Source organism: Osmia lignaria, unplaced genomic scaffold, assembly GCF_051020975.1.
Source record: "Osmia lignaria lignaria isolate PbOS001 unplaced genomic scaffold, iyOsmLign1 scaffold0006, whole genome shotgun sequence".
NCBI classification, from domain to species: Eukaryota; Metazoa; Arthropoda; class Insecta; order Hymenoptera; family Megachilidae; genus Osmia; species Osmia lignaria.
Genome location: NW_027478163.1, coordinates 16,627,196 through 16,699,284, shown reverse-complemented (window position 1 = coordinate 16,699,284; position 72,089 = coordinate 16,627,196).

The window sequence follows — 72,089 nt, the reverse complement described above, 5'->3', positions numbered from 1 at the left end:
ATAATAGAGATACAGAAACACCGTGGCCCCTTTCTTTGAGATAACCCTGCACTAGTGCGAGCCGCAAATGCCACTTCCAGCTTAGCTGTGCAGAAGACGAACAACAAGAAGAAGAAATATCTCGAAATATGTCCGTCAGGCACCTTCCCTTGAGATAAATCTGCAAATATCTCGGAAACGAAGCGAGCTATGGCAAAATGTTAAGAGACCTTTTTTGTAGAGAATTAAGCTTCCTACTTTTTATCTTCTATGATATTTTTTGATCAGATGCGTAGTTCTCGAGATATATCAAGATATTTAAAAGTTCCGAAGCCGCACCAACATAATAGAGATACAGAAACACCGTGGCCCCTTTCTTTGAGATAACTCTGCACTATTGCGAGCTGTAAATGCCACTTCCAGCTTAGCTGTGCAGAAGAAGAACAACAAGAAGAAGAAATATCTCGAAATATGTCCGTCAGGCCCCTTCCCTTGAGATATATCTGCAAATATCTCGGAAACGAAGTGAGCTATGGCAAAATGTTAAGAGACCTTTTTTGTAGAGAATTATGTTTCCTACAATTTATGTTCTATGATATTTTTTGATCAGAAGCGTAGTTTTCGAGATATATAGAGATATTTAAAAGTTCCGAAGCCGCACCAACATAATAGAGATACAGAAACACCGTGGCCCCTTTCTTTGAGATAACTCTGCACTAGTGCGAGCCGCAAATGCCACTTCCAGCTTAGCTGTGCAGAAGAAGAACAACAAGAAGAAGAAATATCTCGAAATATGTCCGTCAGGCCCCTTCCCTTGAGATGAATCTGGAAATATCTCGGAAACGAAGAGAGCTATGACAAAATGTTAAGAGACCTTTTTTGTAGAGAATTAAGTTTCCTACTTTTTATGTTCTATGATATTTTTTGATCAGATGCGTAGTTCTCGAGATATATCAAGATATTTAAAAGTTCCGAAGCCGCACCAACATAATAGAGATACAGAAACACCGTGGCCCCTCTCTTTGAGATAACTCTGCACTATTGCGAGCTGTAAATGCCACTTCCAGCTTAGCTGTGCAGAAGAAGAACAACAAGAAGAAGAAATATCTCGAAATATGTCCGTCAGGCCAGTTCCTTTGAGCTGAATCTGCAAATATCTCGGAAACGAAGCGAGCTATGGCAAAATGTTAAGAGACGTTTTTTGTAGAGAATTATGTTTCCTACAATTTATGTTCTATGATATTTTTTGATCAGAAGCGTAGTTTTCGAGATATATCGAGATATTTAAAAGTTCCGAAGCCGCACCAACATAATAGAGATACAGAAACACCGTGGCCCCTTTCTTTGAGATAACTCTGCACTAGTGCGAGCCGCAAATGCCACTTCCAGCTTAGCTGGGCAGAAGAAGAACAACAAGAAGAAGAAATATCTCGAAATATGTCCGTCAGGCCCCTTCCCTTGAGATAAATCTGCAAATATCTCGGAAACGAAGCGAGCTATGGCAAAATGTTAAGAGACCTTTTTTGTAGAGAATTAAGTTTCCTACTTTTTATCTTCTATGATATTTTTTGATCAGATGCGTAGTTCTCGAGATATATCAAGATATTTAAAAGTTCCGAAGCCGCACCAACATAATAGAGATACAGAAACACCGTGGCCCCTCTCTTTGAGATAACTCTGCACTATTGCGAGCTGTAAATGCCACTTCCAGCTTAGCTGTGCAGAAGAAGAACAACAAGAAGAAGAAATATCTCGAAATATGTCCGTCAGGCCAGTTCCTTTGAGATGAATCTGCAAATATCTCGGAAACGAAGCGAGCTATGGCAAAATGTTAAGAGACGTTTTTTGTAGAGAATTATGTTTCCTACAATTTATGTTCTATGATATTTTTTGATCAGAAGCGTAGTTTTCGAGATATATCGAGATATTTAAAAGTTCCGAAGCCGCACCAACATAATAGAGATACAGAAACACCGTGGCCCCTCTCTTTGAGATAACTCTGCACTATTGCGAGCTGAAATGCCACTTCCAGCTTAGCTGTGCAGAAGAAGAACAACAAGAAGAAGAAATATCTCGAAATATGTCCGTTAGGCCCCTTCCCTTGAGATAAATCTGCAAATATCTCGGAAACGAAGCGAGCAATGGCAAAATGTTGAGAGACCTTTTTTGTAGAGAATTAAGTTTCCTACTTTTTATGTTCTATGATATTTTTTGATCAGAAGCGTAGTTTTCGAGATATATCGAGATATTTAAAAGTTCCGAAGCCGCACCAACATAATAGAGATACAGAAACACCGTGGCCCCTTTCTTTGAGATAACTCTGCACTAGTGCGAGCCGCAAATGCCACTTCCAGCTTAGCTGGGCAGAAGAAGAACAACAAGAAGAAGAAATATCTCGAAATATGTCCGTCAGGCCCCTTCCCTTGAGATAAATCTGCAAATATCTCGGAAACGAAGCGAGCTATGGCAAAATGTTAAGAGACCTTTTTTGTAGAGAATTAAGTTTCCTACTTTTTATCTTCTATGATATTTTTTGATCAGATGCGTAGCTCTCGAGATATATCAAGATATTTAAAAGTTCCGAAGCCGCACCAACATAATAGAGATACAGAAACACCGTGGCCCCTTTCTTTGAGATAACTCTGCACTATTGCGAGCTGCAAATGCCACTTCCAGCTTAGCTGTGCAGAAGAAGAACAACAAGAAGAAGAAATATCTCGAAATATGTCCGTCAGGCCCCTTCCCTTGAGATAAATCTGGAAATATCTCGGAAACGAAGAGAGTTATGGCAAAATGTTAAGAGACCTTTTTTGTAGAGAATTAAGTTTCCTACTTTTCATGTTCTATGATATTTTTTGATCAGATGCGTAGTTCTCGAGATATATCAAGATATTTAAAAGTTCCGAAGCCGCACCAACATAATAGAGATACAGAAACACCGTGGCCCCTTTCTTTGAGATATCTCTGCACTATTGCGAGCTGTAAATGCCACTTCCAGCTTAGCTGTGCAGAAGAAGAACAACAAGAAGAAGAAATATCTCGAAATATGTCCGTCAGGCTCCTTCCCTTGAGATATATCTGCAAATATCTCGGAAACGAAGCGAGCTATGGCAAAATGTTAAGAGACCTTTTTTGTTGAGAATTAAGTTTCCTACTTTTTATGTTCTATGATATTTTTTGATCAGATGCGTAGTTCTCGAGATATATCAAGATATTTAAAAGTTCCGAAGCCGCACCAACATAATAGATACAGAAACACCGTGGCCCCTTTCTTTGAGATAACTCTGCACTAGTGCGAGCCGCAAATGCCACTTCCAGCTTAGCTGTGCAGAAGAAGAACAACAAGAAGAAGAAATATCTCGAAATATGTCCGTCAGGCCAGTTCCTTTGAGCTGAATCTGCAAATATCTCGGAAACGAAGCGAGCTATGGCAAAATGTTAAGAGACCTTTTTTGTAGAGAATTAAGTTTCCTACTTTTTATCTTCTATGATATTTTTTGATCAGATGCGTAGTTCTCGAGATATATCAAGATATTTAAAAGTTCCGAAGCCGCACCAACATAATGGAGATACAGAAACACCGTGGCCCCTTTCTTTGAGATAACGCTGCACTAGTGCGAGCTGGAAATGCCACTTCCAGTTTAGCTGCGCAGAAGAAGAACAACAAGAAGCAGAAATATCTCGAAATATGTCCGTTAGGCCCCTTCCCTTGAGATAAATCTGCAAATATCTCGGAAACGAAGCGAGCTATGGCAAAATGTTGAGAGACCTTTTTTGTAGAGAATTAAGTTTCCTACTTTTTATCTTCTATGATATTTTTTGATCAGATGCGTAGTTCTCGAGATATATCAAGATATTTAAAAGTTCCGAAGCCGCACCAACATAATGGAGATACAGAAACACCGTGGCCCCTTTCTTTGAGATAACGCTGCACTAGTGCGAGCTGGAAATGCCACTTCCAGTTTAGCTGTGCAGAAGAAGAACAACAAGAAGCAGAAATATCTCGAAATATGTCCGTTAGGCCCCTTCCCTTGAGATAAATCTGCAAATATCTCGGAAACGAAGCGAGCTATGGCAAAATGTTAAGAGACCTTTTTTGTAGAGAATTAAGTTTCCTACTTTTTATGTTCTATGATATTTTTTGATCTGATGCGTAGTTCTCGAGATATATCAAGATATTTAAAAGTTCCGAAGCCGCACCAACATAATAGAGATACAGAAACACCGTGGCCCCTTTCTTTGAGATAACTCTGCACTAGTGCGAGCCGCAAATGCCACTTCCAGCTTAGCTGGGCAGAAGAAGAACAACAAGAAGAAGAAATATCTCGAAATATGTCCGTCAGGCCCCTTCCCTTGAGATAAATCTGCAAATATCTCGGAAACGAAGCGAGCTATGGCAAAATGTTAAGAGACCTTTTTTGTAGAGAATTAAGTTTCCTACTTTTTATCTTCTATGATATTTTTTGATCAGATGCGTAGTTCTCGAGATATATCAAGATATTTAAAAGTTCCGAAGCCGCACCAACATAATAGAGATACAGAAACACCGTGGCCCCTCTCTTTGAGATAACTCTGCACTATTGCGAGCTGTAAATGCCACTTCCAGCTTAGCTGTGCAGAAGAAGAACAACAAGAAGAAGAAATATCTCGAAATATGTCCGTCAGGCCAGTTCCTTTGAGCTGAATCTGCAAATATCTCGGAAACGAAGCGAGCTATGGCAAAATGTTAAGAGACGTTTTTTGTAGAGAATTATGTTTCCTACAATTTATGTTCTATGATATTTTTTGATCAGAAGCGTAGTTTTCGAGATATATCGAGATATTTAAAAGTTCCGAAGCCGCACAAACATAATAGAGATACAGAAACACCGTGGCCCATCTCTTTGAGATAACTCTGCACTATTGCGAGCTGAAATGCCACTTCCAGCTTAGCTGTGCAGAAGAAGAACAACAAGAAGAAGAAATATCTCGAAATATGTCCGTTAGGCCCCTTCCCTTGAGATAAATCTGCAAATATCTCGGAAACGAAGCGAGCAATGGCAAAATGTTGAGAGACCTTTTTTGTAGAGAATTAAGTTTCCTACTTTTTATGTTCTATGATATTTTTTGATCAGAAGCGTAGTTTTCGAGATATATCGAGATATTTAAAAGTTCCGAAGCCGCACCAACATAATAGAGATACAGAAACACCGTGGCCCCTTTCTTTGAGATAACTCTGCACTAGTGCGAGCCGCAAATGCCACTTCCAGCTTAGCTGTGCAGAAGAAGAACAACAAGAAGAAGAAATATCTCGAAATATGTCCGTCAGGCCCCTTCCCTTGAGATAAATCTGCAAATATCTCGGAAACGAAGCGAGCTATGGCAAAATGTTAAGAGACCTTTTTTGTAGAGAATTAAGTTTCCCACTTTTTATGTTCTATGATATTTTTTGATCAGATGCGCAGTTCTCGAGATATATCAAGATATTTAAAAGTTCCGAAGCCGCACCAACATAATAGAGATACAGAAACACCGTGGCCCCTTTCTTTGAGATAACTCTACACTATTGCGAGCTGCAAATGCCACTTCCAGCTTAGCTGTGCAGAAGAAGAACAACAAGAAGAAGAAATATCTCGAAATATGTCCGTCAGGCCCCTTCCCTTGAGATGTATCTGCAAATATCTCGGAAACGAAGTGAGCTATGGCAAAATGTTAAGAGACCTTTTTTGTAGAGAATTATGTTTCCTACAATTTATGTTCTATGATATTTTCTGATCAGAAGCGTAGTTTTCGAGATATATCGAGATATTTAAAAGTTCCGAAGCCGCACCAACATAATAGAGATACAGAAACACCGTGGCCCCTTTCTTTGAGATAACCCTGCACTAGTGCGAGCCGCGAATGCCACTTCCAGCTTAGCTGTGCAGAAGACGAACAACAAGAAGAAGAAATATCTCGAAATATGTCCGTCAGGCACCTTCCCTTGAGATAAATCTGCAAATATCTCGGAAACGAAGCGAGCTATGGCAAAATGTTAAGAGACCTTTTTTGTAGAGAATTAAGCTTCCTACTTTTTATCTTCTATGATATTTTTTGATCAGATGCGTAGTTCTCGAGATATATCAAGATATTTAAAAGTTCCGAAGCCGCACCAACATAATAGAGATACAGAAACACCGTGGCCCCTTTCTTTGAGATAACTCTGCACTATTGCGAGCTGTAAATGCCACTTCCAGCTTAGCTGTGCAGAAGAAGAACAACAAGAAGAAGAAATATCTCGAAATATGTCCGTCAGGCCCCTTCCCTTGAGATATATCTGCAAATATCTCGGAAACGAAGTGAGCTATGGCAAAATGTTAAGAGACCTTTTTTGTAGAGAATTATGTTTCCTACAATTTATGTTCTATGATATTTTTTGATCAGAAGCGTAGTTTTCGAGATATATAGAGATATTTAAAAGTTCCGAAGCCGCACCAACATAATAGAGATACAGAAACACCGTGGCCCCTTTCTTTGAGATAACTCTGCACTAGTGCGAGCCGCAAATGCCACTTCCAGCTTAGCTGTGCAGAAGAAGAACAACAAGAAGAAGAAATATCTCGAAATATGTCCGTCAGGCCCCTTCCCTTGAGATGAATCTGGAAATATCTCGGAAACGAAGAGAGCTATGACAAAATGTTAAGAGACCTTTTTTGTAGAGAATTAAGTTTCCTACTTTTTATGTTCTATGATATTTTTTGATCAGATGCGTAGTTCTCGAGATATATCAAGATATTTAAAAGTTCCGAAGCCGCACCAACATAATAGAGATACAGAAACACCGTGGCCCCTCTCTTTGAGATAACTCTGCACTATTGCGAGCTGTAAATGCCACTTCCAGCTTAGCTGTGCAGAAGAAGAACAACAAGAAGAAGAAATATCTCGAAATATGTCCGTCAGGCCAGTTCCTTTGAGCTGAATCTGCAAATATCTCGGAAACGAAGCGAGCTATGGCAAAATGTTAAGAGACGTTTTTTGTAGAGAATTATGTTTCCTACAATTTATGTTCTATGATATTTTTTGATCAGAAGCGTAGTTTTCGAGATATATCGAGATATTTAAAAGTTCCGAAGCCGCACCAACATAATAGAGATACAGAAACACCGTGGCCCCTTTCTTTGAGATAACTCTGCACTAGTGCGAGCCGCAAATGCCACTTCCAGCTTAGCTGGGCAGAAGAAGAACAACAAGAAGAAGAAATATCTCGAAATATGTCCGTTAGGCCCCTTCCCTTGAGATAAATCTGCAAATATCTCGGAAACGAAGCGAGCAATGGCAAAATGTTGAGAGACCTTTTTTGTAGAGAATTAAGTTTCCTACTTTTTATGTTCTATGATATTTTTTGATCAGAAGCGTAGTTTTCGAGATATATCGAGATATTTAAAAGTTCCGAAGCCGCACCAACATAATAGAGATACAGAAACACCGTGGCCCCTTTCTTTGAGATAACTCTGCACTAGTGCGAGCCGCAAATGCCACTTCCAGCTTAGCTGGGCAGAAGAAGAACAACAAGAAGAAGAAATATCTCGAAATATGTCCGTCAGGCCCCTTCCCTTGAGATAAATCTGCAAATATCTCGGAAACGAAGCGAGCTATGGCAAAATGTTAAGAGACCTTTTTTGTAGAGAATTAAGTTTCCTACTTTTCATGTTCTATGATATTTTTTGATCAGATGCGTAGTTCTCGAGATATATCAAGATATTTAAAAGTTCCGAAGCCGCACCAACATAATAGAGATACAGAAACACCGTGGCCCCTTTCTTTGAGATATCTCTGCACTATTGCGAGCTGTAAATGCCACTTCCAGCTTAGCTGTGCAGAAGAAGAACAACAAGAAGAAGAAATATCTCGAAATATGTCCGTCAGGCTCCTTCCCTTGAGATAAATCTGCAAATATCTCGGAAACGAAGCGAGCTATGGCAAAATGTTAAGAGACCTTTTTTGTAGAGAATTAAGCTTCCTACTTTTTATCTTCTATGATATTTTTTGATCAGATGCGTAGTTCTCGAGATATATCAAGATATTTAAAAGTTCCGAAGCCGCACCAACATAATAGAGATACAGAAACACCGTGGCCCCTTTCTTTGAGATAACTCTGCACTATTGCGAGCTGTAAATGCCACTTCCAGCTTAGCTGTGCAGAAGAAGAACAACAAGAAGAAGAAATATCTCGAAATATGTCCGTCAGGCCCCTTCCCTTGAGATATATCTGCAAATATCTCGGAAACGAAGTGAGCTATGGCAAAATGTTAAGAGACCTTTTTTGTAGAGAATTATGTTTCCTACAATTTATGTTCTATGATATTTTTTGGTCAGAAGCGTAGTTTTCGAGATATATAGAGATATTTAAAAGTTCCGAAGCCGCACCAACATAATAGAGATACAGAAACACCGTGGCCCCTTTCTTTGAGATAACTCTGCACTAGTGCGAGCCGCAAATGCCACTTCCAGCTTAGCTGTGCAGAAGAAGAACAACAAGAAGAAGAAATATCTCGAAATATGTCCGTCAGGCCCCTTCCCTTGAGATGAATCTGGAAATATCTCGGAAACGAAGAGAGCTATGACAAAATGTTAAGAGACCTTTTTTGTAGAGAATTAAGTTTCCTACTTTTTATGTTCTATGATATTTTTTGATCAGATGCGTAGTTCTCGAGATATATCAAGATATTTAAAAGTTCCGAAGCCGCACCAACATAATAGAGATACAGAAACACCGTGGCCCCTCTCTTTGAGATAACTCTGCACTATTGCGAGCTGTAAATGCCACTTCCAGCTTAGCTGTGCAGAAGAAGAACAACAAGAAGAAGAAATATCTCGAAATATGTCCGTCAGGCCAGTTCCTTTGAGCTGAATCTGCAAATATCTCGGAAACGAAGCGAGCTATGGCAAAATGTTAAGAGACGTTTTTTGTAGAGAATTATGTTTCCTACAATTTATGTTCTATGATATTTTTTGATCAGAAGCGTAGTTTTCGAGATATATCGAGATATTTAAAAGTTCCGAAGCCGCACCAACATAATAGAGATACAGAAACACCGTGGCCCCTTTCTTTGAGATAACTCTGCACTAGTGCGAGCCGCAAATGCCACTTCCAGCTTAGCTGGGCAGAAGAAGAACAACAAGAAGAAGAAATATCTCGAAATATGTCCGTCAGGCCCCTTCCCTTGAGATAAATCTGCAAATATCTCGGAAACGAAGCGAGCTATGGCAAAATGTTAAGAGACCTTTTTTGTAGAGAATTAAGTTTCCTACTTTTTATCTTCTATGATATTTTTTGATCAGATGCGTAGTTCTCGAGATATATCAAGATATTTAAAAGTTCCGAAGCCGCACCAACATAATAGAGATACAGAAACACCGTGGCCCCTCTCTTTGAGATAACTCTGCACTATTGCGAGCTGTAAATGCCACTTCCAGCTTAGCTGTGCAGAAGAAGAACAACAAGAAGAAGAAATATCTCGAAATATGTCCGTCAGGCCAGTTCCTTTGAGCTGAATCTGCAAATATCTCGGAAACGAAGCGAGCTATGGCAAAATGTTAAGAGACGTTTTTTGTAGAGAATTATGTTTCCTACAATTTATGTTCTATGATATTTTTTGATCAGAAGCGTAGTTTTCGAGATATATCGAGATATTTAAAAGTTCCGAAGCCGCACCAACATAATAGAGATACAGAAACACCGTGGCCCCTCTCTTTGAGATAACTCTGCACTATTGCGAGCTGAAATGCCACTTCCAGCTTAGCTGTGCAGAAGAAGAACAACAAGAAGAAGAAATATCTCGAAATATGTCCGTTAGGCCCCTTCCCTTGAGATAAATCTGCAAATATCTCGGAAACGAAGCGAGCAATGGCAAAATGTTGAGAGACCTTTTTTGTAGAGAATTAAGTTTCCTACTTTTTATGTTCTATGATATTTTTTGATCAGAAGCGTAGTTTTCGAGATATATCGAGATATTTAAAAGTTCCGAAGCCGCACCAACATAATAGAGATACAGAAACACCGTGGCCCCTTTCTTTGAGATAACTCTGCACTAGTGCGAGCCGCAAATGCCACTTCCAGCTTAGCTGGGCAGAAGAAGAACAACAAGAAGAAGAAATATCTCGAAATATGTCCGTCAGGCCCCTTCCCTTGAGATAAATCTGCAAATATCTCGGAAACGAAGCGAGCTATGGCAAAATGTTAAGAGACCTTTTTTGTAGAGAATTAAGTTTCCTACTTTTTATCTTCTATGATATTTTTTGATCAGATGCGTAGCTCTCGAGATATATCAAGATATTTAAAAGTTCCGAAGCCGCACCAACATAATAGAGATACAGAAACACCGTGGCCCCTTTCTTTGAGATAACTCTGCACTATTGCGAGCTGCAAATGCCACTTCCAGCTTAGCTGTGCAGAAGAAGAACAACAAGAAGAAGAAATATCTCGAAATATGTCCGTCAGGCCCCTTCCCTTGAGATAAATCTGGAAATATCTCGGAAACGAAGAGAGTTATGGCAAAATGTTAAGAGACCTTTTTTGTAGAGAATTAAGTTTCCTACTTTTCATGTTCTATGATATTTTTTGATCAGATGCGTAGTTCTCGAGATATATCAAGATATTTAAAAGTTCCGAAGCCGCACCAACATAATAGAGATACAGAAACACCGTGGCCCCTTTCTTTGAGATATCTCTGCACTATTGCGAGCTGTAAATGCCACTTCCAGCTTAGCTGTGCAGAAGAAGAACAACAAGAAGAAGAAATATCTCGAAATATGTCCGTCAGGCTCCTTCCCTTGAGATATATCTGCAAATATCTCGGAAACGAAGCGAGCTATGGCAAAATGTTAAGAGACCTTTTTTGTTGAGAATTAAGTTTCCTACTTTTTATGTTCTATGATATTTTTTGATCAGATGCGTAGTTCTCGAGATATATCAAGATATTTAAAAGTTCCGAAGCCGCACCAACATAATAGAGATACAGAAACACCGTGGCCCCTTTCTTTGAGATAACTCTGCACTAGTGCGAGCCGCAAATGCCACTTCCAGCTTAGCTGTGCAGAAGAAGAACAACAAGAAGAAGAAATATCTCGAAATATGTCCGTCAGGCCTCTTCCCTTGATATAAATCTGCAAATATCTCGGAAACGAAGCGAGCTATGGCAAAACGTTAAGAGACCTTTTTTGGAGAGAATTAAGTTTCCTACTTTTTATGTTCTATGATATTTTTTGATCAGATGCGTAGTTCTCGAGATATATCAAGATATTTAAAAGTTCCGAAGCCGCACCAACATAATAGAGATACAGAAACACCGTGGCCCCTTTCTTTGAGATAACTCTGCACTAGTGCGAGCCGCAAATGCCACTTCCAGCTTAGCTGTGCAGAAGAAGAACAACAAGAAGAAGAAATATCTCGAAATATGTCCGTCAGGCCAGTTCCTTTGAGCTGAATCTGCAAATATCTCGGAAACGAAGCGAGCTATGGCAAAATGTTAAGAGACGTTTTTTGTAGAGAATTATGTTTCCTACAATTTATGTTCTATGATATTTTTTGATCAGAAGCGTAGTTTTCGAGATATATCGAGATATTTAAAAGTTCCGAAGCCGCACCAACATAATAGAGATACAGAAACACCGTGGCCCCTCTCTTTGAGATAACTCTGCACTATTGCGAGCTGAAATGCCACTTCCAGCTTAGCTGTGCAGAAGAAGAACAACAAGAAGAAGAAATATCTCGAAATATGTCCGTTAGGCCCCTTCCCTTGAGATAAATCTGCAAATATCTCGGAAACGAAGCGAGCAATGGCAAAATGTTGAGAGACCTTTTTTGTAGAGAATTAAGTTTCCTACTTTTTATGTTCTATGATATTTTTTGATCAGAAGCGTAGTTTTCGAGATATATCGAGATATTTAAAAGTTCCGAAGCCGCACCAACATAATAGAGATACAGAAACACCGTGGCCCCTTTCTTTGAGATAACTCTGCACTAGTGCGAGCCGCAAATGCCACTTCCAGCTTAGCTGGGCAGAAGAAGAACAACAAGAAGAAGAAATATCTCGAAATATGTCCGTCAGGCCCCTTCCCTTGAGATAAATCTGCAAATATCTCGGAAACGAAGCGAGCTATGGCAAAATGTTAAGAGACCTTTTTTGTAGAGAATTAAGTTTCCTACTTTTTATCTTCTATGATATTTTTTGATCAGATGCGTAGCTCTCGAGATATATCAAGATATTTAAAAGTTCCGAAGCCGCACCAACATAATAGAGATACAGAAACACCGTGGCCCCTTTCTTTGAGATAACTCTGCACTATTGCGAGCTGCAAATGCCACTTCCAGCTTAGCTGTGCAGAAGAAGAACAACAAGAAGAAGAAATATCTCGAAATATGTCCGTCAGGCCCCTTCCCTTGAGATAAATCTGGAAATATCTCGGAAACGAAGAGAGTTATGGCAAAATGTTAAGAGACCTTTTTTGTAGAGAATTAAGTTTCCTACTTTTCATGTTCTATGATATTTTTTGATCAGATGCGTAGTTCTCGAGATATATCAAGATATTTAAAAGTTCCGAAGCCGCACCAACATAATAGAGATACAGAAACACCGTGGCCCCTTTCTTTGAGATATCTCTGCACTATTGCGAGCTGTAAATGCCACTTCCAGCTTAGCTGTGCAGAAGAAGAACAACAAGAAGAAGAAATATCTCGAAATATGTCCGTCAGGCTCCTTCCCTTGAGATATATCTGCAAATATCTCGGAAACGAAGCGAGCTATGGCAAAATGTTAAGAGACCTTTTTTGTTGAGAATTAAGTTTCCTACTTTTTATGTTCTATGATATTTTTTGATCAGATGCGTAGTTCTCGAGATATATCAAGATATTTAAAAGTTCCGAAGCCGCACCAACATAATAGAGATACAGAAACACCGTGGCCCCTTTCTTTGAGATAACTCTGCACTAGTGCGAGCCGCAAATGCCACTTCCAGCTTAGCTGTGCAGAAGAAGAACAACAAGAAGAAGAAATATCTCGAAATATGTCCGTCAGGCCTCTTCCCTTGATATAAATCTGCAAATATCTCGGAAACGAAGCGAGCTATGGCAAAATGTTAAGAGACCTTTTTTGGAGAGAATTAAGTTTCCTACTTTTTATGTTCTATGATATTTTTTGATCAGATGCGTAGTTCTCGAGATATATCAAGATATTTAAAAGTTCCGAAGCCGCACCAACATAATAGAGATACAGAAACACCGTGGCCCCTTTCTTTGAGATAACTCTGCACTAGTGCGAGCCGCAAATGCCACTTCCAGCTTAGCTGTGCAGAAGAAGAACAACAAGAAGAAGAAATATCTCGAAATATGTCCGTCAGGCCAGTTCCTTTGAGCTGAATCTGCAAATATCTCGGAAACGAAGCGAGCTATGGCAAAATGTTAAGAGACCTTTTTTGTAGAGAATTAAGTTTCCTACTTTTTATCTTCTATGATATTTTTTGATCAGATGCGTAGTTCTCGAGATATATCAAGATATTTAAAAGTTCCGAAGCCGCACCAACATAATGGAGATACAGAAACACCGTGGCCCCTTTCTTTGAGATAACGCTGCACTAGTGCGAGCTGGAAATGCCACTTCCAGTTTAGCTGTGCAGAAGAAGAACAACAAGAAGCAGAAATATCTCGAAATATGTCCGTTAGGCCCCTTCCCTTGAGATAAATCTGCAAATATCTCGGAAACGAAGCGAGCTATGGCAAAATGTTGAGAGACCTTTTTTGTAGAGAATTAAGTTTCCTACTTTTTATCTTCTATGATATTTTTTGATCAGATGCGTAGTTCTCGAGATATATCAAGATATTTAAAAGTTCCGAAGCCGCACCAACATAATGGAGATACAGAAACACCGTGGCCCCTTTCTTTGAGATAACGCTGCACTAGTGCGAGCTGGAAATGCCACTTCCAGTTTAGCTGTGCAGAAGAAGAACAACAAGAAGCAGAAATATCTCGAAATATGTCCGTTAGGCCCCTTCCCTTGAGATAAATCTGCAAATATCTCGGAAACGAAGCGAGCTATGGCAAAATGTTAAGAGACCTTTTTTGTAGAGAATTAAGTTTCCTACTTTTTATGTTCTATGATATTTTTTGATCTGATGCGTAGTTCTCGAGATATATCAAGATATTTAAAAGTTCCGAAGCCGCACCAACATAATAGAGATACAGAAACACCGTGGCCCCTTTCTTTGAGATAACTCTGCACTATTGCGAGCTGGAAATGCCACTTCCAGTTTAGCTGTGCAGAAGAAGAACAACAAGAAGAAGAAATATCTCGAAATATGTCCGTCAGGCCCCTTCCCTTGAGATATATCTGCAAATATCTCGGAAACGAAGCGAGCTATGGCAAAATGTTAAGAGACCTTTTTTGTAGAGAATTATGTTTCCTACAATTTATGTTCTATGATATTTTTTGATCAGAAGCGTAGTTTTCGAGATATATCGAGATATTTAAAAGTTCCGAAGCCGCACCAACATAGTAGGGATACAGAAACACCGTGGGCCCTCTCTTTGAGATAACTCTGCACTATTGCGAGCTGGAAATGCCACTTCCAGTTTAGCTGTGCAGAAGAAGAACAACAAGAAGCAGAAATATCTCGAAATATGTCCGTTAGGCCCCTTCCCTTGAGATAAATCTGCAAATATCTCGGAAACGAAGCGAGCTATGGCAAAATGTTAAGAGACCTTTTTTGTAGAGAATTAAGTTTCCTACTTTTTATGTTCTATGATATTTTTTGATCTGATGCGTAGTTCTCGAGATATATCAAGATATTTAAAAGTTCCGAAGCCGCACCAACATAATAGAGATACAGAAACACCGTGGCCCCTTTCTTTGAGATAACTCTGCACTATTGCGAGCTGGAAATGCCACTTCCAGTTTAGCTGTGCAGAAGAAGAACAACAAGAAGAAGAAATATCTCGAAATATGTCCGTCAGGCCCCTTCCCTTGAGATATATCTGCAAATATCTCGGAAACGAAGCGAGCTATGGCAAAATGTTAAGAGACCTTTTTTGTAGAGAATTATGTTTCCTACAATTTATGTTCTATGATATTTTTTGATCAGAAGCGTAGTTTTCGAGATATATCGAGATATTTAAAAGTTCCGAAGCCGCACCAACATAGTAGGGATACAGAAACACCGTGGCCCCTCTCTTTGAGATAACTCTGCACTATTGCGAGCTGGAAATGCCAATTCCAGTTTAGCTGTGCAGAAGAAGAACAACAAGAAGAAGAAATATCTCGAAATATGTCCGTTAGGCCCCTTCCCTTGAGATAAATGTGCAAATATCTCGGAAACGAAGCGAGCTATGGCAAAATGTTAAGAGACCTTTTTTGTAGAGAATTAAGTTTCCTACTTTTTATGTTCTATGATATTTTTTGATCTGATGCGTAGTTCTCGAGATATATCAAGATATTTAAAAGTTCCGAAGCCGCACCAACATAATAGAGATACAGAAACACCGTGGCCCCTTTCTTTGAGATAACTCTGCACTATTGCGAGCTGGAAATGCCACTTCCAGTTTAGCTGTGCAGAAGAAGAACAACAAGAAGAAGAAATATCTCGAAATATGTCCGTCAGGCCCCTTCCCTTGAGATATATCTGCAAATATCTCGGAAACGAAGCGAGCTATGGCAAAATGTTAAGAGACCTTTTTTGTAGAGAATTATGTTTCCTACAATTTATGTTCTATGATATTTTTTGATCAGAAGCGTAGTTTTCGAGATATATCGAGATATTTAAAAGTTCCGAAGCCGCACCAACATAGTAGGGATACAGAAACACCGTGGCCCCTCTCTTTGAGATAACTCTGCACTATTGCGAGCTGGAAATGCCACTTCCAGCTTAGCTGTGCAGAAGAAGAACAACAAGAAGAAGAAATATCTCGAAATATGTCCGTTAGGCCCCTTCCCTTGAGCTGAATCTGCAAATATCTCGGAAACGAAGCGAGCTATGGCAAAATGTTAAGAGACGTTTTTTGTAGAGAATTATGTTTCCTACAATTTATGTTCTATGATATTTTTTGATCAGAAGCGTAGTTTTCGAGATATATCGACATATTTAAAAGTTCCGAAGCCGCATCAACATAATGGAGATACAGAAACACCGTGGCCCCTTTCTTTGAGATAACGCTGCACTAGTGCGAGCTGGAAATGCCACTTCCTGTTTAGCTGTGCAGAAGAAGAACAACAAGAAGCAGAAATATCTCGAAATATGTCCGTTAGGCCCCTTCCCTTGAGATAAATCTGCAAATATCTCGGAAACCAAGCGAGCTATGGCAAAATGTTAAGAGACCTTTTTTGTAGAGAATTAAGTTTCCTACTTTTTATCTTCTATGATATTTTTTGATCAGATGCGTAGTTCTCGAGATATATCAAGATATTTAAAAGTTCCGAAGCCGCACCAACATAATAGAGATACAGAAACACCGTGGCCCCTCTCTTTGAGATAACTCTGCACTATTGCGAGCTGTAAATGCCACTTCCAGCTTAGCTGTGCAGAAGAAGAACAACAAGAAGAAGAAATATCTCGAAATATGTCCGTCAGGCCAGTTCCTTTGAGCTGAATCTGCAAATATCTCGGAAACGAAGCGAGCTATGGCAAAATGTTAAGAGACGTTTTTTGTAGAGAATTATGTTTCCTACAATTTATGTTCTATGATATTTTTTGATCAGAAGCGTAGTTTTCGAGATATATCGAGATATTTAAAAGTTCCGAAGCCGCACCAACATAATAGAGATACAGAAACACCGTGGCCCCTCTCTTTGAGATAACTCTGCACTATTGCGAGCTGAAATGCCACTTCCAGCTTAGCTGTGCAGAAGAAGAACAACAAGAAGAAGAAATATCTCGAAATATGTCCGTTAGGCCCCTTCCCTTGAGATAAATCTGCAAATATCTCGGAAACGAAGCGAGCAATGGCAAAATGTTGAGAGACCTTTTTTGTAGAGAATTAAGTTTCCTACTTTTTATGTTCTATGATATTTTTTGATCAGAAGCGTAGTTTTCGAGATATATCGAGATATTTAAAAGTTCCGAAGCCGCACCAACATAATAGAGATACAGAAACACCGTGGCCCCTTTCTTTGAGATAACTCTGCACTAGTGCGAGCCGCAAATGCCACTTCCAGCTTAGCTGGGCAGAAGAAGAACAACAAGAAGAAGAAATATCTCGAAATATGTCCGTCAGGCCCCTTCCCTTGAGATAAATCTGCAAATATCTCGGAAACGAAGCGAGCTATGGCAAAATGTTAAGAGACCTTTTTTGTAGAGAATTAAGTTTCCTACTTTTTATCTTCTATGATATTTTTTGATCAGATGCGTAGCTCTCGAGATATATCAAGATATTTAAAAGTTCCGAAGCCGCACCAACATAATAGAGATACAGAAACACCGTGGCCCCTTTCTTTGAGATAACTCTGCACTATTGCGAGCTGCAAATGCCACTTCCAGCTTAGCTGTGCAGAAGAAGAACAACAAGAAGAAGAAATATCTCGAAATATGTCCGTCAGGCCCCTTCCCTTGAGATAAATCTGGAAATATCTCGGAAACGAAGAGAGTTATGGCAAAATGTTAAGAGACCTTTTTTGTAGAGAATTAAGTTTCCTACTTTTCATGTTCTATGATATTTTTTGATCAGATGCGTAGTTCTCGAGATATATCAAGATATTTAAAAGTTCCGAAGCCGCACCAACATAATAGAGATACAGAAACACCGTGGCCCCTTTCTTTGAGATATCTCTGCACTATTGCGAGCTGTAAATGCCACTTCCAGCTTAGCTGTGCAGAAGAAGAACAACAAGAAGAAGAAATATCTCGAAATATGTCCGTCAGGCTCCTTCCCTTGAGATATATCTGCAAATATCTCGGAAACGAAGCGAGCTATGGCAAAATGTTAAGAGACCTTTTTTGTTGAGAATTAAGTTTCCTACTTTTTATGTTCTATGATATTTTTTGATCAGATGCGTAGTTCTCGAGATATATCAAGATATTTAAAAGTTCCGAAGCCGCACCAACATAATAGAGATACAGAAACACCGTGGCCCCTTTCTTTGAGATAACTCTGCACTAGTGCGAGCCGCAAATGCCACTTCCAGCTTAGCTGTGCAGAAGAAGAACAACAAGAAGAAGAAATATCTCGAAATATGTCCGTCAGGCCTCTTCCCTTGATATAAATCTGCAAATATCTCGGAAACGAAGCGAGCTATGGCAAAATGTTAAGAGACCTTTTTTGGAGAGAATTAAGTTTCCTACTTTTTATGTTCTATGATATTTTTTGATCAGATGCGTAGTTCTCGAGATATATCAAGATATTTAAAAGTTCCGAAGCCGCACCAACATAATAGAGATACAGAAACACCGTGGCCCCTTTCTTTGAGATAACTCTGCACTAGTGCGAGCCGCAAATGCCACTTCCAGCTTAGCTGTGCAGAAGAAGAACAACAAGAAGAAGAAATATCTCGAAATATGTCCGTCAGGCCAGTTCCTTTGAGCTGAATCTGCAAATATCTCGGAAACGAAGCGAGCTATGGCAAAATGTTAAGAGACCTTTTTTGTAGAGAATTAAGTTTCCTACTTTTTATCTTCTATGATATTTTTTGATCAGATGCGTAGTTCTCGAGATATATCAAGATATTTAAAAGTTCCGAAGCCGCACCAACATAATGGAGATACAGAAACACCGTGGCCCCTTTCTTTGAGATAACGCTGCACTAGTGCGAGCTGGAAATGCCACTTCCAGTTTAGCTGTGCAGAAGAAGAACAACAAGAAGCAGAAATATCTCGAAATATGTCCGTTAGGCCCCTTCCCTTGAGATAAATCTGCAAATATCTCGGAAACGAAGCGAGCTATGGCAAAATGTTGAGAGACCTTTTTTGTAGAGAATTAAGTTTCCTACTTTTTATCTTCTATGATATTTTTTGATCAGATGCGTAGTTCTCGAGATATATCAAGATATTTAAAAGTTCCGAAGCCGCACCAACATAATGGAGATACAGAAACACCGTGGCCCCTTTCTTTGAGATAACGCTGCACTAGTGCGAGCTGGAAATGCCACTTCCAGTTTAGCTGTGCAGAAGAAGAACAACAAGAAGCAGAAATATCTCGAAATATGTCCGTTAGGCCCCTTCCCTTGAGATAAATCTGCAAATATCTCGGAAACGAAGCGAGCTATGGCAAAATGTTAAGAGACCTTTTTTGTAGAGAATTAAGTTTCCTACTTTTTATGTTCTATGATATTTTTTGATCTGATGCGTAGTTCTCGAGATATATCAAGATATTTAAAAGTGCCGAAGCCGCACCAACATAATAGAGATACAGAAACACCGTGGCCCCTTTCTTTGAGATAACTCTGCACTATTGCGAGCTGGAAATGCCACTTCCAGTTTAGCTGTGCAGAAGAAGAACAACAAGAAGAAGAAATATCTCGAAATATGTCCGTCAGGCCCCTTCCCTTGAGATATATCTGCAAATATCTCGGAAACGAAGCGAGCTATGGCAAAATGTTAAGAGACCTTTTTTGTAGAGAATTATGTTTCCTACAATTTATGTTCTATGATATTTTTTGATCAGAAGCGTAGTTTTCGAGATATATCGAGATATTTAAAAGTTCCGAAGCCGCACCAACATAGTAGGGATACAGAAACACCGTGGGCCCTCTCTTTGAGATAACTCTGCACTATTGCGAGCTGGAAATGCCACTTCCAGTTTAGCTGTGCAGAAGAAGAACAACAAGAAGCAGAAATATCTCGAAATATGTCCGTTAGGCCCCTTCCCTTGAGATAAATCTGCAAATATCTCGGAAACGAAGCGAGCTATGGCAAAATGTTAAGAGACCTTTTTTGTAGAGAATTAAGTTTCCTACTTTTTATGTTCTATGATATTTTTTGATCTGATGCGTAGTTCTCGAGATATATCAAGATATTTAAAAGTTCCGAAGCCGCACCAACATAATAGAGATACAGAAACACCGTGGCCCCTTTCTTTGAGATAACTCTGCACTATTGCGAGCTGGAAATGCCACTTCCAGTTTAGCTGTGCAGAAGAAGAACAACAAGAAGAAGAAATATCTCGAAATATGTCCGTCAGGCCCCTTCCCTTGAGATATATCTGCAAATATCTCGGAAACGAAGCGAGCTATGGCAAAATGTTAAGAGACCTTTTTTGTAGAGAATTATGTTTCCTACAATTTATGTTCTATGATATTTTTTGATCAGAAGCGTAGTTTTCGAGATATATCGAGATATTTAAAAGTTCCGAAGCCGCACCAACATAGTAGGGATACAGAAACACCGTGGCCCCTCTCTTTGAGATAACTCTGCACTATTGCGAGCTGGAAATGCCAATTCCAGTTTAGCTGTGCAGAAGAAGAACAACAAGAAGAAGAAATATCTCGAAATATGTCCGTTAGGCCCCTTCCCTTGAGATAAATGTGCAAATATCTCGGAAACGAAGCGAGCTATGGCAAAATGTTAAGAGACCTTTTTTGTAGAGAATTAAGTTTCCTACTTTTTATGTTCTATGATATTTTTTGATCTGATGCGTAGTTCTCGAGATATATCAAGATATTTAAAAGTTCCGAAGCCGCACCAACATAATAGAGATACAGAAACACCGTGGCCCCTTTCTTTGAGATAACTCTGCACTATTGCGAGCTGGAAATGCCACTTCCAGTTTAGCTGTGCAGAAGAAGAACAACAAGAAGAAGAAATATCTCGAAATATGTCCGTCAGGCCCCTTCCCTTGAGATATATCTGCAAATATCTCGGAAACGAAGCGAGCTATGGCAAAATGTTAAGAGACCTTTTTTGTAGAGAATTATGTTTCCTACAATTTATGTTCTATGATATTTTTTGATCAGAAGCGTAGTTTTCGAGATATATCGAGATATTTAAAAGTTCCGAAGCCGCACCAACATAGTAGGGATACAGAAACACCGTGGCCCCTCTCTTTGAGATAACTCTGCACTATTGCGAGCTGGAAATGCCACTTCCAGCTTAGCTGTGCAGAAGAAGAACAACAAGAAGAAGAAATATCTCGAAATATGTCCGTTAGGCCCCTTCCCTTGAGCTGAATCTGCAAATATCTCGGAAACGAAGCGAGCTATGGCAAAATGTTAAGAGACGTTATTTGTAGAGAATTATGTTTCCTACAATTTATGTTCTATGATATTTTTTGATCAGAAGCGTAGTTTTCGAGATATATCGACATATTTAAAAGTTCCGAAGCCGCATCAACATAATGGAGATACAGAAACACCGTGGCCCCTTTCTTTGAGATAACGCTGCACTAGTGCGAGCTGGAAATGCCACTTCCTGTTTAGCTGTGCAGAAGAAGAACAACAAGAAGCAGAAATATCTCGAAATATGTCCGTTAGGCCCCTTCCCTTGAGATAAATCTGCAAATATCTCGGAAACGAAGCGAGCTATGGCAAAATGTTAAGAGACCTTTTTTGTAGAGAATTAAGTTTCCTACTTTTTATGTTCTATGATATTTTTTGATCAGATGCGTAGTTCTCGAGATATATCAAGATATTTAAAAGTTCCGAAGCCGCACCAACATAATAGAGATACAGAAACACCGTGGCCCCTTTCTTTGAGATAACTCTGCACTAGTGCGAGCTGGAAATGCCACTTCCAGTTTAGCTGTGCAGAAGAAGAACAACAAGAAGCAGAAATATCTCGATATATGTCCGTTAGGCCCCTTCCCTTGAGCTGAATCTGCAAATATCTCGGAAACGAAGCGAGCTATGGCAAAATGTTAAGAGACGTTTTTTGTAGAGAATTATGTTTCCTACAATTTATGTTCTATGATATTTTTTGATCAGAAGCGTAGTTTTCGAGATATATCGAGATATTTAAAAGTTCCGAAGCCGCATCAACATAATGGAGATACAGAAACACCGTGGCCCCTTTCTTTGAGATAACGCTGCACTAGTGCGAGCTGGAAATGCCACTTCCTGTTTAGCTGTGCAGAAGAAGAACAACAAGAAGCAGAAATATCTCGAAATATGTCCGTTAGGCCCCTTCCCTTGAGATAAATCTGCAAATATCTCGGAAACGAAGCGAGCTATGGCAAAATGTTAAGAGACCTTTTTTGTAGAGAATTAAGTTTCCTACTTTTTATGTTCTATGATATTTTTTGATCAGATGCGTAGTTCTCGAGATATATCAAGATATTTAAAAGTTCCGAAGCCGCACCAACATAATAGAGATACAGAAACACCGTGGCCCCTTTCTTTGAGATAACTCTGCACTAGTGCGAGCTGGAAATGCCACTTCCAGTTTAGCTGTGCAGAAGAAGAACAACAAGAAGCAGAAATATCTCGAAATATGTCCGTTAGGCCCCTTCCCTTGAGATAAATCTGCAAATATCTCGGAAACGAAGCGAGCTATGGCAAAATGTTAAGAGACCTTTTTTGTAGAGAATTAAGTTTCCTACTTTTTATGTTCTATGATATTTTTTGATCAGATGCGTAGTTCTCGAGATATATCAAGATATTTAAAAGTTCCGATGCCGCACCAACATAATAGAGATACAGAAACACCGTGGCCCCTCTCTTTGAGATAACTCTGCACTATTGCGAGCTGGAAATGCCACTTCCAGTTTAGCTGTGCAGAAGAAGAACAACAAGAAGCAGAAATATCTCGAAATATGTCCGTTAGGCCCCTTCCCTTGAGATAAATCTGCAAATATCTCGGAAACGAAGCGAGCTATGGCAAAATGTTAAGAGACCTTTTTTGTAGAGAATTAAGTTTCCTACTTTTTATGTTCTATGATATTTTTTGATCTGATGCGTAGTTCTCGAGATATATCAAGATATTTAAAAGTTCCGAAGCCGCACCAACATAATAGAGATACAGAAACACCGTGGCCCCTTTCTTTGAGATAACTCTGCACTATTGCGAGCTGGAAATGCCACTTCCAGTTTAGCTGTGCAGAAGAAGAACAACAAGAAGAAGAAATATCTCGAAATATGTCCGTCAGGCCCCTTCCCTTGAGATATATCTGCAAATATCTCGGAAACGAAGCGAGCTATGGCAAAATGTTAAGAGACCTTTTTTGTAGAGAATTATGTTTCCTACAATTTATGTTCTATGATATTTTTTGATCAGAAGCGTAGTTTTCGAGATATATCGAGATATTTAAAAGTTCCGAAGCCGCACCAACATAGTAGGGATACAGAAACACCGTGGCCCCTCTCTTTGAGATAACTCTGCACTATTGCGAGCTGGAAATGCCAATTCCAGTTTAGCTGTGCAGAAGAAGAACAACAAGAAGAAGAAATATCTCGAAATATGTCCGTTAGGCCCCTTCCCTTGAGATAAATGTGCAAATATCTCGGAAACGAAGCGAGCTATGGCAAAATGTTAAGAGACCTTTTTTGTAGAGAATTAAGTTTCCTACTTTTTATGTTCTATGATATTTTTTGATCAGATGCGTAGTTCTCGAGATATATCAAGATATTTAAAAGTTCCGATGCCGCACCAACATAATAGAGATACAGAAACACCGTGGCCCCTCTCTTTGAGATAACTCTGCACTATTGCGAGCTGGAAATGCCACTTCCAGTTTAGCTGTGCAGAACAAGAACAACAAGAAGAAGAAATATCTCGAAATATGTCCGTTAGGCCCCTTCCCTTGAGATATATGTGCAAATATCTCGGAAACGAAGCGAGCTATGGCAAAATGTTAAGAGACCTTTTTTGTAGAGAACTAAGTTTCCTACTTTTTATGTTCTATGATATTTTTTGATCAGATGCGTAGTTCTCGAGATATATCAAGATATTTAAAAGTTCCGAAGCCGCACCAACATAATAGAGATACAGAAACACCGTGGCCCCTTTCTTTGAGATAACTCTGCACTATTGCGAGCTGCAAATGCCACTTCCAGCTTAGCTGTGCAGAAGAAGAACAACAAGAAGAAGAAATATCTCGAAATATGTCCGTTAGGCCCCTTCCCTTGAGCTGAATCTGCAAATATCTCGGAAACGAAGCGAGCTATGGCAAAATGTTAAGAGACGTTTTTTGTAGAGAATTATGTTTCCTACAATTTATGTTCTATGATATTTTTTGATCAGAAGCGTAGTTTTCGAGATATATCGAGATATTTAAAAGTTCCGAAGCCGCATCAACATAATGGAGATACAGAAACACCGTGGCCCCTTTCTTTGAGATAACGCTGCACTAGTGCGAGCTGGAAATGCCACTTCCTGTTTAGCTGTGCAGAAGAAGAACAACAAGAAGCAGAAATATCTCGAAATATGTCCGTTAGGCCCCTTCCCTTGAGATAAATCTGCAAATATCTCGGAAACGAAGCGAGCTATGGCAAAATCTTAAGAGACCTTTTTTGTAGAGAATTAAGTTTCCTACTTTTTATGTTCTATGATATTTTTTGATCAGATGCGTAGTTCTCGAGATATATCAAGATATTTAAAAGTTCCGAAGCCGCACCAACATAATAGAGATACAGAAACACCGTGGCCCCTTTCTTTGAGATAACTCTGCACTAGTGCGAGCTGGAAATGCCACTTCCAGTTTAGCTGTGCAGAAGAAGAACAACAAGAAGCAGAAATATCTCGAAATATGTCCGTTAGGCCCCTTCCCTTGAGATAAATCTGCAAATATCTCGGAAACGAAGCGAGCTATGGCAAAATGTTAAGAGACCTTTTTTGTAGAGAATTAAGTTTCCTACTTTTTATCTTCTATGATATTTTTTGATCAGATGCGTAGTTCTCGAGATATATCAAGATATTTAAAAGTTCCGAAGCCGCACCAACATAATAGGGATACAGAAACACCGTGGCCCCTCTCTTTGAGATAACTCTGCACTATTAACGAGCTGGAAATGCCACTTCCAGTTTAGCTGTGCAGAAGAAGAACAACAAGAAGCAGAAATATTTCGAAATATGTCCGTTAGGCCCCTTCCCTTGAGATAAATCTGCAAATATCTCGGAAACGAAGCGACCTATGGCAAAATGTTAAGAGACCTTTTTTGTAGAGAATTAAGTTTCCTACTTTTTATGTTCTATGATATTTTTTGATCAGATGCGCAGTTCTCGAGATATATCAAGATATTTAAAAGTTCCGAAGCCGCACCAACATAATAGAGATACAGAAACACCGTGGCCCCTTTCTTTGAGATAACTCTGCACTATTGCGAGCTGCAAATGCCACTTCCAGCTTAGCTGTGCAGAGGAAGAACAACAAGAAAAAGAAATATCTCGAAATATGTCCGTCAGGCCAGTTCCTTTGAGCTGAATCTGCAAATATCTCGGAAACGAAGCGAGCTATGGCAAAATGTTAAGAGACCTTTTTTGTAGAGAATTAAGTTTCCTACGTTTTATCTTCTATGATATTTTTTGATCAGATGCGTAGTTCTCGAGATATATCAAGATATTTAAAAGTTCCGAAGCCGCACCAACATAATAGAGATACAGAACCACCGTGGCCCCTCTCTTTGAGATAACTCTGCACTATTGCGAGCTGGAAATGCCACTTCCAGTTTAGCTGTGCAGAAGAAGAACAACAAGAAGAAGAAATATCTCGAAATATGTCCGTTAGGCCCCTTCCCTTGAGATAATTGTGCAAATATCTCGGAAACGAAGCGAGCTATGGCAAAATGTTAAGAGACCTTTTTTGTAGACAATTAAGTTTCCTACTTTTTATGTTCTATGATATTTTTTGATCAGATGCGTAGTTCTCGAGATATATCAAGATATTTAAAAGTTCCGAAGCCGCACAAACATAATAGGGATACAGAAACACCGTGGGCCCTCTCTTTGAGATAACTCTGCACTATTGCGAGCTGGAAATGCCACTTCCAGTTTAGCTGTGCAGAAGAAGAACAACAAGAAGCAGAAATATTTCGAAATATGTCCGTTAGGCCCCTTCCCTTGAGATAAATCTGCAAATATCTCGGAAACGAAGAGAGCTATGGCAAAATGTTAAGAGACCTTTTTTGTAGAGAATTAAGTTTCCTACTTTTTATGTTCTATGATATTTTTTGATCAGATGCGTAGTTCTCGACATATATCAAGATATTTAAAAGTTCCGAAGCCGCACCAACATAATAGGGATACAGAAACACCGTGGCCCCTCTCTTTGAGATAACTCTGCACTATTGCGAGCTGGAAATGCCACTTCCAGTTTAGCTGTGCAGAAGAAGAACAACAAGAAGCAGAAATATTTCGAAATATGTCCGTTAGGCCCCTTCCCTTGAGATAAATCTGCAAATATCTCGGAAACGAAGCGACCTATGGCAAAATGTTAAGAGACCTTTTTTGTAGAGAATTAAGTTTCCTACTTTTTATGTTCTATGATATTTTTTGATCAGATGCGCAGTTCTCGAGATATATCAAGATATTTAAAAGTTCCGAAGCCGCACCAACATAATAGAGATACAGAAACACCGTGGCCCCTTTCTTTGAGATAACTCTGCACTATTGCGAGCTGCAAATGCCACTTCCAGCTTAGCTGTGCAGAGGAAGAACAACAAGAAAAAGAAATATCTCGAAATATGTCCGTCAGGCCAGTTCCTTTGAGATATATGTGCAAATATCTCGGAAACGAAGCGAGCTATGGCAAAATGTTAAGAGACCTTTTTTGTAGAGAATTAAGTTTCCTACTTTTTATGTTCTATGATATTTTTTGATCAGAAGCGTAGTTTTCGAGATATATCGAGATATTTAAAAGTTCCGAAGCCGCACCAACATAATGGAGATACAGAAACACCGTGGCCCCTTTCTTTGAGATAACGCTGCACTAGTGCGAGCTGGAAATGCCACTTCCAGTTTAGCTGTGCAGAAGAAGAACAACAAGAAGCAGAAATATCTCGATATATGTCCGTTAGGCCCCTTCCCTTGAGATAAATCTGCAAATATCTCGGAAACGAAGCGAGCTATGGCAAAATGTTAAGAGACCTTTTTTGTAGAGAATTATGTTTCCTAAAATTTATGTTCTATGATATTTTTTGATCAGATGCGTAGTTCTCGAGATATATCAAGATATTTAAAAGTTCCGAAGCCGCACAAACATAATAGGGATACAGAAACACCGTGGCCCCTCTCTTTGAGATAACTCTGCACTATTGCGAGCTGGAAATGCCACTTCCAGTTTAGCTGTGCAGAAGAAGAACAACAAGAAGCAGAAATATTTCGAAATATGTCCGTTAGGCCCCTTCCCTTGAGATAAATCTGCAAATATCTCGGAAACGAAGAGAGCTATGGCAAAATGTTAAGAGACCTTTTTTGTAGAGAATTAAGTTTCCTACTTTTTATGTTCTATGATATTTTTTGATCAGATGCGCAGTTCTCGAGATATATCAAGATATTTAAAAGTTCCGAAGCCGCACCAACATAATAGAGATACAGAAACACCGTGGCCCCTCTCTTTGAGATAACTCTGCACTATTGCGAGCTGGAAATGCCACTTCCAGTTTAGCTGTGCAGAAGAAGAACAACAAGAAGCAGAAATATCTCGAAATATGTCCGTTAGGCCCCTTCCCTTGAGATAAATCTGCAAATATCTCGGAAACGAAGCGAGCTATGGCAAAATGTTAAGAGACCTTTTTTGTAGAGAATTAAGTTTCCTACTTTTTATGTTCTATGATATTTTTTGATCAGATGCGTAGTTCTCGAGATATATCAAGATATTTAAAAGTTCCGAAGCCGCACCAACATAATAGGGATACAGAAACACCGTGGCCCCTCTCTTTGAGATAACTCTGCACTATTAACGAGCTGGAAATGCCACTTCCAGTTTAGCTGTGCAGAAGAAGAACAACAAGAAGCAGAAATATTTCGAAATATGTCCGTTAGGCCCCTTCCCTTGAGATAAATCTGCAAATATCTCGGAAACGAAGCGACCTATGGCAAAATGTTAAGAGACCTTTTTTGTAGAGAATTAAGTTTCCTACTTTTTATGTTCTATGATATTTTTTGATCAGATGCGCAGTTCTCGAGATATATCAAGATATTTAAAAGTTCCGAAGCCGCACCAACATAATAGAGATACAGAAACACCGTGGCCCCTTTCTTTGAGATAACTCTGCACTATTGCGAGCTGCAAATGCCACTTCCAGCTTAGCTGTGCAGAGGAAGAACAACAAGAAAAAGAAATATCTCGAAATATGTCCGTCAGGCCAGTTCCTTTGAGCTGAATCTGCAAATATCTCGGAAACGAAGCGAGCTATGGCAAAATGTTAAGAGACCTTTTTTGTAGAGAATTAAGTTTCCTACTTTTTATGTTCTATGATATTTTTTGATCAGATGCGTAGTTCTCGAGATATATCAAGATATTTAAAAGTTCCGAAGCCGCACCAACATAATAGGGATACAGAAACACCGTGGCCCCTCTCTTTCAGATAACTCTGCACTATTGCGAGCTGGAAATGCCACTTCCAGTTTAGCTGTGCAGAAGAAGAACAACAAGAAGCAGAAATATCTCGAAATATGTCCGTCAGGCCCCTTCCCTTGAGATAAATCTGCAAATATCTCGGAAACGAAGCGAGCTATGGCAAAATGTTAAGAGACCTTTTTTGTAGAGAATTAAGTTTCCTACGTTTTATCTTCTATGATATTTTTTGATCAGATGCGTAGTTCTCGAGATATATCAAGATATTTAAAAGTTCCGAAGCCGCACCAACATAATAGAGATACAGAACCACCGTGGCCCCTCTCTTTGAGATAACTCTGCACTATTGCGAGCTGGAAATGCCACTTCCAGTTTAGCTGTGCAGAAGAAGAACAACAAGAAGAAGAAATATCTCGAAATATGTCCGTTAGGCCCCTTCCCTTGAGATAATTGTGCAAATATCTCGGAAACGAAGCGAGCTATGGCAAAATGTTAAGAGACCTTTTTTGTAGACAATTAAGTTTCCTACTTTTTATGTTCTATGATATTTTTTGATCAGATGCGTAGTTCTCGAGATATATCAAGATATTTAAAAGTTCCGAAGCCGCACAAACATAATAGGGATACAGAAACACCGTGGGCCCTCTCTTTGAGATAACTCTGCACTATTGCGAGCTGGAAATGCCACTTCCAGTTTAGCTGTGCAGAAGAAGAACAACAAGAAGCAGAAATATTTCGAAATATGTCCGTTAGGCCCCTTCCCTTGAGATAAATCTGCAAATATCTCGGAAACGAAGAGAGCTATGGCAAAATGTTAAGAGACCTTTTTTGTAGAGAATTAAGTTTCCTACTTTTTATGTTCTATGATATTTTTTGATCAGATGCGCAGTTCTCGAGATATATCAAGATATTTAAAAGTTCCGAAGCCGCACCAACATAATAGAGATACAGAAACACCGTGGCCCCTCTCTTTGAGATAACTCTGCACTATTGCGAGCTGGAAATGCCACTTCCAGTTTAGCTGTGCAGAAGAAGAACAACAAGAAGCAGAAATATCTCGAAATATGTCCGTTAGGCCCCTTCCCTTGAGATAAATCTGCAAATATCTCGGAAACGAAGCGAGCTATGGCAAAATGTTAAGAGACCTTTTTTGTAGAGAATTAAGTTTCCTACTTTTTATGTTCTATGATATTTTTTGATCAGATGCGTAGTTCTCGAGATATATCAAGATATTTAAAAGTTCCGAAGCCGCACCAACATAATAGGGATACAGAAACACCGTGGCCCCTCTCTTTGAGATAACTCTGCACTATTGCGAGCTGGAAATGCCACTTCCAGTTTAGCTGTGCAGAAGAAGAACAACAAGAAGCAGAAATATTTCGAAATATGTCCGTTAGGCCCCTTCCCTTGAGATAAATCTGCAAATATCTCGGAAACGAAGCGACCTATGGCAAAATGTTAAGAGACCTTTTTTGTAGAGAATTAAGTTTCCTACTTTTTATGTTCTATGATATTTTTTGATCAGATGCGCAGTTCTCGAGATATATCAAGATATTTAAAAGTTCCGAAGCCGCACCAACATAATAGAGATACAGAAACACCGTGGCCCCTTTCTTTGAGATAACTCTGCACTATTGCGAGCTGCAAATGCCACTTCCAGCTTAGCTGTGCAGAGGAAGAACAACAAGAAAAAGAAATATCTCGAAATATGTCCGTCAGGCCAGTTCCTTTGAGCTGAATCTGCAAATATCTCGGAAACGAAGCGAGCTATGGCAAAATGTTAAGAGACCTTTTTTGTAGAGAATTAAGTTTCCTACTTTTTATGTTCTATGATATTTTTTGATCAGATGCGTAGTTCTCGAGATATATCAAGATATTTAAAAGTTCCGAAGCCGCACCAACATAATAGGGATACAGAAACACCGTGGCCCCTCTCTTTGAGATAACTCTGCACTATTGCGAGCTGGAAATGCCACTTCCAGTTTAGCTGTGCACAAGAAGAACAACAAGAAGCAGAAATATCTCGAAATATGTCCGTCAGGCCCCTTCCCTTGAGATAAATCTGCAAATATCTCGGAAACGAAGCGAGCTATGGCAAAATGTTAAGAGACCTTTTTTGTAGAGAATTAAGTTTCCTACGTTTTATCTTCTATGATATTTTTTGATCAGATGCGTAGTTCTCGAGATATATCAAGATATTTAAAAGTTCCGAAGCCGCACCAACATAATAGAGATACAGAACCACCGTGGCCCCTCTCTTTGAGATAACTCTGCACTATTGCGAGCTGGAAATGCCACTTCCAGTTTAGCTGTGCAGAAGAAGAACAACAAGAAGAAGAAATATCTCGAAATATGTCCGTTAGGCCCCTTCCCTTGAGATAATTGTGCAAATATCTCGGAAACGAAGCGAGCTATGGCAAAATGTTAAGAGACCTTTTTTGTAGACAATTAAGTTTCCTACTTTTTATGTTCTATGATATTTTTTGATCAGATGCGTAGTTCTCGAGATATATCAAGATATTTAAAAGTTCCGAAGCCGCACAAACATAATAGGGATACAGAAACACCGTGGGCCCTCTCTTTGAGATAACTCTGCACTATTGCGAGCTGGAAATGCCACTTCCAGTTTAGCTGTGCAGAAGAAGAACAACAAGAAGCAGAAATATTTCGAAATATGTCCGTTAGGCCCCTTCCCTTGAGATAAATCTGCAAATATCTCGGAAACGAAGAGAGCTATGGCAAAATGTTAAGAGACCTTTTTTGTAGAGAATTAAGTTTCCTACTTTTTATGTTCTATGATATTTTTTGATCAGATGCGCAGTTCTCGAGATATATCAAGATATTTAAAAGTTCCGAAGCCGCACCAACATAATAGAGATACAGAAACACCGTGGCCCCTCTCTTTGAGATAACTCTGCACTATTGCGAGCTGGAAATGCCACTTCCAGTTTAGCTGTGCAGAAGAAGAACAACAAGAAGCAGAAATATCTCGAAATATGTCCGTTAGGCCCCTTCCCTTGAGATAAATCTGCAAATATCTCGGAAACGAAGCGAGCTATGGCAAAATGTTAAGAGACCTTTTTTGTAGAGAATTAAGTTTCCTACTTTTTATGTTCTATGATATTTTTTGATCAGATGCGTAGTTCTCGAGATATATCAAGATACTTAAAAGTTCCGAAGCCGCACCAACATAATAGGGATACAGAAACACCGTGGCCCCTCTCTTTGAGATAACTCTGCACTATTGCGAGCTGGAAATGCCACTTCCAGTTTAGCTGTGCAGAAGAAGAACAACAAGAAGCAGAAATATCTCGAAATATGTCCGTCAGGCCCCTTCCCTTGAGATAAATCTGCAAATATCTCGGAAACGAAGCGAGCTATGGCAAAATGTTAAGAGACCTTTCTTGTAGAGAATTAAGTTTCCTACGTTTTATCTTCTATGATATTTTTTGATCCGATGCGTAGTTCTCGAGATATATCAAGATATTTAAAAGTTCCGAAGCCGCACCAACATAATAGAGATACAGAAACACCGTGGCCCCTCTCTTTGAGATAACTCTGCACTATTGCGAGCTGGAAATGCCACTTCCAGTTTAGCTGTGCAGAAGAAGAACAACAAGAAGAAGAAATATCTCGAAATATGTCCGTTAGGCCCCTTCCCTTGAGATAATTGTGCAAATATCTCGGAAACGAAGCGAGCTATGGCAAAATGTTAAGAGACCTTTTTTGTAGACAATTAAGTTTCCTACTTTTTATGTTCTATGATATTTTTTGATCAGATGCGTAGTTCTCGAGATATATCAAGATATTTAAAAGTTCCGAAGCCGCACAAACATAATAGGGATACAGAAACACCGTGGCCCCTCTCTTTGAGATAACTCTGCACTATTGCGAGCTGGAAATGCCACTTCCAGTTTAGCTGTGCAGAAGAAGAACAACAAGAAGCAGAAATATTTCGAAATATGTCCGTTAGGCCCCTTCCCTTGAGATAAATCTGCAAATATCTCGGAAACGAAGAGAGCTATGGCAAAATGTTAAGAGACCTTTTTTGTAGAGAATTAAGTTTCCTACTTTTTATGTTCTATGATATTTTTTGATCAGATGCGCAGTTCTCGAGATATATCAAGATATTTAAAAGTTCCGAAGCCGCACCAACATAATAGAGATACAGAAACACCGTGGCCCCTCTCTTTGAGATAACTCTGCACTATTGCGAGCTGGAAATGCCACTTCCAGTTTAGCTGTGCAGAAGAAGAACAACAAGAAGCAGAAATATCTCGAAATATGTCCGTTAGGCCCCTTCCCTTGAGATAAATCTGCAAATATCTCGGAAACGAAGCGAGCTATGGCAAAATGTTAAGAGACCTTTTTTGTAGAGAATTAAGTTTCCTACTTTTTATGTTCTATGATATTTTTTGATCAGATGCGTAGTTCTCGAGATATATCAAGATATTTAAAAGTTCCGATGCCGCACCAACATAATAGGGATACAGAAACACCGTGGCCCCTCTCTTTGAGATAACTCTGCACTATTGCGAGCTGGAAATGCCACTTCCAGTTTAGCTGTGCAGAAGAAGAACAACAAGAAGCAGAAATATTTCGAAATATGTCCGTTAGGCCCCTTCCCTTGAGATAAATCTGCAAATATCTCGGAAACGAAGAGAGCTATGGCAAAATGTTAAGAGACCTTTTTTGTAGAGAATTAAGTTTCCTACTTTTTATGTTCTATGATATTTTTTGATCAGATGCGCAGTTCTCGAGATATATCAAGATATTTAAAAGTTCCGAAGCCGCACCAACATAATAGAGATACAGAAACACCGTGGCCCCTCTCTTTGAGATAACTCTGCACTATTGCGAGCTGGAAATGCCACTTCCAGTTTAGCTGTGCAGAAGAAGAACAACAAGAAGCAGAAATATCTCGAAATATGTCCGTTAGGCCCCTTCCCTTGAGATAAATCTGCAAATATCTCGGAAACGAAGCGAGCTATGGCAAAATGTTAAGAGACCTTTTTTGTAGAGAATTAAGTTTCCTACTTTTTATGTTCTATGATATTTTTTGATCAGATGCGTAGTTCTCGAGATATATCAAGATATTTAAAAGTTCCGATGCCGCACCAACATAATAGGGATACAGAAACACCGTGGCCCCTCTCTTTGAGATAACTCTGCACTATTGCGAGCTGGAAATGCCACTTCCAGTTTAGCTGTGCAGAAGAAGAACAACAAGAAGCAGAAATATTTCGAAATATGTCCGTTAGGCCCCTTCCCTTGAGATAAATCTGCAAATATCTCGGAAACGAAGTGAGCTATGGCAAAATGTTAAGAGACCTTTTTTGTAGAGAATTATGTTTCCTACAATTTATGTTCTATGATATTTTTTGATCAGAAGCGTAGTTTTCGAGATATATCGAGATATTTAAAAGTTCCGAAGCCGCACCAACATAATAGAGATACAGAAACACCGTGGCCCCTCTCTTTGAGATAACTCTGCACTATTGCGAGCTGGAAATGCCACTTCCAGTTTAGCTGTGCAGAAGAAGAACAACAAGAAGCAGAAATATCTCGAAATATGTCCGTCAGGCCCCTTCCCTTGAGATAAATCTGCAAATATTTCGGAAACGAAGCGAGCTATGGCAAAATGTTAAGAGACCTTTTTTGTAGAGAATTAAGTTTCCTACGTTTCATCTTCTATGATATTTTTTGATCAGATGCGTAGTTTTCGAGATATATCGAGATATTTAAAAGTTCCGAAGCCGCACCAACATAATAGAGATACAGAAACACCGTGGCCCCTTTCTTTGAGATAACTCTGCACTAGTGCGAGCCGCAAATGCCACTTCCAGCTTAGCTGTGCAGAAGACGAACAACAAGAAGAAGAAATATCTCGAAATATGTCCGTCAGGCCCCTTCCCTTGAGATAAATCTGCAAATATCTCGGAAACGAAGCGAGCTATGGCAAAATGTTAAGAGACCTTTTTTGTAGAGAATTATGTTTCCTACAATTTATGTTCTATGATATTTTTTGATCAGAAGCGTAGTTTTCGAGATATATCGAGATATTTAAAAGTTCCGAAGCCGCACCAACATAATAGAGATACAGAAACACCGTGGCCCCTCTCTTTGAGATAACTCTGCACTATTGCGAGCTGGAAATGCCACTTCCAGTTTAGCTGTGCAGAAGAAGAACAACAAGAAGCAGAAATATCTCGAAATATGTCCGTCAGGCCCCTTCCCTTGAGATAAATCTGCAAATATTTCGGAAACGAAGCGAGCTATGGCAAAATGTTAAGAGACCTTTTTTGTAGAGAATTAAGTTTCCTACGTTTCATCTTCTATGATATTTTTTGATCAGATGCGTAGTTTTCGAGATATATCGAGATATTTAAAAGTTCCGAAGCCGCACCAACATAATAGAGATACAGAAACACCGTGGCCCCTTTCTTTGAGATAACTCTGCACTAGTGCGAGCCGCAAATGCCACTTCCAGCTTAGCTGTGCAGAAGACGAACAACAAGAAGAAGAAATATCTCGAAATATGTCCGTCAGGCCCCTTCCCTTGAGATAAATCTGCAAATATCTCGGAAACGAAGCGAGCTATGGCAAAATGTTAAGAGACCTTTTTTGTAGAGAATTAAGCTTCCTACTTTTTATCTTCTATGATATTTTTTGATCAGATGCGTAGTTCTCGAGATATATCAAGATATTTAAAAGTTCCGAAGCCGCACCAACATAATAGAGATACAGAAACACCGTGGCCCCTTTCTTTGAGATAACTCTGCACTATTGCGAGCTGTAAATGCCACTTCCAGCTTAGCTGTGCAGAAGAAGAACAACAAGAAGAAGAAATATCTCGAAATATGTCCGTCAGGCACCTTCCCTTGAGATATATCTGCAAATATCTCGGAAACGAAGTGAGCTATGGCAAAATGTTAAGAGACCTTTTTTGTAGAGAATTATGTTTCCTACAATTTATGTTCTATGATATTTTTTGATCAGAAGCGTAGTTTTCGAGATATATCGAGATATTTAAAAGTTCCGAAGCCGCACCAACATAATAGAGATACAGAAACACCGTGGCCCCTTTCTTTGAGATAACTCTGCACTAGTGCGAGCCGCAAATGCCACTTCCAGCTTAGCTGTGCAGAAGAAGAACAACAAGAAGAAGAAATATCTCGCAATATGTCCGTCAGGCCCCTTCCCTTGAGATAAATCTGCAAATATCTCGGAAACGAAGCGAGCTATGGCAAAATGTTAAGAGACCTTTTTTGTAGAGAATTAAGTTTCCTACTTTTTATCTTCTATGATATTTTTTGATCAGATGCGTAGTTCTCGAGATATATCAAGATATTTAAAAGTTCCGAAGCCGCACCAACATAATAGAGATACAGAAACACCGTGGCCCCTTTCTTTGAGATAACTCTGCACTATTGCGAGCTGCAAATGCCACTTCCAGCTTAGCTGTGCAGAAGAAGAACAACAAGAAGAAGAAATATCTCGAAATATGTCCGTCAGGCCCCTTCCCTTGAGATAAATCTGGAAATATCTCGGAAACGAAGAGAGCTATGACAAAATGTTAAGAGACCTTTTTGTAGAGAATTAAGTTTCCTACTTTTTATGTTCTATGATATTTTTTGATCAGATGCGTAGTTCTCGAGATATATCAAGATATTTAAAAGTTCCGAAGCCGCACCAACATAATAGAGATACAGAAACACCGTGGCCCCTTTCTTTGAGATAACTCTGCACTATTGCGAGCTGTAAATGCCACTTCCAGCTTAGCTGTGCAGAAGAAGAACAACAAGAAGAAGAAATATCTCGAAATATGTCCGTCAGGCCAGTTCCTTTGAGCTGAATCTGCAAATATCTCGGAAACGAAGCGAGCTATGGCAAAATGTTAAGAGACGTTTTTTGTAGAGAATTATGTTTCCTACAATTTATGTTCTATGATATTTTTTGATCAGAAGCGTAGTTTTCGAGATATATCGAGATATTTAAAAGTTCCGAAGCCGCACCAACATAATAGAGATACAGAAACACCGTGGCCCCTTTCTTTGAGATAACTCTGCACTAGTGCGAGCCGCAAATGCCACTGCCAGCTTAGCTGTGCAGAAGAAGAACAACAAGAAGAAGAAATATCTCGAAATATGTCCGTCAGGCCACTTCCCTTGAGATAAATCTGCAAATATCTCGGAAACGAACTGAGCTATGGCAAAATGTTAAGAGACCTTTTTTGTAGAGAATTAAGTTTCCTACTTTTTATCTTGTATGATATTTTTGATCAGATGCGTAGTTCTCGAGATATATCAAGATATTTAAAAGTTCCGAAGCCGCACCAACATAATAGAGATACAGAAACACCGTGGCCCCTCTCTTTGAGATAACTGTGCACTATTGCGAGCTGTAAATGCCACTTCCAGCTTAGCTGTGCAGAAGAAGATCAACAAGAAGAAGAAATATCTCGAAATATGTCCGTCAGGCCCCTTCCCTTGAGATATATCTGCAAATATCTCAGAAACGAAGCGAGCTATGGCAAAATGTTAAGAGACCTTTTTTGTAGAGAATTATGTTTCCTACAATTTATGTTCTATGATATTTTTTGATCAGAAGCGTAGTTTTCGAGATATATCGAGATATTTAAAAGTTCCGAAGCCGCACCAACATAATAGAGATACAGAAACACCGTGGCCCCTTTCTTTGAGATAACTCTGCACTAGTGCGAGCCGCAAATGCCACTGCCAGCTTAGCTGTGCAGAAGAAGAACAACAAGAAGAAGAAATATCTCGAAATATGTCCGTCAGGCCACTTCCCTTGAGATAAATCTGCAAATATCTCGGAAACGAACTGAGCTATGGCAAAATGTTAAGAGACCTTTTTTGTAGAGAATTAAGTTTCCTACTTTTTATCTTGTATGATATTTTTGATCAGATGCGTAGTTCTCGAGATATATCAAGATATTTAAAAGTTCCGAAGCCGCACCAACATAATAGAGATACAGAAACACCGTGGCCCCTCTCTTTGAGATAACTGTGCACTATTGCGAGCTGTAAATGCCACTTCCAGCTTAGCTGTGCAGAAGAAGATCAACAAGAAGAAGAAATATCTCGAAATATGTCCGTCAGGCCCCTTCCCTTGAGATATATCTGCAAATATCTCAGAAACGAAGCGAGCTATGGCAAAATGTTAAGAGACCTTTTTTGTAGAGAATTATGTTTCCTACAATTTATGTTCTATGATATTTTTTGATCAGAAGCGTAGTTTTCGAGATATATCGAGATATTTAAAAGTTCCGAAGCCGCACCAACATAATAGAGATACAGAAACACCGTGGCCCCTTTCTTTGAGATAACTCTGCACTAGTGCGAGCCGCAAATGCCACTTCCAGCTTAGCTGTGCAGAAGAAGAACAACAAGAAGAAGAAATATCTCGAAATATGTCCGTCAGGCCCCTTCCCTTGAGATAAATCTGGAAATATCTCGGAAACGAAGAGAGCTATGACAAAATGTTAAGAGACCTTTTTGTAGAGAATTAAGTTTCCTACTTTTTATGTTCTATGATATTTTTTGATCAGATGCGTAGTTCTCGAGATATATCAAGATATTTAAAAGTTCCGAAGCCGCACCAACATAATAGAGATACAGAAACACCGTGGCCCCTTTCTTTGAGATAACTCTGCACTATTGCGAGCTGTAAATGCCACTTCCAGCTTAGCTGTGCAGAAGAAGAACAACAAGAAGAAGAAATATCTCGAAATATGTCCGTCAGGCCAGTTCCTTTGAGCTGAATCTGCAAATATCTCGGAAACGAAGCGAGCTATGGCAAAATGTTAAGAGACGTTTTTTGTAGAGAATTATGTTTCCTACAATTTATGTTCTATGATATTTTTTGATCAGAAGCGTAGTTTTCGAGATATATCGAGATATTTAAAAGTTCCGAAGCCGCACCAACATAATAGAGATACAGAAACACCGTGGCCCCTTTCTTTGAGATAACTCTGCACTAGTGCGAGCCGCAAATGCCACTGCCAGCTTAGCTGTGCAGAAGAAGAACAACAAGAAGAAGAAATATCTCGAAATATGTCCGTCAGGCCACTTCCCTTGAGATAAATCTGCAAATATCTCGGAAACGAACTGAGCTATGGCAAAATGTTAAGAGACCTTTTTTGTAGAGAATTAAGTTTCCTACTTTTTATCTTGTATGATATTTTTGATCAGATGCGTAGTTCTCGAGATATATCAAGATATTTAAAAGTTCCGAAGCCGCACCAACATAATAGAGATACAGAAACACCGTGGCCCCTCTCTTTGAGATAACTGTGCACTATTGCGAGCTGTAAATGCCACTTCCAGCTTAGCTGTGCAGAAGAAGATCAACAAGAAGAAGAAATATCTCGAAATATGTCCGTCAGGCCCCTTCCCTTGAGATATATCTGCAAATATCTCAGAAACGAAGCGAGCTATGGCAAAATGTTAAGAGACCTTTTTTGTAGAGAATTATGTTTCCTACAATTTATGTTCTATGATATTTTTTGATCAGAAGCGTAGTTTTCGAGATATATCGAGATATTTAAAAGTTCCGAAGCCGCACCAACATAATAGAGATACAGAAACACCGTGGCCCCTTTCTTTGAGATAACTCTGCACTAGTGCGAGCCGCAAATGCCACTGCCAGCTTAGCTGTGCAGAAGAAGAACAACAAGAAGAAGAAATATCTCGAAATATGTCCGTCAGGCCACTTCCCTTGAGATAAATCTGCAAATATCTCGGAAACGAACTGAGCTATGGCAAAATGTTAAGAGACCTTTTTTGTAGAGAATTAAGTTTCCTACTTTTTATCTTGTATGATATTTTTGATCAGATGCGTAGTTCTCGAGATATATCAAGATATTTAAAAGTTCCGAAGCCGCACCAACATAATAGAGATACAGAAACACCGTGGCCCCTCTCTTTGAGATAACTGTGCACTATTGCGAGCTGTAAATGCCACTTCCAGCTTAGCTGTGCAGAAGAAGATCAACAAGAAGAAGAAATATCTCGAAATATGTCCGTCAGGCCCCTTCCCTTGAGATATATCTGCAAATATCTCAGAAACGAAGCGAGCTATGGCAAAATGTTAAGAGACCTTTTTTGTAGAGAATTATGTTTCCTACAATTTATGTTCTATGATATTTTTTGATCAGAAGCGTAGTTTTCGAGATATATCGAGATATTTAAAAGTTCCGAAGCCGCACCAACATAATAGAGATACAGAAACACCGTGGCCCCTTTCTTTGAGATAACTCTGCACTAGTGCGAGCCGCAAATGCCACTTCCAGCTTAGCTGTGCAGAAGAAGAACAACAAGAAGAAGAAATATCTCGAAATATGTCCGTCAGGCCACTTCCCTTGAGATAAATCTGCAAATATCTCGGAAACGAACTGAGCTATGGCAAAATGTTAAGAGACCTTTTTTGTAGAGAATTAAGTTTCCTACTTTTTATCTTGTATGATATTTTTGATCAGATGCGTAGTTCTCGAGATATATCAAGATATTTAAAAGTTCCGAAGCCGCACCAACATAATAGAGATACAGAAACACCGTGGCCCCTCTCTTTGAGATAACTCTGCACTATTGCGAGCTGTAAATGCCACTTCCAGCTTAGCTGTGCAGAAGAAGAACAACAAGAAGAAGAAATATCTCGAAATATGTCCGTCAGGCCAGTTCCTTTGAGCTGAATCTGCAAATATCTCGGAAACGAAGCGAGCTATGGCAAAATGTTAAGAGACCTTTTTTGTAGAGAATTATGTTTCCTACAATTTATGTTCTATGATATTTTTTGATCAGAAGCGTAGTTTTCGAGATATATCGAGATATTTAAAAGTTCCGAAGCCGCACCAACATAATAGAGATACAGAAACACCGTGGCCCCTTTCTTTGAGATAACTCTGCACTAGTGCGAGCCGCAAATGCCACTTCCAGCTTAGCTGTGCAGAAGAAGAACAACAAGAAGAAGAAATATCTCGAAATATGTCCGTCAGGCCCCTTCCCTTGAGATAAATCTGCAAATATCTCGGAAACGACGCGAGCTATAGCAAAATGTTAAGAGACCTTTTTTGTAGAGAATTAGGTTTCCTACTTTTTATCCTCTATGATATTTTTTGATCAGATGCGTAGTTCTCGAGATATATCAAGATATTTAAAAGTTCCGAAGCCGCACCAACATAATAGAGATACAGAAACACCGTGGCCCCTCTCTTTGAGATAACTCTGCACTATTGCGAGCTGGAAATGCCACTTCCAGTTTAGCTGTGCAGAAGAAGAACAACAAGAAGAAGAAATATCTCGAAATATGTCCGTTAGGCCCCTTCCCTTGAGATAAATGTGCAAATATCTCCGAAACGAAGCGAGCTATGGCAAAATGTTAAGAGACCTTTTTTGTAGAGAATTAAGTTTCCTACTTTTTATGTTCTATGATATTTTTTGATCAGATGCGTAGTTCTCGAGATATATCAAGATATTTAAAAGTTCCGAAGCCGCACCAACATAATAGAGATACAGAAACACCGTGGCCCCTTTCTTTGAGATAACTCTGCACTATTGCGAGCTGCAAATGCCACTTCCAGCTTAGCTGTGCAGAAGAAGAACAACAAGAAGAAGAAATATCTCGAAATATGTCCGTCAGGCCCCTTCCCTTGAGATAAATCAGCAAATATCTCGGAAACGAAGAGAGCTATGGCAAAATGTTAAGAGACCTTTTTTGTAGAGAATTAAGTTTCCTACTTTTCTTGTTCTATGATATTTTTTGATCAGATGCGTAGTTCTCGAGATATATCAAGATATTTAAAAGTTCCGCAGCCGCACCAACATAATAGAGATACAGAAACATCGTGGCCCCTCTCTTTGAGATAACTCTGCACTATTGCGAGCTGGAAATGCCACTTCCAGTTTAGCTGTGCAGAAGAAGAACAACAAGAAGAAGAAATATCTCGAAATATGTCCGTTAGGCCCCTTCCCTTGAGATAAATCTGCAAATATCTCGGAAACGAAGCGAGCTATGGCAAAATGTTCAGAGACCTTTTTTGTAGAGAGTTAAGTTTCCTACTTTTTATGTTCTATGATATTTTTTGATCAGATGCGTAGTTCTCGAGATATATCAAGATATTTAAAAGTTCCGAAGCCGCACCAACATAATAGAGATACAGAAACACCGTGGCCCCTTTCTTTGATATAACTCTGCACTATTGCGAGCTGTAAATGCCACTTCCAGCTTAGCTGTGCAGAAGAAGAACAACAAGAAGAAGAAATATCTCGAAATATGTCCGTCAGGCCCTTTGCCTTCAGATAAATCTGCAAATATCTCGGAAACGAAGCGAGCTATGGCAAAATGCTAAGAGACCTTTTTTGTAGAGAATTATGTTTCCTACAATTTATGTTCTATGATATTTTTTGATCAGAAGCGTAGTTTTCGAGATATATCGAGATATTTAAAAGTTCCGAAGCCGCACCAACATAATAGAGATACAGAAACACCGTGGCCCCTTTCTTTGAGATAACTCTGCACTAGTGCGAGCCGCAAATGCCACTTCCAGCTTAGCTGTGCAGAAGAAGAACAACAAGAAGAAGAAATATCTCGAAATATGTCCGTCAGGCCCCTTCCCTTGAGATAAATCTGCAAATATCTCGGAAACGAAGCGAGCTATGGCAAAATGTTAAGAGACCTTTTTTGTAGAGAATTAAGCTTCCTACTTTTTATCTTCTATGATATTTTTTGATCAGATGCGTAGTTCTCGAGATATATCAAGATATTTAAAAGTTCCGAAGCCGCACCAACATAATAGAGATACAGAAACACCGTGGCCCCTTTCTTTGAGATAACTCTGCACTATTGCGAGCTGTAAATGCCACTTCCAGCTTAGCTGTGCAGAAGAAGAACAACAAGAAGAAGAAATATCTCGAAATATGTCCGTCAGGCCCCTTCCCTTGAGATATATCTGCAAATATCTCGGAAACGAAGTGAGCTATGGCAAAATGTTAAGAGACCTTTTTTGTAGAGAATTATGTTTCCTACAATTTATGTTCTATGATATTTTTTGATCAGAAGCGTAGTTTTCGAGATATATCGAGATATTTAAAAGTTCCGAAGCCGCACCAACATAATAGAGATACAGAAACACCGTGGCCCCTTTCTTTGAGATAACTCTGCACTAGTGCGAGCCGCAAATGCCACTTCCAGCTTAGCTGTGCAGAAGAAGAACAACAAGAAGAAGAAATATCTCGCAATATGTCCGTCAGGCCCCTTCCCTTGAGATAAATCTGCAAATATCTCGGAAACGAAGCGAGCTATGGCAAAATGTTAAGAGACCTTTTTTGTAGAGAATTAAGTTTCCTACTTTTTATCTTCTATGATATTTTTTGATCAGATGCGTAGTTCTCGAGATATATCAAGATATTTAAAAGTTCCGAAGCCGCACCAACATAATAGAGATACAGAAACACCGTGGCCCCTTTCTTTGAGATAACTCTGCACTATTGCGAGCTGCAAATGCCACTTCCAGCTTAGCTGTGCAGAAGAAGAACAACAAGAAGAAGAAATATCTCGAAATATGTCCGTCAGGCCCCTTCCCTTGAGATAAATCTGGAAATATCTCGGAAACGAAGAGAGCTATGACAAAATGTTAAGAGACCTTTTTGTAGAGAATTAAGTTTCCTACTTTTTATGTTCTATGATATTTTTTGATCAGATGCGTAGTTCTCGAGATATATCAAGATATTTAAAAGTTCCGAAGCCGCACCAACATAATAGAGATACAGAAACACCGTGGCCCCTTTCTTTGAGATAACTCTGCACTATTGCGAGCTGTAAATGCCACTTCCAGCTTAGCTGTGCAGAAGAAGAACAACAAGAAGAAGAAATATCTCGAAATATGTCCGTCAGGCCAGTTCCTTTGAGCTGAATCTGCAAATATCTCGGACACGAAGCGAGCTATGGCAAAATGTTAAGAGACGTTTTTTGTAGAGAATTATGTTTCCTACAATTTATGTTCTATGATATTTTTTGATCAGAAGCGTAGTTTTCGAGATATATCGAGATATTTAAAAGTTCCGAAGCCGCACCAACATAATAGAGATACAGAAACACCGTGGCCCCTTTCTTTGAGATAACTCTGCACTAGTGCGAGCCGCAAATGCCACTGCCAGCTTAGCTGTGCAGAAGAAGAACAACAAGAAGAAGAAATATCTCGAAATATGTCCGTCAGGCCACTTCCCTTGAGATAAATCTGCAAATATCTCGGAAACGAACTGAGCTATGGCAAAATGTTAAGAGACCTTTTTTGTAGAGAATTAAGTTTCCTACTTTTTATCTTGTATGATATTTTTGATCAGATGCGTAGTTCTCGAGATATATCAAGATATTTAAAAGTTCCGAAGCCGCACCAACATAATAGAGATACAGAAACACCGTGGCCCCTCTCTTTGAGATAACTGTGCACTATTGCGAGCTGTAAATGCCACTTCCAGCTTAGCTGTGCAGAAGAAGATCAACAAGAAGAAGAAATATCTCGAAATATGTCCGTCAGGCCCCTTCCCTTGAGATATATCTGCAAATATCTCAGAAACGAAGCGAGCTATGGCAAAATGTTAAGAGACCTTTTTTGTAGAGAATTATGTTTCCTACAATTTATGTTCTATGATATTTTTTGATCAGAAGCGTAGTTTTCGAGATATATCGAGATATTTAAAAGTTCCGAAGCCGCACCAACATAATAGAGATACAGAAACACCGTGGCCCCTTTCTTTGAGATAACTCTGCACTAGTGCGAGCCGCAAATGCCACTGCCAGCTTAGCTGTGCAGAAGAAGAACAACAAGAAGAAGAAATATCTCGCAATATGTCCGTCAGGCCCCTTCCCTTGAGATAAATCTGCAAATATCTCGGAAACGAAGCGAGCTATGGCAAAATGTTAAGAGACCTTTTTTGTAGAGAATTAAGTTTCCTACTTTTTATGTTCTATGATATTTTTGATCAGATGCGTAGTTCTCGAGATATATCAAGATATTTAAAAGTTCCGAAGCCGCACCAACATAATAGAGATACAGAAACACCGTGGCCCCTCTCTTTGAGATAACTGTGCACTATTGCGAGCTGTAAATGCCACTTCCAGCTTAGCTGTGCAGAAGAAGAACAACAAGAAGAAGAAATATCTCGAAATATGTCCGTCAGGCCACTTCCCTTGAGATAAATCTGCAAATATCTCGGAAACGAACTGAGCTATGGCAAAATGTTAAGAGACCTTTTTTGTAGAGAATTAAGTTTCCTACTTTTTATCTTGTATGATATTTTTGATCAGATGCGTAGTTCTCGAGATATATCAAGATATTTAAAAGTTCCGAAGCCGCACCAACATAATAGAGATACAGAAACACCGTGGCCCCTCTCTTTGAGATAACTGTGCACTATTGCGAGCTGTAAATGCCACTTCCAGCTTAGCTGTGCAGAAGAAGATCAACAAGAAGAAGAAATATCTCGAAATATGTCCGTCAGGCCCCTTCCCTTGAGATATATCTGCAAATATCTCAGAAACGAAGCGAGCTATGGCAAAATGTTAAGAGACCTTTTTTGTAGAGAATTATGTTTCCTACAATTTATGTTCTATGATATTTTTTAATCAGAAGCGTAGTTTTCGAGATATATCGAGATATTTAAAAGTTCCGAAGCCGCACCAACATAATAGAGATACAGAAACACCGTGGCCCCTTTCTTTGAGATAACTCTGCACTAGTGCGAGCCGCAAATGCCACTTCCAGCTTAGCTGTGCAGAAGAAGAACAACAAGAAGAAGAAATATCTCGAAATATGTCCGTCAGGCCACTTCCCTTGAGATAAATCTGCAAATATCTCGGAAACGAACTGAGCTATGGCAAAATGTTAAGAGACCTTTTTTGTAGAGAATTAAGTTTCCTACTTTTTATCTTTTATGATATTTTTGATCAGATGCGTAGTTCTCGAGATATATCAAGATATTTAAAAGTTCCGAAGCCGCACCAACATAATAGAGATACAGAAACACCGTGGCCCCTCTCTTTGAGATAACTCTGCACTATTGCGAGCTGTAAATGCCACTTCCAGCTTAGCTGTGCAGAAGAAGAACAACAAGAAGAAGAAATATCTCGAAATATGTCCGTCAGGCCAGTTCCTTTGAGCTGAATCTGCAAATATCTCGGAAACGAAGCGAGCTATGGCAAAATGTTAAGAGACCTTTTTTGTAGAGAATTATGTTTCCTACAATTTATGTTCTATGATATTTTTTGATCAGAAGCGTAGTTTTCGAGATATATCGAGATATTTAAAAGTTCCGAAGCCGCACCAACATAATAGAGATACAGAAACACCGTGGCCCCTTTCTTTGAGATAACTCTGCACTAGTGCGAGCCGCAAATGCCACTTCCAGCTTAGCTGTGCAGAAGAAGAACAACAAGAAGAAGAAATATCTCGAAATATGTCCGTCAGGCCCCTTCCCTTGAGATAAATCTGCAAATATCTCGGAAACGACGCGAGCTATAGCAAAATGTTAAGAGACCTTTTTTGTAGAGAATTAGGTTTCCTACTTTTTATCCTCTATGATATTTTTTGATCAGATGCGTAGTTCTCGAGATATATCAAGATATTTAAAAGTTCCGAAGCCGCACCAACATAATAGAGATACAGAAACACCGTGGCCCCTCTCTTTGAGATAACTCTGCACTATTGCGAGCTGGAAATGCCACTTCCAGTTTAGCTGTGCAGAAGAAGAACAACAAGAAGAAGAAATATCTCGAAATATGTCCGTTAGGCCCCTTCCCTTGAGATAAATGTGCAAATATCTCCGAAACGAAGCGAGCTATGGCAAAATGTTAAGAGACCTTTTTTGTAGAGAATTAAGTTTCCTACTTTTTATGTTCTATGATATTTTTTGATCAGATGCGTAGTTCTCGAGATATATCAAGATATTTAAAAGTTCCGAAGCCGCACCAACATAATAGAGATACAGAAACACCGTGGCCCCTTTCTTTGAGATAACTCTGCACTATTGCGAGCTGCAAATGCCACTTCCAGCTTAGCTGTGCAGAAGAAGAACAACAAGAAGAAGAAATATCTCGAAATATGTCCGTCAGGCCCCTTCCCTTGAGATAAATCAGCAAATATCTCGGAAACGAAGAGAGCTATGGCAAAATGTTAAGAGACCTTTTTTGTAGAGAATTAAGTTTCCTACTTTTCATGTTCTATGATATTTTTTGATCAGATGCGTAGTTCTCGAGATATATCAAGATATTTAAAAGTTCCGCAGCCGCACCAACATAATAGAGATACAGAAACATCGTGGCCCCTCTCTTTGAGATAACTCTGCACTATTGCGAGCTGGAAATGCCACTTCCAGTTTAGCTGTGCAGAAGAAGAACAACAAGAAGAAGAAATATCTCGAAATATGTCCGTTAGGCCCCTTCCCTTGAGATAAATCTGCAAATATCTCGGAAACGAAGCGAGCTATGGCAAAATGTTCAGAGACCTTTTTTGTAGAGAGTTAAGTTTCCTACTTTTTATGTTCTATGATATTTTTTGATCAGATGCGTAGTTCTCGAGATATATCAAGATATTTAAAAGTTCCGAAGCCGCACCAACATAATAGAGATACAGAAACACCGTGGCCCCTTTCTTTGATATAACTCTGCACTATTGCGAGCTGTAAATGCCACTTCCAGCTTAGCTGTGCAGAAGAAGAACAACAAGAAGAAGAAATATCTCGAAATATGTCCGTCAGGCCCTTTGCCTTCAGATAAATCTGCAAATATCTCGGAAACGAAGCGAGCTATGGCAAAATGCTAAGAGACCTTTTTTGTAGAGAATTATGTTTCCTACAATTTATGTTCTATGATATTTTTTGATCAGAAGCGTAGTTTTCGAGATATATCGAGATATTTAAAAGTTCCGAAGCCGCACCAACATAATAGAGATACAGAAACACCGTGGCCCCTTTCTTTGAGATAACTCTGCACTAGTGCGAGCCGCAAATGCCACTTCCAGCTTAGCTGTGCAGAAGAAGAACAACAAGAAGAAGAAATATCTCGAAATATGTCCGTCAGGCCCCTTCCCTTGAGATAAATCTGCAAATATCTCGGAAACGAAGCGAGCTATGGCAAAATGTTAACAGACCTTTTTTGTAGAGAATTAAGTTTCCTACTTTTTATGTTCTATGATATTTTTTGATCAGATGCGTAGTTCTCGAGATATATCAAGATATTTAAAAGTTCCGAAGCCGCACCAACATAATAGAGATACAGAAACACCGTGGCCCCTTTCTTTGAGATAACTCTGCACTAGTGCGAGCCGCAAATGCCACTTCCAGCTTAGCTGTGCAGAAGAAGAACAACAAGAAGAAGAAATATCTCGAAATATGTCCGTCAGGCCCCTTCCCTTGAGATAAATCTGCAAATATCTCGGAAACGAAGCGAGCTATGGCAAAATGTTAAGAGACCTTCTTTGTAGAGAATTAAGTTTCCTACTTTTTATGTTCTATGATATTTTTTGATCAGATGCGTAGTTCTCGAGATATATCAAGATATTTAAAAGTTCCGAAGCCGCACCAACATAATAGAGATACAGAAACACCGTCGCCCCTTTCTTTGAGATAACTTTGCACTATTGCGAGCTGTAAATGCCACTTCCAGCTTAGCTGTGCAGAAGAAGTACAACAAGAAGAAGAAATATCTCGAAATATGTCCGTCAGGCCCCTTCCCTTGAGATATATCTGCAAATATCTCGGAAACGAAGCGAGCTATGGCAAAATGTTAAGAGACCTTTTTTGTAGAGAATTATGTTTCCTACAATTTATGTTCTATGATATTTTTTGATCACAAGCGTAGTTTTCGAGATATATCGAGATATTTAAAAGTTCCGAAGCCGCACCAACATAATAGAGATACAGAAACACCGTGGCCCCTTTCTTTGAGATAACTCTGCACTAGTGCGAGCCGCAAATGCCACTTCCAGTTTAGCTGTGCAGAAGAAGAACAACAAGAAGAAGAAATATCTCGAAATATGTCCGTTAGGCCCCTTCCCTTGAGATAAACCTGCAAATATCTCGGAAACGAAGCGAGCTATGGCAAAATGTTGAGAGACTTTATTTGTAGAGAATTAAGTTTCCTACTTTTTATGTTCTATAATATTTTTTGATCAGATGCGTAGTTCTCGAGATATATCAAGATATTTAAAAAATCCGAAACCGCACCAACATAATAGAGATACAGAAACACCGTGGCCCCTTTCTTTGAGATAACTCTGCACTATTGCGAGCTGGAAATGCCACTTCCAGTTTAGCTGTGCAGAAGAAGAACAACAAGAAGAAGAAATATCTCGAAATATGTCCGTTAGGCCCCTTCCCTTCAGATAAATCTGCAAATATCTCGGAAACGAAGCGAGCTATGGCAAAATGTTAAGAGACCTTTTTTGTAGAGAATTAAGTTTCCTACTTTTTATGTTCTATGATATGTTTTGATCAGATGCGCAGTTCTCGAGATATATCAAGATATTTAAAAGTTCCGAAGCCGCACCAACATAATAGAGATACAGAAACACCGTGGCCCCTTTCTTTGAGATAACTCTGCACTAGTGCGAGCCGCAAATGCCACTTCCAGCTTAGCTGTGCAGAAGAAGAACAACAAGAAGAAGAAATATCTCGAAATATGTCCGTCAGGCCCCTTCCCTTGAGATAAATCTGCAAATATCTCGGAAACGAAGCGAGCTATGGCAAAATGTTAAGAGACCTTTTTTGTAGAGAATTAAGTTTCCTACTTTTTATGTTCTATGATATTTTTTGATCAGATGCGTAGTTCTCGAGATATATCAAGATATTTAAAAGTTCCGAAGCCGCACCAACATAATAGAGATACAGAAACACCGTCGCCCCTTTCTTTGAGATAACTTTGCACTATTGCGAGCTGTAAATGCCACTTCCAGCTTAGCTGTGCAGAAGAAGTACAACAAGAAGAAAAAATATCTCGAAATATGTCCGTCAGGCCCCTTCCCTTGAGATATATCTGCAAATATCTCGGAAACGAAGCGAGCTATGGCAAAATGTTAAGGGACCTTTTTTGTAGAGAATTATGTTTCCTACAATTTATGTTCTATGATATTTTTTGATCACAAGCGTAGTTTTCGAGATATATCGAGATATTTAAAAGTTCCGAAGCCGCACCAACATAATAGAGATACAGAAACACCGTGGCCCCTTTCTTTGAGATAACTCTGCACTAGTGCGAGCCGCAAATGCCACTTCCAGCTTAGCTGTGCAGAAGAAGAACAACAAGAAGAAGAAATATCTCGAAATATGTCCGTCAGGCCCCTTCCCTTGAGATAAATCTGCAAATATCTCGGAAAGGAAGCGAGCTATGGCAAAATGTTAAGAGACCTTTTTTGTAGAGAATTAAATTTCCTACTTTTTATGTTCTATGATATTTTTTGATCAGATGCGCAGTTCTCGAGATATATCAAGATATTTAAAAGCTTCGAAGCTGCACCAACATAATAGAGGTACAGAAACACCGTGGCCCCTTTCTTTGGGATAACTCTGCACTATTGCGAGCTGGAAATGCCACTTCCAGTTTAGCTGTGCAGAAGAAGAACAACAAGAAGAAGAAATATCTCGAAATATGTCCGTCAGGACCCTTCCCTTGAGATAAATCTGCAAATATCTCGGAAACGAAGCGAGCTACGGCAAAACGTTAAGAGACCTTTTTTGTAGAGAATTATGTTTCCTACAATTTATGTTCTATGATATTTTTTGATCAGATGCGTAGTTCTCGAGATATATCAAGATATTTATAAGTTCCGAAGCCGCACCAACATAATAGAGATAGAGAAACACCGTGGCCCCTTTCTTTGAGATAACTCTGCACTATTGCGAGCTGCAAATGCCACTTGCAGCTTAGCTGTGCAGAAGAAGAACAACAAGAAGAAGAAATATCTCGAAATATGTCCGTCAGGCCCCTTCCCTTGAGATAAATCTGCAAATATCTCGGAAACGAAGCGAGCTATGGCAAAATGTTAAGAGACCTTTTTTGTAGAGAATTATGTTTCCTACAATTTACGTTCTCTGATATTTTTTGATCAGAAGCGTAGTTTTCGAGATATATCGAGATATTTAAAAGTTCCGAAGCCGCACCAACATAATAGAGATACAGAAACACCGTGGCCCCTTTCTTTGAGATAACTCTGCACTATTGCGACCTGCAAACTCCAGTTCCAGCTTAGCTGTGCAGAAGAGGAACAACAAGAAGAAGAAATATCTCGGAATATGTCCGTCAGGCCCCTTCCCTTGAGCTAAATCTGCAAATATCTCGGAAACGATGCCAGCTATGGGAAAATGTTAAGAGACCTTTTTTGTAGAGAATTAAGTTTCCTACTTTTTATGTTCTATGATATTTTTTGATCAGATGCGTAGTTCTCGAAGTATATCAAGATATTTAAAAGTTCCGAAGCCGCACCAACATAATAGAGATACAGAAACAACGTGGCCCCTTTCTTTGAGATAACTCTGCACTATTGCGCGCTGCAAATGCCACTTCCAGCTTAGCTGTGCAGAAGAAGAACAGCAAGAAGAAGAAATATCTCGAAATATGTCCGTCAGGCCCCTTCCCTTGAGATAAATCTGCAAATATCTCGGAAACGAAGCCAGCTATGGCAAAATGTTAAGAGACCTTTTTTGTAGAGAATTAAGTTTCCTACTTTTTATGTTCTATGATATTTTTTGATCAGATGCGTAGTTCTCGAGATATATCAAGATATTTAAAAGTTCCGAAGCCGCACCAACATAATAGAGATACAGAAACACCGTGGCCCCTTTCTTTGAGATAACGCTGCACTAGTGCGAGCCGCAAATGCCACTTCCAGCTTAGCTGTGCAGAAGGAGAACAACAAGAAGAAGAAATATCTCGAAATATGTCCGTTAGGCCCCTTCCCTTCAGATAAATCTGCAAATATCTCGGAAACGAAGCGAGCTATGGCAAAATGTTAAGAGACCTTTTTTGTAGAGAATTAAGTTTCCTACTTTTTATGTTCTATGATATTTTTTGATCAGATGCGCAGTTCTCGAGATATATCAAGATATTTAAAAGTTCCGAAGCCGCACCAACATAATAGAGATACAGAAACACAGTGGCCCCGTTTCTTTGAGATAACTCTGCACTATTGCGAGCTGCAAATGCCACTTCCAGCTTAGCTGTGCAGAAGAAGAACAACAAGAAGAAGAAATATCTCGAAATATGTCCGTCAGGCCCTTTGCCTTCAGATAAATCTGCAAATATCTCGGAAACGAAGCGAGCTATGGCAAAATGCTAAGAGACCTTTTTTGTAGAGAATTATGTTTCCTACAATTTATGTTGTATGATATTTTTTGATCAGAAGCGTAGTTTTCGAGATATATCGAGATATTTAAAAGTTCCGAAGCCGCACCAACATAATAGAGATACAGAAACACCGTGGCCCCTTTCTTTGAGATAACTCTGCACTAGTGCGAGCCGCAAATGCCACTTCCAGCTTAGCTGTGCAGAAGAAGAACAACAAGAAGAAGAAATATCTCGAAATATGTCCGTCAGGCCCTTTGCCTTCAGATAAATCTGCAAATATCTCGGAAACGAAGCGAGCTATGGCAAAATGCTAAGAGACCTTTTTTGTAGAGAATTATGTTTCCTACAATTTATGTTGTATGATATTTTTTGATCAGAAGCGTAGTTTTCGAGATATATCGAGATATTTAAAAGTTCCGAAGCCGCACCAACATAATAGAGATACAGAAACACCGTGGCCCCTTTCTTTGAGATAACTCTGCACTAGTGCGAGCCGCAAATGCCACTTCCAGCTTAGCTGTGCAGAAGAAGAACAACAAGAAGAAGAAATATCTCGAAATATGTCCGTCAGGCCCCTTCCCTTGAGATAAATCTGCAAATATCTCGGAAACGAAGCGAGCTATGGCAAAATGTTAACAGACCTTTTTTGTAGAGAATTAAGTTTCCTACTTTTTATGTTCTATGATATTTTTTGATCAGATGCGTAGTTCTCGAGATATATCAAGATATTTAAAAGTTCCGAAGCCGCACCAACATAATAGAGATACAGAAACACCGTGGCCCCTTTCTTTGAGATAACTCTGCACTAGTGCGAGCCGCAAATGCCACTTCCAGCTTAGCTGTGCAGAAGAAGAACAACAAGAAGAAGAAATATCTCGAAATATGTCCGCAGGCCCCTTCCCTTGAGATAAATCTGCAAATATCTCGGAAACGAAGCGAGCTATGGCAAAATGTTAAGAGACCTTTTTTGTAGAGAATTATGTTTCCTACAATTTATGTTCTACGATATTTTTTGATCACAAGCGTAGTTTTCGAGATATATCGAGATATTTAAAAGTTCCGAAGCCGCACCAACATAATAGAGATACAGAAACACCGTGGCCCCTTTCTTTGAGATAACTCTGCACTAGTGCGAGCCGCAAATGCCACTTCCAGCTTAGCTGTGCAGAAGAAGAACAACAAGAAGAAGAAATATCTCGAAATATGTCCGTCAGGCCCCTTCCCTTGAGATAAATCTGCAAATATCTCGGAAACGAAGCGAGCTATGGCAAAATGTTAAGAGACCTTTTTTGTAGAGAATTAAGTTTCCTACTTTTTATGTTCTATGATATTTTTTGATCAGATGCGCAGTTCTCGAGATATATCAAGATATTTAAAAGCTTCGAAGCTGCACCAACATAATAGAGGTACAGAAACACCGTGGCCCCTTTCTTTGGGATAACTCTGCACTATTGCGAGCTGGAAATGCCACTTCCAGTTTAGCTGTGCAGAAGAAGAACAACAAGAAGAAGAAATATCTCGAAATATGTCCGTCAGGCCCCTTCCCTTGAGATAAATCTGCAAATATCTCGGAAACGAAGCGAGCTATGGCAAAATGTTAAGAGACCTTTTTTGTAGAGAATTATGTTTCCTACAATTTACGTTCTCTGATATTTTTTGATCAGAAGCGTAGTTTTCGAGATATATCGAGATATTTAAAAGTTCCGAAGCCGCACCAACATAATAGAGATACAGAAACACCGTGGCCCCTTTCTTTGAGATAACTCTGCACTATTGCGACCTGCAAACGCCAGTTCCAGCTTAGCTGTGCAGAAGAGGAACAACAAGAAGAAGAAATATCTCGGAATATGTCCGTCAGGCCCCTTCCCTTGAGCTAAATCTGCAAATATCTCGGAAACGATGCCAGCTATGGGAAAATGTTAAGAGACCTTTTTTGTAGAGAATTAAGTTTCCTACTTTTTATGTTCTATGATATTTTTTGATCAGATGCGTAGTTCTCGAAGTATATCAAGATATTTAAAAGTTCCGAAGCCGCACCAACATAATAGAGATACAGAAACAACGTGGCCCCTTTCTTTGAGATAACTCTGCACTATTGCGCGCTGCAAATGCCACTTCCAGCTTAGCTGTGCAGAAGAAGAACAGCAAGAAGAAGAAATATCTCGAAATATGTCCGTCAGGCCCCTTCCCTTGAGATAAATCTGCAAATATCTCGGAAAGGAAGCCAGCTATGGCAAAATGTTAAGAGACCTTTTTTGTAGAGAATTAAGTTTCCTACTTTTTATGTTCTATGATATTTTTTGATCAGATGCGTAGTTCTCGAGATATATCAAGATATTTATAAGTTCCGAAGCCGCACCAACATAATAGAGATAGAGAAACACCGTGGCCCCTTTCTTTGAGATAACTCTGCACTATTGCGAGCTGCAAATGCCACTTGCAGCTTAGCTGTGCAGAAGAAGAACAACAAGAAGAAGAAATATCTCGAAATATGTCCGTCAGGCCCCTTCCCTTGAGATAAATCTGCAAATATCTCGGAAACGAAGCGAGCTATGGCAAAATGTTAAGAGACCTTTTTTGTAGAGAATTATGTTTCCTACAATTTACGTTCTCTGATATTTTTTGATCAGAAGCGTAGTTTTCGAGATATATCGAGATATTTAAAAGTTCCGAAGCCGCACCAACATAATAGAGATACAGAAACACCGTGGCCCCTTTCTTTGAGATAACTCTGCACTATTGCGACCTGCAAACGCCAGTTCCAGCTTAGCTGTGCAGAAGAGGAACAACAAGAAGAAGAAATATCTCGAAATATGTCCGTCAGGCCCCTTCCCTTGAGATAAATCTGCAAATATCTCGGAAACGAAGCGAGCTATGACAAAATGTTAAGAGACCTTTTTTGTAGAGAATTAAGTTTCCTACTTTTTATGTTCTATGATATTTTTTGATCAGATGCGTAGTTCTCGAGATATATCAAGATATTTAAAAGTTCCGAAGCCGCACCAACATAATAGAGATACAGAAACACCGTGGCCCCTTTCTTTGAGATAACTCTGCACTATTGCGAGCTGGAAATGCCACTTCCAGTTTAGCTGTGCAGAAGAAGAACAACAAGAAGAAGAAATATCTCGAAATATGTCCGTTAGGCCCCTTCCCTTCAGATAAATCTGCAAATATCTCGGAAACGAAGCGAGCTATGGCAAAATGTAAAGAGACCTTTTTTGTAGAGAATTAAGTTTCCTACTTTTTATGTTCTATGATATTTTTTGATCAGATGCGCAGTTCTCGAGATATATCAAGATATTTAAAAGTTCCGAAGCCGCACCAACATAATAGAGATACAGAAACACAGTGGCCCCTTTCTTTGAGATAACTTTGCACTATTGCGAGCTGCAAATGCCACTCCCAGCTTAGCTGTGCAGAAGAAGTACAACAAGAAGAAGAAATATCTCGAAATATGTCCGTCAGGCCCCTTCCCTTGACATATATCTGCAAATATCTCGGAAATGAAGCGAGCTATGGCAAAATGTTAAGAGACCTTTTTTGTAGAGAATTATGTTTCCTACAATTTATGTTCTATGATATTTTTTGATCAGAAGCGTAGTTTTCGAGATATATCGAGATATTTAAAAGTTCCGAAGCCGCACCAACATAATAGAGATACAGAAACACCGTGGCCCCTTTCTTTGAGATAACTCTGCACTAGTGCGAGCCGCAAATGCCACTTCCAGCTTAGCTGTGCAGAAGAAGAACAACAAGAAGAAGAAATATCTCGAAATATGTCCCTCAGGCCCCTTCCCTTGAGATAAATCTGCAAATATCTCGGAAAGGAAGCGAGCTATGGCAAAATGTTAGGAGACCTTTTTTGTAGAGAATTAAGTTTCCTACTTTTTATGTTCTATGATATTTTTTGATCAGATGCGTAGTTCTCGAGATATATCAAGATATTTAAAAGTTCCGAAGCCGCACCAACAGAATAGAGATACAGAAACACCGTGGCTCCTTTCTTTGAGATAACTCTGCACTATTGCGAGCTGGAAATGCCACTTCCAGTTTAGCTGTGCAGAAGAAGAACAACAAGAAGAAGAAATATCTCGAAATATGTCCGTTAGGCCCCTTCCCTTCAGATAAATCTGCAAATATCTCGGAAACGAAGCGAGCTATGGCAAAATGTTAAGAGACCTTTTTTGTAGAGAATTAAGTTTCCTACTTTTTATGTTCTATGATATTTTTTGATCAGATGCGCAGTTCTCGAGATATATCAAGATATTTAAAAGTTCCGAAGCCGCACCAACATAATAGAGATACAGAAACACAGTGGCCCCGTTTCTTTGAGATAACTCTGCACTATTGCGAGCTGCAAATGCCACTTCCAGCTTAGCTGTGCAGACGAAGAACAACAAGAAGAAGAAATATCTCGAAATATGTCCGTCAGGCCCTTTGCCTTCAGATAAATCTGCAAATATCTCGGAAACGAAGCGAGCTATGGCAAAATGCTAAGAGACCTTTTTTGTAGAGAATTATGTTTCCTACAATTTATGTTCTATGATATTTTTTGATCAGAAGCGTAGTTTTCGAGATATATCGAGATATTTAAAAGTTCCGAAGCCGCACCAACATAATAAAGATACAGAAACACCGTGGCCCCTTTCTTTGAGATAACTCTGCACTAGTGCGAGCCGCAAATGCCACTTCCAGCTTAGCTGTGCAGAAGAAGAACAACAAGAAGAAGAAATATCTCGAAATATGTCCGTCAGGCCCCTTCCCTTGAGATAAATCTGCAAATATCTCGGAAACGAAGCGAGCTATGGCAAAATGTTAACAGACCTTTTTTGTAGAGAATTAAGTTTCCTACTTTTTATGTTCTATGATATTTTTTGATCAGAAGCGTAGTTCTCGAGATATATCAAGATATTTAAAAGTTCCGAAGCCGCACCAACATAATAAAGATACAGAAACACCGTGGCCCCTTTCTTTGAGATAACTCTGCACTAGTGCGAGCCGCAAATGCCACTTCCAGCTTAGCTGTGCAGAAGAAGAACAACAAGAAGAAGAAATATCTCGAAATATGTCCGTCAGGCCCCTTCCCTTGAGATAAATCTGCAAATATCTCGGAAACGAAGCGAGCTATGGCAAAATGTTAACAGACCTTTTTTGTAGAGAATTAAGTTTCCTACTTTTTATGTTCTATGATATTTTTTGATCAGATGCGTAGTTCTCGAGATATATCAAGATATTTAAAAGTTCCGAAGCCGCACCAACATAATAGAGATACAGAAACACCGTCGCCCCTTTCTTTGAGATAACTTTGCACTATTGCGAGCTGTAAATGCCACTTCCAGCTTAGCTGTGCAGAAGAAGTACAACAAGAAGAAGAAATATCTCGAAATATGTCCGTCAGGCCCCTTCCCTTGAGATATATCTGCAAATATCTCGGAAACGAAGCGAGCTATGGCAAAATGTTAAGAGACCTTTTTTGTAGAGAATTATGTTTCCTACAATTTATGTTCTATGATATTTTTTGATCACAAGCGTAGTTTTCGAGATATATCGAGATATTTAAAAGTTCCGAAGCCGCACCAACATAATAGAGATACAGAAACACCGTGGCCCCTTTCTTTGAGATAACTCTGCACTAGTGCGAGCCGCAAATGCCACTTCCAGCTTAGCTGTGCAGAAGAAGAACAACAAGAAGAAGAAATATCTCGAAATATGTCCGTCAGGCCCCTTCCCTTGAGAAAATCTGCAAATATCTCGGAAACGAAGCGAGCTATGGCAAAATGTTAAGAGACCTTTTTTGTAGAGAATTAAGTTTCCTACTTTTTATGTTCTATGATATTTTTTGATCAGATTCGCAGTTCTCGAGATATATCAAGATATTTAAAAGCTTCGAAGCTGCACCAACATAATAGAGGTACAGAAACACCGTGGCCCCTTTCTTTGGGATAACTCTGCACTATTGCGAGCTGGAAATGCCACTTCCAGTTTAGCTGTGCAGAAGAAGAACAACAAGAAGAAGAAATATCTCGAAATATGTCCGTCAGGACCCTTCCCTTGAGATAAATCTGCAAATATCTCGGAAACGAAGCGAGCTACGGCAAAACGTTAAGAGACCTTTTTTGTAGAGAATTATGTTTCCTACAATTTATGTTCTATCATATTTTTTGATCAGATGCGTAGTTCTCGAGATATATCAAGATATTTAAAAGTTCCGAAGCCGCACCAACATAATAGAGATAGAGAAACACCGTGGCCCCTTTCTTTGAGATAACTCTGCACTATTGCGAGCTGCAAATGCCACTTCCAGCTTAGCTGTGCAGAGGAAGAACAACAAGAAGAAGAAATATCTCGAAATATGTCCGTCAGGCCCCTTCCCTTGAGATAAATCTGCAAATATCTCGGAAACGAAGGGAGCTATGGCAAAATGGTAAGAGACCTTTTTTGTAGAGAATTAAGTTTCCTACTTTTTATGTTCTATGATATTTTTTGATCAGAAGCGTAGTTTTCGAGATATATCGAGATATTTAAAAGTTCCGAAGCCGCACCAACATAATAGAGATACAGAAACACCGTGGCCCCTTTCTTTGAGATAACTTTCCACTATTGCGAGCTGTAAATGCCACTTCCAGCTTAGCTGTGCAGAAGAAGAACAACAAGAAGAAGAAATATCTCGAAATATGTCCGTCAGGCCCCTTCCCTTTAGATATATCTGCAAATATCTCGGAAACGAAGCGAGCTATGGCAAAATGTTAAGAGACCTTTTTTGTAGAGAATTATGTTTCCTACAATTTATGTTCTATGATATTTTTTGATCAGAAGCGTAGTTTTCGAGATATATCAAGATATTTAAAAGTTCCGAAGCCGCACCAACATAATAGAGATACAGAAACACCGTGGCCCCTTTCTTTGGGATAACTCTGCACTATTGCGAGCTGGAAATGCCACTTCCAGTTTAGCTGTGCAGAACAAGAACAACAACAAGAAGAAATATCTCGAAATATGTCCGTCAGGACCCTTCCCTTGAGATAAATCTGCAAATATCTCGGAAACGAAGCGAGCTATGGCAAAACGTTAAGAGACCTTTTTTGTAGAGAATTATGTTTCCTACAATTTATGTTCTATGATATTTTTTGATCAGATGCGTAGTTCTCGAGATATGTCAAGATATTTAAAAGCTTCGAAGCTGCACCAACATAATAGAGGTACAGAAACACCGTGGCCCCTTTCTTTGAGATAACTCTGCACTATTGCGAGCTGCAAATGCCACTTCCAGCTTAGCTGTGCAGAAGAAGAACAACAAGAAGAAGAAATATCTCGAAATATGTCCGTCAGGCCCCTTCCCTTGAGATAAATCTGCAAATATCTCGGAAACGAAGCGAGCTATGGCAAAATGTTAAGAGACCTTTTTTGTAGAGAATTAAGTTTCCTACTTTTTATGTTCTATGATATTTTTTGATCAGATGCGTAGTTCTCGAAGTATATCAAGATATTTAAAAGTTCCGAAGCCGCACCAACGTAATAGAGATACAGAAACACCGTGGCCCCTTTCTTTGAGATAACTTTCCACTATTGCGAGCTGTAAATGCCACTTCCAGCTTAGCTGTGCAGAACAAGAACAACAACAAGAAGAAATATCTCGAAATATGTCCGTCAGGACCCTTCCCTTGAGATAAATCTGCAAATATCTCGGAAACGAAGCGAGCTATGGCAAAACGTTAAGAGACCTTTTTTGTAGAGAATTATGTTTCCTACAATTTATGTTCTATGATATTTTTTGATCAGATACGTAGTTCTCGAGATATGTCAAGATATTTAAAAGCTTCGAAGCTGCACCAACATAATAGAGGTACAGAAACACCGTGGCCCCTTTCTTTGAGATAACTCTGCACTATTGCGAGCTGCAAATGCCACTTCCAGCTTAGCTGTGCAGAAGAAGAACAACAAGAAGAAGAAATATTTCGAAATATGTCCGTCAGGCCCCTTCCCTTGAGATAAATCTGCAAATATCTCGGAAACGAAGCGAGCTATGGCAAAATGTTAAGAGACCTTTTTTGTAGAGAATTAAGTTTCCTACTTTTTATGTTCTATGATATTTTTTGATCAGATGCGTAGTTCTCGAGATATATCAAGATATTTAAAAGTTCCGAAGCCGCACCAACATAATAGAGATACAGAAACACCGTGGCCCCTTTCTTTGAGATAACTCTGCACGATTGCGAGCTGGAAATGCCACTTCCAGTTTAGCTGTGCAGAAGAACAACAACAAGAAGAAGAAATATCTCGAAATATGTCCGTTAGGCCCCTTCCCTTGAGATAAATCTGCAAATATCTCGGAAACGAAGCGAGCTATGGCAAAATGTTAAGAGACCTTTTTTGTAGAGAATTATGTTTCCTACAATTCATGTTCTATGATATTTTTTGATCAGAAGCGTAGTTTTCGAGATATATCAAGATATTTAAAAGTTCCGAAGCCGCACCAACATAATAGAGATACAGAAACACCGTGGCCCCTTTCTTTGAGATAACTCTGCACTATTGCCAGCTGCAAATGCCACTTCCACCTTAGCTGTGCAGAGGAAGAACAACAAGAAGAAGAAATATCTCGAAATATGTCCGTCAGGCCCCTTCCCTTGAGATATATCTGCAAATATCTCGGAAACGAAGCGAGCTATGGCAAAATGTTAAGAGACCTTTTTTGTAGAGAATTATGTTTCCTACAATTCATGTTCTATGATATTTTTTGATCAGAAGCGTAGTTTTCGAGATATATCAAGATATTTAAAAGTTCCGAAGCCGCACCAACATAATAGAGATACAGAAACACCGTGGCCCCTTTCTTTGAGATAACTCTGCACTATTGCGAGCTGCAAATGCCACTTCCAGCTTAGCTGTGCAGAAGAAGAACAACAAGAAGAAGAAATATCTCGAAATATGTCCGTCAGGCCCCTTCCCTTGAGATAAATCTGCAAATATCTCGGAAACCAAGCGAGCTATGGCAAAATGTTAAGAGACCTTTTTTGTAGAGAATTATGTTTCCTACAATTTACGTTCTCTGATATTTTGTGATCAGAAGCGTAGTTTTCGAGATATTCGAGATATTTAAAAGTTCCGAAGCCGCACCAACATAATAGAGATACAGAAACACCGTGGCCCCTTTCTTTGAGATAACTCTGCACTATTGCGACCTGCAAATGCCAGTTCCAGCTTAGCTGTGCAGAAGAGGAACAACAAGAAGAAGAAATATCTCGGAATATGTCCGTCAGGCCCCTTCCCTTGAGATAAATCTGCAAATATCTCGGAAACGAAGCGAGCTATGGCAAAATGTTAAGAGACCTTATTTGTAGAGAATTAAGTTTCCTACTTTTTATGTTCTATGATATTTTTTGATCAGATGCGTAGTTCTCGAGATATATCGAGATATTTAAAAGTTCCGAAGCCGCACCAACATAATAGAGGTACAGAAACACCGTGGCCCCTTTCTTTGAGATAATTCTGCACTATTGCGAGCTGCAAATGCCACTTCCAGCTTAGCTGTGCAGAAGAAGAACAACAAGAAGAAGAAATATCTCGAAATATGTCCGTCAGGCCCCTTCCCTTGAGATAAATCTGCAAATATCTCGGAAACGTAGCTAGCTATGGCAAAATGTTATGAGACCTCTTTTGTAGAGAATTATGGTTCCTACAATTTATGTTCTATGATATTTTTTGATCAGAAGCGTAGTTCTCGAGATATATCAAGATATTTAAAAGTTCCGAAGCCGCACCAACATAATAGAGATACAGAAACACCGTGGCCCCTTTCTTTGAGATAACTCTGCACTATTGCCAGCTGCAAATGCCACTTCCACCTTAGCTGTGCAGAGGAAGAACAACAAGAAGAAGAAATATCTCGAAATATGTCCGTCAGGCCCCTTCCCTTGAGATAAATCTGCAAATATCTCGGAAACGAAGCGAGCTATGGCAAAATGTTAAGAGACCTTTTTTGTAGAGAATTAAGTTTCCTACTTTTTATGTTCTATGATATTTTTTGATCAGATGCGCAGTTCTCGAGATATATCAAGACATTTAAAAGTTCCGAAGCCGCACCAACATAATAGAGATACAGAAACACCGTGGCCCCTTTCTTTGAGATAACTTTCCACTATTGCGAGCTGTAAATGCCACTTCCAGCTTAGCTGTGCAGAAGAAGAACAACAAGAAGAAGAAATATCTCGAAATATGTCCGTCAGGCCCCTTCCCTTGAGATATATCTGCAAATATCTCGGAAACGAAGCGAGCTATGGCAAAATGTTAAGAGACCTTTTTTGTAGAGAATTATGTTTCCTACAATTCATGTTCTATGATATTTTTTGATCAGAAGCGTAGTTTTCGAGATATATCAAGATATTTAAAAGTTCCGAAGCCGCACCAACATAATAGAGATACAGAAACACCGTGGCCCCTTTCTTTGGGATAACTCTGCACTATTGCCAGCTGGAAATGCCACTTCCAGTTTAGCTGTGCAGAACAAGAACAACAAGAAGAAGAAATATCTCGAAATATGTCCGTCAGGACCCTTCCCTTGAGATAAATCTGCAAATATCTCGGAAACGAAGCGAGCTATGGCAAAACGGTAAGAGACCTTTTTTGTAGAGAATTATGTTTCCTACAATTTATGTTCTATGATATTTTTTGATCAGATGCGTAGTTCTCGAGATATGTCAAGATATTTAAAAGCTTCGAAGCTGCACCAACATAATAGAGGTACAGAAACACCGTGGCCCCTTTCTTTGAGATAACTCTGCACTATTGCGAGCTGCAAATGCCACTTCCAGCTTAGCTGTGCAGCAGAAGAACAACAAGAAGAAGAAATATCTCGAAATATGTCCGTCAGGCCCCTTCCCTTGAGATAAATCTGCAACTATCTCGGAAACGAAGCGAGCTATGGCAAAATGTTAAGAGACCTTTTTTGTAGAGAATTATGTTTCCTACATGTTATGTTCTATGATATTTTTTGATCAGAAGCATAGTTTTCGAGATATATCGAGATATTTAAAAGTTCCGAAGCCGCACCAACATAATAGAGATACAGAAACACCGTGGCCCCTTTCTTTGAGATAACTCTGCACTATTGCGAGCTGCAAATGCCACTTCCAGCTTAGCTGTGCAGAAGAAGAACAACAAGAAGAAGAAATATCTCGAAATATGTCCGTTAGGCCCCTTCCCTTGAGATAAATCTGCAAATATCTCGGAAACGAAGCGAGCTATGGCAAAATGTTAAGAGACCTTTTTTGTAGAGAATTATGTTTCCTACAATTCATGTTCTATGATATTTTTTGATCAGAAGCGTAGTTTTCGAGATATATCAAGATATTTAAAAGTTCCGAAGCCGCACCAACATAATAGAGATACAGAAACACCGTGGCCCCCATTTCTTTGAGATAACTCTGCACTAGTGCGAGCCGCAAATGCCACTTCCAGCTTAGCTGTGCAGAAGAAGAACAACAAGAAGAAAAAATATCTCGAAATATGTCCGTCAGGCCCCTTCCCTTGAGATGTATCTGCAAATATCTCGGAAACGAAGCGAGCTATGGCAAAATGTTAAGAGACCTTTTTTGTAGAGAATTATGTTTCCTACAATTTATGTTCAATGATATTTTTTGATCAAAAGCGTAGTTTTCGAGATATATCGAGATATTTAAAAGTTCCGAAGCCGCACCAACATAATAGAGATACAGAAAAACCGTGTCCCCTTTCTTTGAGATAACTCTGCACTAGTGCGAGCCGCAAATGCCACTTCCAGCTTAGCTGTGCAGAAGAAGAACAACAAGAAGAAATATCTCGAAATATGTCCGTCAGGCCCCTTCCCTTGAGATAAATCTGCAAATATCTCGGAAACGAAGCGAGCTATGGCAAAATGTTAAGAGACCTTTTTTGTAGAGAATTAAGTTTCCTACTTTTTATGTTCTATGATATTTTTTGATCAGATGCGTAGTTCTCGAGATATATTAAGATATTTAAAAGTTCCGAAGCCCCACCAACATAATAGAGATACAGAAACACCGTGGCCCCTTTCTTTGAGATAACTCTGCACTATTGCGAGCTACAAATGCCACTTCCAGCGTAGCTGTGCAGAAGAAGAACAACAAGAAGAAGAAATATCTCGAAATATGTCCGTCAGGCCCCTTCCCTTGAGATAAATCTGCAAATATATCGGAAACGAAGCGAGCTATGGCAAAATGTTAAGAGACCTTTTTTGTAGAGAATTAAGTTTCCTACTTTTTATGTTCTATGATATTTTTTGATCAGATGCGTAGTTCTCGAGATATATCAAGATATTTAAAAGTTCCGAAGCCGCACCAACATAATAGAGATACAGAAACACCGTCGCCCCTTTCTTTGAGATAACTCTGCACTATTGCGAGCTGTAAATGCCACTTCCAGCTTAGCTGTGCAGAAGAAGAACAACATGAAGAAGAAATATCTCGAAATATGTCCGTCAGGCCCCTTCCCTTGAGATAAATCTGCAAATATCTCGGAAACCAAGCGAGCTATGGCAAAATGTTAACAGACGTGTTTTGTAGAGAATTATGTTTCCTACAATTTATGTTCTATGATATTTTTTGATCAGAAGCGTAGTTTTCGAGGTATATCGAGATATTTAAAAGTTCCGAAGCCGCACCAACATAATAGAGATTCAGAAACACCGTGGCCCCTTTCTTTGAGATAACTCTGCACTAGTGCGAGCCGCAAATGCCACTTCCAGCTTAGCTGTGCAGAAGAAGAACAACAAGAAGAAGAAATATCTCGAAATATGTCCGTCAGGCCCCTTCCCTTGAGATAAATCTGCAAATATCTCGGAAACGAAGCGAGCTATGGCAAAATGTTAAGAGACCTCTTTTGTAGAGAATTACGTTTCCTATTTTTTATGTTCTATGATATTTTTTGATCAGATGCGTAGTTCTCGAGATATATCAAGATATTGAAAAGTTCCGAAGCCGCACCAACATAATAGAGATACAGAAACACCGTGGCCCCTTTCTTTGAGATAACTCTGCACTAGTGCGAGCCGCAAATGCCACTTCCAGCTTAGCTGTGCAGAAGAAGAACAACAAGAAGAAGAAATATCTCGAAATATGTCCGTCAGGCCCCTTTCCTTGAGATAAATCTGCAAATATCTCGGAAACGAAGCCAGCTATGGCAAAATGTTAACAGACTTTTTTGTAGAGAATCATGTTTCCTACAATTTATGTTCTATGATATTTTTTGATCAGAAGCGTAGTTTTCGAGATATATCGAGATACTTAAAAGTTCCGAAGCCGCACCAACATAATAGAGATACAGAAAAACCGTGTCCCCTTTCTTTGAGATAACTCTGCACCAGTACGAGCCGCAAATGCCACTTCCAGCTTAGCTGTGCAGAAGAAGAACAACAAGAAGAAATATCTCGAAATATGTCCGTCAGGCCCCTTCCCTTGAGATAAATCTGCAAATATCTCGGAAACGAAGCGAGCTATGGCAAAACGTTAAGAGACCTTTTTTGTAGAGAATTAAGTTTCCTACTTTTTATGTTCTATGATATTTTTTGATCAGATGCGTAGTTCTCGAGATATATCAAGATATTTAAAAGTTCCGAAGCCGCACCAACATAATAGAGATACAGAAACACCGTGGCCCCTTTCTTTGAGATAACTCTGCACTATTGCGAGCTGTAAATGCCACTTCCAGCTTAGCTGTGCAGAAGAAGAACAACAAGAAGAAGAAATATCTCGAAATATGTCCGTCAGGCCCCTTCCCTTGAGATAAATCTGCAAATATCTCGGAAACGAAGCGAGCTACGGCAAAATGTTAAGAGACCTTTTTTGTAGAGAATTAAGTTTCCTACTTTTTATGTTCTATGATATTTTTTGATCAGATGCGTAGTTCTCGAGATATATCAAGATATTTAAAAGTTCCGAAGCCGCACCAACATAATAGAGATACAGAAACACCGTGGCCCCTTTCTTTGAGATAACTCTGCACTATTGCGAGCTGTAAATGCCACTCCCAGCTTAGCTGTGCAGAAGAAGAACAACATGAAGAAGAAATATCTCGAAATATGTCCGTCAGGCCCCTTCCCTTGAGATAAATCTGCAAATATCTCGGAAACCAAGCGAGCTATGGCAAAATGTTAAGAGACGTTTTTTGTAGAGAATTATGTTTCCTACAATTTATGTTCTATGATATTTTTTGATCAGAAGCGTAGTTTTCGAGGTATATCGAGATATTTAAAAGTTCCGAAGCCGCACCAACATAATAGAGATTCAGAAACACCGTGGCCCCTTTCTTTGAGATAACTCTGCACTAGTGCGAGCCGCAAATGCCACTTCCAGCTTAGCTGTGCAGAAGAAGAACAACAAGAAGAAGAAATATCTCGAAATATGTCCGTCAGGCCCCTTCCCTTGAGATAAATCTGCAAATATATCGGAAACGAAGCGAGCTATGGCAAAATGTTAAGAGACCTTTTTTGTAGACAATTAAGTTTCCTACTTTTTATGTTCTATGATATTTTTTGATCAGATGCGTAGTTCTCGAGATATATCAAGATATTTAAAAGTTCCGAAGCCGCACCACCATAATAGAGATACAGAAACACCGTGGCCCCTTTCTCTGAGATAACTCTGCACTATTGCGAGCTGGAAATGCCACTTCCAGTTTAGCTGTGCAGAAGAAGAACAACAAGAAGAAGAAATATCTCGAAATATGTCCGTCAGGCCCCTTCCCTTGAGCTGAATCTGCAAATATCTCGGAAACGAAGCGAGCTATGGCAAAATGATAAGAGACGTTTTGTGTAGAGAATTATGTTTCCTACAATTTATGCTCTATGATATTTTTTGATCAGAAGCGTAGTTTTCGAGATATATCGAGATATTTAAAAGTTCCGAAGACGCACCAACATAATAGAGATACAGAAACACCGTGGCCCCTTTCTTTGAGATAACTCTGCACTAGTGCGAGCCGCAAATGCCACTTCCAGCTTAGCTGTGCAGAAGAAGAACAACAAGAAGAAGAAATATCTCGAAATATGTCCGTCAGGCCAGTTCCTTTGAGCTGAATCTGCAAATATCTCGGAAACGAAGCGAGCTATGGCAAAATGTGAAGAGACCTTTTTTGTAGAGAATTAAGTTTCCTACTTTTTATCTTCTATGATATTTTTTGATCAGATGCGTAGTTCTCGAGACATATCAAGGTATTTAAAAGTTCCGAAGCCGCACCAACATAATAGAGATACAGAAACACCGTGGCCCCTCTCTTTAAGATAACTCTGCACTATTGCGAGCTGGAAATGCCACTTCCAGTTTAGCTGTGCAGAAGAAGAACAACAAGAAGAAGAAATATCTCGAAATATGTCCGTTAGGCCCCTTCCCTTGAGATAAATGTGCAAATATCTCGGAAACGAAGCGAGCTATGGCAAAATGTTAAGAGACCTTTTTTGTAGAGAATTATGTTTCCTACAATTTATGTTCTATGATAATTTTTTATCAGAAGCGTAGTTTTCGAGATATATCGAGATATTTAAAAGTTCCGAAGCCGCACCAACATAATAGAGATACAGAAACACCGTGGCCCCTTTCTTTGAGATAACTCTGCACTATTGCGAGCTGCAAATGCCACTTCCAGCTTAGCTGTGCAGAAGAAGAACAACAAGAAGAAGAAATATCTCGAAATATGTCCGTCAGACCCCTTCCCTTGAGATGAATCTGCAAATATCTCGGAAACGAAGCGAGCTATGGCAAAATGTTAAGAGACCTTATTTGTAGAGAATTAAGTTTCCTACTTTTTATCTTCTATGATATTTTTTGATCAGATGCGTAGTTCTCGAGATATATCAAGATATTTAAAAGTTCCGAAGCCGCACCAACATAATAGAGATACAGAAACACCGTGGCCCCTCGCTTTGAGATAACTCTGCACTATTGCGAGCTGCAAATGCCACTTCCAGCTTAGCTGTGCAGAAGAAGAACAACAAGAAGAAGAAATATCTCGAAATATGTCCGTCAGGCCCCTTCCCTTGAGATATATCTGCAAATATCTCGGAAACGAAGCGAGCTATGGCAAAATGTTCAGAGACCTTTTTTGTAGAGAATTAAGTTTCCTACTTTTCATGTTCTATGATATTTTTTGATCAGATGCGTAGTTCTCGTGATATATCAAGATATTTAAAAGTTCCGAAGCCGCAACAACATAATAGAGATACAGAAACACCGTGGCCCCTTTCTTTGAGATAACTCTGCACTAGTGCGAGCCGCAAATGCCACTTCCAGCTTAGCTGTGCAGAAGAAGAACAACAAGAAGAAGAAATATCTCGAAATATGTCCGTCAGGCCCCTTCCCTTGAGATAAATATGCAAATATCTCGGAAACGAAGCGAGCTATGGCAAAATGTTCAGAGACCTTTTTTGTAGAGAATTAAGTTTCCTACTTTTTATGTTCTATGATATTTTTTGATCAGATGCGTAGTTCTCGAGATATATCAAGATATTTAAAAGTTCCGAAGCCGCACCAACATAATAGAGATGCAGAAACACCGTGACCCCTTTCTTTGAGATAACTCTGCACTATTGCGAGCTGCAAATGCCGCTTCCAGCTTAGCTGTGCAGAGGAAGAACAACAAGAAGAAGAAATATCTCGAAATATGTCCGTCAGGCCCCTTCCCTTGAGATAAATCTGCAAATATCTCGGAAACGAAGCGAGCTATGGCAAAATGTTAAGAGAGCGTTTTTGTAGAGAATTAAGTTTCCTACTTTTTATGTTCTATGATATTTTTTGATCAGACGCGTAGTTCTCGAGATATATCAAGATATTTAAAAGTTCCGAAGCCGCACCAACATAATAGAGATACAGAAACACCGTGGCCCCTTTCTTTGAGATAACTGTGCACTAGTGCAAGCCGCAAATGCCACTTCCAGCTTAGCTGTACAGAAGAAGAACAACAAGAAGAAGAAATATCTCGAAATATGTCCGTCAGGCCCCTTCCCTTGAGATAAATCTGCAAATATCTCGGAAACGAAGCGAGCTATGGCAAAATGTTAAGAGAGCGTTTTTGTAGAGAATTAAGTTTCCTACTTTTTATGTTGTATGATATTTTTTGATCAGATGCGTAGTTTTCGAGATATATCGAGATGTTTAAAAGTTCCGAAGCCGCACCAACATAATAGAGATACAGAAACACCGTGGCCCCTCTCTTTGAGATAACTCTGCACTATTGCGAGCTGAAATGCCACTTCCAGTTTAGCTGTGCAGAAGAAGAACAACAAGAAGAAGAAATATCTCGAAATATGTCCGTCAGGCCCCTTCCCTTGAGATAAATCTGCAAATATCTCGGAAACGAAGAGAGCTATGGCAAAATGTTAAGAGACCTTTTTTGTAGAGAATTAAGTTTCCTACTTTTCATGTTCTATGATATTTTTTGATCAGAAGCGTAGTTTTCGAGATATATCGAGATATTTAAAAGTTCCGAAGCCGCACCAACATAATAGAGATACAGAAACACCGTGGCCCCTTTCTTTGAGATAACTCTGCACTAGTGCGAGCCGCAAATGCCACTTCCAGCTTAGCTGTGCAGAAGAAGAACAACAAGAAGAAGAAATATCTCGAAATATGTCCGTCAGGCCCCTTCCCTTGAGATAAATGTGCAAATATCTCGGAAACGAAGCGAGCTATGGCAAAATGTTAAGAGACCTTTTTTGTAGAGAATTAAGTTTCCTACTTTTTATGTTCTATGATATTTTTTGATCAGATGCGTAGTTTTCGAGATATATCGAGATATTTAAAAGTTCCGAAGCCGCACCAACATAATAGAGATACAGAAACACCGTGGCCCCTCTCTTTGAGATAACTCTGCACTATTGCGAGCTGGAAATGCCACTTCCAGTTTAGCTGTGTAGAAGAAGAACAACAAGAAGAAGAAATATCTCGAAATATGTCCGTTAGGCCCCTTCCCTTGAGATAAATCTGCAAATATCTCGGAAACGAAGAGAGCTATGGCAAAATGTTTAGAGACCTTTTTTGTAGAGAATTAAGTTTCCTACTTTTTATCTTCTATGATATTTTTTGATCAGATGCGTAGTTCTCGAGATATATCAAGATATTTAAAAGTTCCGAAGGCGCACCAACATAATAGAGATACCGAAACACCGTGGCCCCTCTCTTTGAGATAACTCTGCACTATTGCGAGCTGGAAATGCCACTTCCAGTTTAGCTGTGCAGAAGAAGAACAACAAGAAGAAGAAATATCTCGAAATATGTCCGTTAGGCCCCTTCCCTTGAGATAAATCTGCAAATATCTCGGAAACGAAGCGAGCTATGGCAAAATGTTAAGAGTGTTTGTAGAGAGTTTTTTGTAGAGAGTTAAGTTTCCTACTTTTTATGTTCTATGATATTTTTTGATCAGATGCGTTGTTCTCGAGATATATCAAGATATTTAAAAGTTCCGAAGCCGCACCAACATAATAGAGATACAGAAACACCGTGGCCCCTTTCTTTGAGATAACCCTGCACTATTGCGAGCTGAAATGCCACTTCCAGTTTAGCTGTGCAGAAGAAGAACAACAAGAAGAAGAAATATCTCGAAATATGTCCGTCAGGCCCCTTCCCTTGAGATAAATCTGCAAATATCTCGGAAACGAAGAGAGCTATGGCAAAATGTTAAGAGACCTTTTTTGTAGAGAATTAAGTTTCCTACTTTTCATGTTCTATGATATTTTGTGATCAGAAGCGTAGTTTTCGAGATATATCGAGATATTTAAAAGTTCCGAAGCCGCACCAACATAATAGAGATACAGAAACACCGTGGCCCCTTTCTTTGAGATAACTCTGCACTAGTGCGAGCCGCAAATGCCACTTCCAGCTTAGCTGTGCAGAAGAAGAACAACAAGAAGAAGAAATATCTCGAAATATGTCCGTCAGGCCCCTTCCCTTGAGATAAATGTGCAAATATCTCGGAAACGAAGCGAGCTATGGCAGAATGTTAAGAGACCTTTTTTGTAGAGAATTAAGTTTCCTACTTTTTATGTTCTATGATATTTTTTGATCAGATGCGTAGTTTTCGAGATATATCGAGATGTTTAAAAGTTCCGAAGCCGCACCAACATAATAGAGATACAGAAACACCGTGGCCCCTCTCTTTGAGATAACTCTGCACTATTGCGAGCTGAAATGCCACTTCCAGTTTAGCTGTGCAGAAGAAGAACAACAAGAAGAAGAAATATCTCGAAATATGTCCGTCAGGCCCCTTCCCTTGAGATAAATCTGCAAATATCTCGGAAACGAAGAGAGCTATGGCAAAATGTTAAGAGACCTTTTTTGTAGAGAATGAAGTTTCCTACTTTTCATGTTCTATGATATTTTTTGATCAGAAGCGTAGTTTTCGAGATATATCGAGATATTTAAAAGTTCCGAAGCCGCACCAACATAATAGAGATACAGAAACACCGTGGCCCCTTTCTTTGAGATAACTCTGCACTAGTGCGAGCCGCAAATGCCACTTCCAGCTTAGCTGTACAGAAGAAGAACAACAAGAAGAAGAAATATCTCGAAATATGTCCGTCAGGCCCCTTCCCTTGAGATAAATCTGCAAATATCTCGGAAACGAAGCGAGCTATGGCAAAATGTTAAGAGACCTTTTTTGTAGAGAGTTAAGTTTCCTACTTTTTATGTTCTATGATATTTTTTGATCAGATGGGTAGTTCTCGAGATATATCAAGATATTTAAAAGTTCCGAAGCCGCACCAACATAATAGAGATACAGAAACACCGTGGCCCCTTTCTTTGAGATAACTCTGCACTAGTGCGAGCCGCAAATGCCACTTCCAGCTTAGCTGTGCAGAAGAAGAACAACAAGAAGAAGAAATATCTCGAAATATGTCCGTCAGGCCCCTTCCCTTGAGATATATCTGCAAATATCTCGGAAACGAAGCGAGCTATGGCAAAATGTTAAGAGACCTTTTTTGTAGAGAATTAAGTTTTCTACTTTTTATGTTCTATGATATTTTTTGATCAGATGCGTAGTTCTCGAGATATATCAAGATATTTAAAAGTTCCGAAGCCGCACCAACATAATAGAGATACCGAAACACCGTGGCCCCTCTCTTTGAGATAACTCTGCACTATTGCGAGCTGGAAATGCCACTTCCAGTTTAGCTGTGCAGAAGAAGAACAACAAGAAGAAGAAATATCTCGAAATATGTCCGTTAGGCCCCTTCCCTTGAGATAAATCTGCAAATATCTCGGAAACGAAGCGAGCTATGGCAAAATGTTAAGAGACCTTTTTTGTAGAGAGTTAAGTTTCCTACTTTTTATGTTCTACGATATTTTTTGATCAGATGGGTAGTTCTCGAGATATATCAAGATATTT